The sequence below is a fragment of the Spea bombifrons genome, chromosome 1 (assembly GCF_027358695.1).
Source record: "Spea bombifrons isolate aSpeBom1 chromosome 1, aSpeBom1.2.pri, whole genome shotgun sequence".
NCBI classification, from domain to species: domain Eukaryota; kingdom Metazoa; phylum Chordata; class Amphibia; order Anura; family Pelobatidae; genus Spea; species Spea bombifrons.
The window spans coordinates 126,349,809-126,417,331 of NC_071087.1; the positions used below are offsets into that span (position 1 = coordinate 126,349,809).

The window sequence follows — 67,523 nt, forward strand, 5'->3', positions numbered from 1 at the left end:
GAAATGTTTAATGCGACTCAAACTCCAAACTGGGCCGGAGTCCTGTTCTTTGAATGAGGCACTTTCTTGAAGTTGTAGGTCCTTCTGGTTTAAAGTGAGACAGTTTTAGTATTTTTACCATAACTCAGTATGATAAGGAGTCAGTGCGGTTGTCTAGTAGATCAGGCTATAAAAGGCCTTTAGTCGCAGAAGCATAAAGTAATACAATGCTTCCATCCAGTGGATGTTTCAATTATTATTGCCGACCGAGTCAGAGCTACTTCACTTGATTAAAACCGTCATTTAACCATACCATATACGCTTGCCTTATATCTTCACGTGAGGTACGCCTCAGTACTAGTTCATTGTCTCTTAACCAAGTCTTGTGGAACAGCAAAGTCGGTTTGATTCTATCAATTCCAATGAATGCTAAAATATTTCATTCGTAAGCAAGCCCTCCCACCACTATCATCACCTCTTTCCTCCTGTGGTGTACCCAGCATACGCAGTCTCCAGTAAGTTCTAAAAATGTGTCCAGCTGATTATATAACTTATGCATTTAATAGCTACATTCTGGAGACTAAAAGCACTCCCCCCAGAGACGGCAATCCATGTCTTCAGTTGATTATGTCTCTGGTAAAACTATCCATCTGTCTCCACCCTCCCAGTAGAATGTAGGCTCACATGCGCAGGGTCCTTCCCACCTTGTGTCATTGTGTTGTTTAATTAAATAAGCCGTAATTTTGTGTTTTCCCCCCTCATAACTGAAATACAGAAATAAACACAGTCTATCCACGTCACATACCCCAATCACTTTACTTGCTAGTCTGCAGGATTGGGAGTTAGATAGTTTACTCATTTCTTTACATTCTTTGGTGAATATTTACTCATAGTCCTGTGCCCACTGGCTTATTCTACTTGAATGTAAAGCCAGTAAAATGTCCTTAAAGTTGCATATTTCAGTTTCTGCACCTCTCTCTTATGAACCAACAATACCTCTGTGTATACTGCCACTTTATAAACTCACACAACCAGTCATACGCATCTCTACTTCCTAACAAAAAAACTTGTTGCATATAAATTGAATACATAAGACAGCAATTGCTAGAATTATTTTTATGTCACAATGTTGAAAAAAGTGAAAAGCGTTCCAGTGAACTGTGAGTGAGCACACGCAGCTTTAAGAAAATTGCAAGTTAAAACATTTCAGAGCTCCTATAACACTGGGTGACTGATACAAAACTTTAGAGCAACAAACTCCAATTATATGCCGTGAAATTTTATATAGTGAAAAAAGGCAAAAAGGTATTTAAAACTGAAGAGCCGTTACCATAAAATGTTACAAGCGGATGGAAAGTGTTAAGTGGCTGCTAGTATAAAAGTATAACTTGGAAGTCTAATAGCGAGCACAAATGTAAAAGTTCTAGAAAAATCCTCTTCCAACAAGGAGCGAATGAGAACCCCGGTATTTTTCACAGTTCCAAACTTTGAAAAAAAAGATTTCTTAATTTGATGTCATTCACAATCTTTGTCATGGAGAATATGCTCTTAAGAGTTCTTCTGGGGAATTTTTACAGTGACCTGGGTAAAAAACAAAAAAAAATTAGATTCAACAAAACATTTATACATAGTTCTATAAACTGTACATTATACTGGACTTGTATGCGAATCTATAGGTTATTCACCATAACCAATCAATACAGGATTTAAATGGACCTCTCAGCATATCTACCATAAACAAACCCACCAAATGAGGAATGAGCAATAATTTATTATGAATTCAAGAAGGTAATTGTCAAGTATGAAAATGGTGGATTTTAAAACAGGCGGGCATGTGGAACAAGCTTATCCCACTGGGTATCTCCAGTGTGCAATTATGCTCCTGCATGATCCCTCTGTATTTAAAAAAACACTTCAAACCATGTTGAAGAAATTGGCAGGATTGGCATATGACAGAGTCTGAGAATGCCAACAGAAGGAAGGAGCTACATGGCATGTGCAGCCTTGAAGGGCAAGCGGGAGAAAAATGCGCCAGTGGCAGTAGAGAACGCATTACCCCTGTAACGGCACGCAGTATGGCTGGGGTGCCCCATTACCGAGCACCAATCTTAGCAAAACTTGGCACACTTATTAGAAAACATAGGAAAAGGGAGTTTGTTCTATCAATAACACTTTCTGTAGATGTAATGTGTTCAAAGTGTGAATATTAACACCTTCGGTCCCTGAGGTTTTCATGAATGAGCAAGATATTTCTCTCTTTACCATATTTTTGTTCAACCATGAATTCCCTTTTCCATATTTGAGAAACTCGCACACGTTGTACATAATTTTGTTCATGAGAAGTAGGGCCTTCTTTTAAAAATCATAGAAATACATAGACACACACACACCTATACGTCTCACAAAACACACTTTTGTAATTTTACTTAAAATGTTCTCCTATACTGTAGGTGCTGCAGCTAAACAATGACTCGATTTATGTTCAGCAACATCACCCGATTACAGTTACCACCGACATTTTTTTTTTATTTTTTTTTATTAAATGTTTCAGAGGGCCACATGTACGCTTTGTATGTAACCCCATATGACATCTTTCAAGAATATTGACTTATTTTTTTCTCTTAGTTAAAGTGGAAATAATTTATTAAATAAAACAATTTCAAATTTCTAATTTTTTTTGCATTAGGACACTGCAATAATTCCAGCCAGCAGAGGGTGCAATGGGAGCCCACCAGGGGCCAGAAAGATCCTCTCAATTCTCTCCTCTCCTCAAATGAACTTCCACTGGGTGTCAGTGACACCCACCAGAATGTAATGCCTGATCACATACACACAATCTTTTGCCTTATTCAATGTAGCATAGGGTTAAGAAAATTCTTACGGTTTTCACTTCGGTGTACGCCTCCAGACCATACTCTCCAAGCTCTCTACCAGTACCAGATGCCTTGTATCCTCCAAAGGGGGCTTGAACTCCAAAGACATCATAGCAGTTAATCCTGAAACAAATTCAAAAGGGGAGATTTGACCTTCTCAATGCAGACATTTTTTTAGCAAATACATGACACACACTAATTAAAGTGAAAGCCCCAGACAGTTCCCAATTTATCCCCTTAGCGGCAGAATTTAAAACTAAACATGATAAAAGGTTAACTCAGCCAGTGTGTGTGTGTTTTTAAAGGAATGGTCATGTCTAAATAAGTGCTTCTTAGGAATTGTATACAAAAAAAAGTCTAAACATTTCACATTCATGAGAGATATTCCAACTATACAAATAAAATCTACACAACACACACACGGTTAATGACATGTGGCCAGGAGAAGGATCTGAAAAATATTCATATATTACATAACAAGTAATCCTTCTCAGGTTCGGACGTACCAGACTGTCCCGGCCCTCAAGGATTGTGACACGTAGTTTGCTTTATCGATATCTTTGGTGAAGACAGCTGCTGCGAGCCCATACATTGAGCTATTTCCTCGCTCAATGACCTCCTCAACGGTCTTAAATTTCAAAATTTGCATCACAGGCCCAAAAATCTGTGAAAACAGTGTAATAGATTGTAGACGCAAAATAATGCCTTAGTCTGTATAAGCATCTTATCTCAAGTACAAATAGGACATAAAACATTAACCCTGTGCCCCAACCTTCAATCTACCCATTAAATAAAATCAAAGTGGTTTATGTCATGCCTGTCACCACTTATGTATGTTATATTTTACTTTCTTTCTTTCTACTCCACTAACCCCTTATCTCCTATATCTGCCCTCTTACCGCCCCTGTCCACTTTAACAGTATTTAACACTCTATTACAGCCCTCAAAGCCTGCAATACACCATTCCATCTTCCCAACAACTGACTTCTTACCAGCCCCAGTGTTGTCCTAATACCGTATTGGCTCGAATATAGGCCGCACTTTTTTCCCCCACTTTAAGTTTTTAAAGTGGGGGTGCGGCCTATATTCGGGGTCTAGCGCCCAACGCCCGGGACATGCAGTCCCGGGCGCCGGGCAGGCAGCGGGGTTAAGATACAGATCCCCCGCAGCGGTGCAGGGGACCTGCATCCTACTCCCCGATATGCTCAGACAGCCTCCCCTGCCAGCACTTCCCACGGGGGGGGGGGGTGCCGGCACGGGAGGTTATCTAAGCGTTTTACCTCTGCCCACCCCCGACTTACCGGAGCAGACTCCCGGGTGTCTTGCGGGGCCGGCGGGAGACATCTACGCAATACGCGCATGCAACTTCCGGTACCGGTACCGGTACCGGAAGTTGCATACGCGTATTGCGTAGATGTCCCTCGCCGGCCCCGCAAGACACCCGGGAGTCTGCTCCGGTAAGTCGAGGAGGGGGGGGCAGAGGAGGACAGCGGCAGCGTATCGCGGGGAGGGAGGACAGCGGCAGCATATCTCGGGGAGGGAGGACAGCGGCAGCGTATCTCGGGGAGGGAGGACAGCGGCAGCGTATCGCGGGGAGGGAGGACGGCGGCAGCGTATCTCGGGGAGGGAGGACAGCGGCAGCATATCTCGGGGAGGGAGGACAGTGGCAGCGTATCTCGGGGAGGGAGGACAGTGGCAGCATATCTCGGGGAGGGAGGACAGTGGCAGCATATCTCGGGGAGGGGGGGGACAGAGTGGCAGCATGTTTTTTTTGGTGCTTTTTTTAAAGAAAAAAAAACTTTCTTTAAAAAAAGCACCAAACTTTTAGGGTGCGGCCTATATACGGGGGCGGCCTATATCCGAGCCAATACGGTATATAGACAGTTAATTACCTGATCTATTTAAACATCCCAGTAGAGGGCACCAACTCTTTGGATCCCCTTAGTACCCACTTCTCCCCATTAAACCATTCCAAATCCCATCCCTCTCCATCTCTCTGCCATCACAGCTATCCCAGTTACTCTATACTAACCTTTATATGTGAAACCATAAACTCCCTCCAGTTTTTAACTTTGCCATAACAAAGGCTCTCCTCCTCACTTATCACCTCTTCCTTTTCCCTACAAGATCTCTCGAGCTGCCCCATATCTCTGGAATCTACTTCTACTGAACCTTCAGCTTTCACCCCCCCCCCCCCCAACATTCAACAAAAATCCCAAAACCCACTTCTTCAGAGAATCCGCACCATCTTAGCTACCAGAACTTCCTTGTCATTGATACAACCACCACACTACCTCTCACCCTTTCTCTATGCCTTATGTTTGTCACCCCATTCCCTCAAGATTGTAAGCAGGGCTTTCTCCACCTAGTGTATCGGTTTGTCTTAGTCTGTCAATTCTCATCTTGTCATACCCCTTGAATATATGCATTGTATTAAGCGCTGTGTAAACTGTTTGTGCTATATAAATAGAATATAATAATAATAATAATAATAATAGTGGAACATTTAGGAATTCTAGGATTTTCAAACCTTTCATACCTCTTCTCTAGCGATGGTCATATTATCAGACACATCTCCAAAGACCGTGGGCTGGATGAAATACCCCCGATCAGCAGCAGGGTTTCCACCATACAACAATTTAGCACCTTCCTGTTTTCCAGATTTGATGTAACCTAGAACTTTGTGAAACTGATCTTCATCCACCTGAAATGGTATTAACAGGGTTAGAAGACATGAAACACTGATGGCATCAAGGCATGTAGTCAGTCACTTACGAAACCCAATACAAATGGTGTAAATGTACAATAGCATCACTATTTGGAAACTGATCACATGCAAACAGAATGCTAAATAATAGGACAGATCAGAAAAACAAAATTGGATATTTTTGTGAATAAAACTGTGAGGGCATCAAATCTGACTGCAGTTTGCATTATACATCTTGGTTATTGCACTTCACCTGAGGACCTTGTTCAGTCTTGAAGTCAAAGGGGTTTCCAACAATCCTGTTTTTGGCCCTCTCAACACTTCTTTCCACAAACTCATTGTATATATCTTCCTGGACGTAGGTGCGGGAGCCAGCGCAGCAGCATTGACCTTGGTTGAAGAACAGGGCAAAGTGGGCTTGCTCCACTGCCCAGTCCACTGGTAAGAAAAGACAAAAGCTTTTATACAACTATAAAAGTATATCCACTTGGAGGTAAAAAATGACAGAAAACGTAAGAACGTCTAAGAATGTTTTTCTTCTAGAATCATCTACCATGCCCAACTAGCAAAGCCATTGATGCCACTATGATATGGTTATTACAAAATGTAGAGTTCATGAGGGAAAATAAAACAGCAAATGGCATGAGGTCACTTAAAGCTTCAATGCCATGCCGGTCATTTGGTGCAAGCAATAGTGCAGGAAGCCTGGGATGTCGGTGTTTCAATCTATCCTTCTTTGCATTATGACAACACCACGTGAACCAAAATATGCATGTTCAGTTTCCTAAAAGTACACTTACAGTCAGCATCTGAAAATATTATATTGGGACTCTTGCCACCAAGTTCCAGGGTCACTTTCTTCAGATTAGTTTTTCCAGCTGCTTGTTGAATTAAACGACCCACCTAGAACAAAGCGAACATATTGGCCGTATGAGTGTCGGCATCGGACTAATACATAGGATATTGCGCAGGGGTGATATGATATGCACCCCTGTTCCAAGAGAGTGCTTCCAATACCATTACAATTAAATAAAAATGGCTCTTCAGCAAAATGTGCAAGTACCTGCTCATATTGTGCACTTGTGTATCATTTAAGGGTTGTAAGAAGAAGAGGTTATTGATTCAATAGCGTTCTCATCCATATTAAATTTTACACTGACCTTTATTAATAGGAACAGCTGCTGGCTTATACACACACAACATACTTTAAGTTAAACTGCAAGACTTAAGAATGTCCAAAACGTAACAGCATTTGAAAGTAGGCAATAGCATTATCGCATTGGGTCGCCCATCAATTATCAGTCTTGGGTTATAGGCAGGCACTATGAACACATGAAGTGTCATTTACATCCATAAAAAATAGATTTTAAAAAAAAAATAAACACACACTACTACCCCCCTGAAACATCTACAACAACTCCAATTAAAATAACTGTTTGGGTGCCACTAATTAACACTGGGGTGAAGAGGGCTGGACTTATTTTGATGAAGGCGGATTGTTCTTACCTCTGTAGAGCCAGTGAAGGCTACTTTATCCACATCCATGTGAGAGGAGATGGCGGCTCCAGCAGTTGGACCCATCCCAGTAATTATATTCACAACTCCTGGTGGAAATCCAGCCTGTGGGGGAGAGAAAGTGTTTAAACAGATGTCTTCCTTAACTAGATTTTCTTTTAAGGCTTAAGACTGTAAGCAAACCACTTACTTCTTTCACAAGGCTGGCAACATGCAGTGCTGTGAGAGGGGTCTGCTCAGCAACCTTCATGACAATCACATTACCAGTGGCCAAAGCGGGACCAAACTTCCAAGCCAACATCAGAAGGGGAAAGTTCCACTAAAAATAAAAATAAACTTGTCGGTTTGACCTTCAGTATCCAATTCTCTGTTTTTTTTTTGTTTTTTTTTTTTTAATTTAAACTCTGCCCTCTCAGGCTGAGCCAACAGAGAAATTATTCAGTGTCAAGAGAATAATGAACCCAAATTAAGCATTATCAGAGTATCTAGTTTGAAGAATTCGCACCATCCTCTCTGGTGCTTTACAAGGAAGCATGAGTAAAAAAGTAAATTGGGAAGAATAATCCTACAGCTGCCAGCTACTTGATCCCATTATTTATTTACCGGAATGATCTGTCCACAGACTCCAACTGGCTCATGTCTGGTGTAGGTAAAGTAATCTCCATCAATCGGAATGGTTTTGCCATGCCATTTATCAGCCCATCCAGCATAATACCTGATAAGAAATAAAAACTTCTGATCAAACTAGGGCTGCAACTAACGATTATTTTAATAATCGATTAATCGGCCGATTATTTTTTCGATTAATCGATTAATCGGATAAAAAAAACAATATGCAAATTTTTCGTTTATTTAAAAGAATTTAATGAACTGGATGTTAAAAAACAACTTAAAATTTACATTAACATTCTTATTTTGTTATGATGTAATAAAAAACAATATTTTCAAAGTACAAGAACCCAAACACAATATTTATGAAACAAAATAACCCCAAACATTCTGAAAAGAGGTGGACTATTACTGTTCAAGAAACTTTGCCCCAGCACTTTGCACTTTGCACCCAGCACTTTGCACCCAGCACTTTGCACCCAGCACTTTGCACCCAGCACTTTGCACCCAGCCCTGGCACTTTGCACCCAGCACTTTGCCCCAGCCCTGGCACTTTGCATCCAGCACTTTGCACCCAGCATTCAGCACTTTGCACCAGCACTTTGCACTTTGCACCCAGCCCTGGCACTTTGCACCCAGCACTTTGCACCCAGCCCTGGCACTTTGCACCCAGCACTGGCACTTTGCACCCAGCACTTTGCACTGTGCCTCTGCACCCAGTCTCTAACTCTGCCCTGCACCCAGCCCTGCCCCCACATTCTGCCCTGCCCCCACACTCACACTCTGCCCTGCACCCACTCTGCCCTGCACCCACACTCACACCCTGCCCTGCATCCCCACCCCCACTCTGCCCTGCACCCAGTCTCCCACTCTGCTCTGCACCCACACTCACACCCTGCATCCCCACCCCCACTCTGCCCTGCACCCAGTCTCCTGCCCTGCACCCCCCACCCCCACTCTGCCCTGCACCCACACCCCCACTCTGCCCTGCACCCACACTCACGAACCGCTCTGTGCGAATGGAGCCACTCGCACAGAGCGAACCGCTCTGTGCGAATGGAGCCACTCGCACAGAGCGAACCGCTCTGTGCGAATGGAGCCACTCGCACAGAGCGAACCGCTCTGTGCGAATGGAGCCACTCGCACAGAGCGAACCGCTCTGTGCGAATGGAGCCACTCGCACAGAGCGAACCGCTCTGTGCGAATGGAGCCACTCGCACAGAGCGAACCGCTCTGTGCGAATGGAGCCACTCGCACAGAGCGAACCGCTCTGTGCGAGTGGAGCCACTCGCACAGAGCGAACCGCTCTGTGCGAGTGGAGCCACTCGCACAGAGCGAACTGCTCTGTGCGAGTGGAGCCACTCGCACAGAGCGAACTGCTCTGTGCGAGTGGAGCCACTCGCACAGAGCGAACCGCTCTGTGCGAGTGGCTCTGTGCGATCCGTGCACATAGACATGAAGAATACTTACCTCCGGAACGCGTCACATCCGTCACGTAGCTAGAAGGCGGAGACTGCAGAGCGTGTAGCAGAAGCGGGGAACGCTCGCGGAGGTAAGTAAAAGGAGCCGAGTGCTCCAACAACGAATTGATCACTCGATTAATCGATAACGGAAATCGTTATCGATGATTTCCGTTATCGATTATTATCGATTTTATCGATTCGTTGTTTCAGCTCTAGATCAAACCCATTAAGGGAAAATTGTTTCATGCGTACCCTAAACACCAATGTTCATTCTAACATTTTTCAGGGTTCTAATACCAGTAATATCAACAAATTAAATTGGCATCTGCCGTTTTGTCTGTTTTAAGGTAAAAGTATAAATATTACAGAGTGATGTTTTATAAATATTACCCTCTTTAAGCCAGAAAACTGATGCGATATTGTGAAGTTAATACCAAAAACTAGACAAGAAAACACAGCTTCTCTTGTTTTAAAAAGCTAAAAGCATTTGCAATTTCAAATATAAACACACATTTTCACACCACCAAGGTTTTACATCCATAATTTTAAATGTTGGAAAGAGCTTAATCTTAAAAGTAGGTATATTTCAACTAGTGTTTGTTACCTCAAACATTTAATTACCAAATCCAGGTCTACCGAGTAGGAGATTGCATAGGGCTTCCCATTATCCAGAGTCTCTAAATTCTGAACAAAACAATATTACGTTAACACTTCAAAACAGGAAAATAAATAATTAGAAAAAAAAAGGGCAAATTCTATTACATAAGGCTAACAGTCCCATGAACTTGATTTATATATTCATTATCCCTCACACCATGTACTTACAAGCATAAATTGACTTCAAGGTTTGAGATTCAGTTCATACCCCAATGTTACGCTTTCAAATGCTGCCATCTATTTCCGTGATAATACTAGCCTACATCTAGTTCCCGTCTCCCAGGATAAATTGGGAAACCTCTGGATTAATTTTGGGATTACACATTCTGAAACGGCAAACACCATTACCCAACTTTATTAACGTTAAGACCTTGCAGGTGCATATGGAATGAGGCATTTCTTATTTTATTTCATCTTTGCATAAGCCTAACATCCTATGAATGTTGGAGAACACAAATCTGCTATACAGGGAGATATTCATGTACTTTGAAACATAAAAACCCTTCTAGATGTATTCAGTCTGGCTCATGAGTATCAAGGCTTACAAATTGTTACAGTCACACAGCACAGAGGGGAACATGACAGGTTCTCTGTCCCCAATAATGCCTGGACAGTAATATATGTAGTTTTTCAGTGTTGAGTTTCCTTAACGTGTGGCTGTGCAAAACAAACATGGTTCCTCAAACTTTGGGTCTTAAAGATAAGCATGCTGAATGTTTTACAGCACATAGGTCAATGATTAAACATACATCAAATAAAGACTATGGTAGCGCAGACAATGGTAATTAAATGCTGCAACAGGCTCCGCTCATTGCGCCAACGCTTGCAATAATAATAAAACCAGAGGGCTTAACTGTGAAAAGATGGCATGTAAAGAGCTTTAACGCTCCACATAAAACTGGAACGGCCATCATATGACACATATAGCCCAGTTAAATGCTGTTAATAAAGCCAAACAAGCAGTACAAACACCATATACCGTAGAGGTTATGTATTTGAAGCTAAAATACTTTAAGGGAGTATGTAGACAAAGTTATCACAATCCCCCTAAAACAAATCAAGTTGGACCAATACACCCCATGACTGGTAAAGATAATTAAGTCTTGCTGAATGTAGGACTGAGGCACATACTATTACTTACAGCTAAGATGGCTCGGTCCCTCTCGATAAGATCGGCCAGTCTGTTTAGAAGCACACCCCTCTGATAGGCATCCATTCTCCTCCATGGTGATCCCAGTTTAAATGCATCCTTGGCTGCCTTTACAGCCTTATCCACATCAGCCTGAAAGGATAGGTATAGCGTGCAAACTAAAGAAGGGCTTAAGGTAAAGTAATGTTAAATTCTGGCTATAGATGTAAGATACTTGGTTTCTTAAATAAACATTTTTCCCCAAGTAAATTAAATATATGTTATTTGAAATGCTACATAATATGGCATAAAGATGGAGAAAAAAAAAAAAAAAAAAAAAGCACATAATTGCATAAAATACATAAACTAGCTCATCAACTGGTTTATTTATCGGAGGCTTAGTGTCCATTAACATTAACACATTTTTTATTAAGTGGACCCAGTTAATCCTGATTAAGTGTACTTTAACAGGTGACAAAGAACAATAAACACAAAGGATTCCTTTCTGATCTTTTCACCTTGACCATATGTTCTTCACAAAGCAGATCACAATTAATTAGAGCAATCTGCCTGTAAATTAGGGTACCAGCATTGTTTAAGGGCAGTGTCTAGGAACTGATTTGACTTTGCCCCCCCCACACGCAAGATAACTAAAAACAAATCCATTGAGTCCAAGAGACAAAAGAATTCTTATCACTGTCACTTGTCATTAGACAAGTATATTATTATTAAGGAACGTTTAATAAACAGCAGTTAAAATCCAAGAAGTGTTGCATAGTTAAAGAAAAAAAATAAAACTACTAATTGCTATGTAAACCGATTGATATAAATCTTGATTTTGGGAACAAAATATAATAAACAACACCATAAGAAACGGAATAGCTGTGTGGTAGTGGGCGATTCAAAAATAATAATAATATTTCTTTGTTTTACAGCAGTTTGCTAGATATGGTCATTTCATGCAGCACTTTTTTTTTTTTTTTTTTTTTTTTACAGCCCAGAATGCTTTGCCTGTTTACTAATCTGAAGTGCACACATTTATTGCATAACACAATATTTCTGCCATGTGTTCAACAGATCTCCAGTACATTACAGAACGGTCTCATGTCATTCCAGGCCACCCCCTCCTTTATATTTTGAAACATAAAGAAGAAGAAAAAAAATTGGCATCTGCAACTCTACATACAAAATTGGGAGGGTAGGGCTGTCTTGCCAAAAGCAAGATGCTATGTAACTTGATCTTTTGTATCCCAGTACATGCCTTATAATGTATCCAGCTACCAAACTAGCCTCTAGCAAACACTGTCCTGGAACTCACTTTATCTCCCTCTGCAACATGGCAGATGACTTCTCCGGTGGACGGGTTGATTGTGGGGAAGGTCTTCTTGCTGTTGGAATCGTGCCATTCGTTGTTTATGAAGAGCTGAAATAAAGAACACCATAACTGGAATGCTTTAGTTACGAACTTAAATCTTACGCTGGCAGAAAGCTAAAGCTATGTGGATTAGGCGTGAATGCTTCTAGGGTAAAGTTACAAGCTAGGAAGCATAACGTATGCAGGCACATCGATTCTGCTGCAAGTTTGGCAAACTTCTTCATCTTGCAAATCTTGTAATGGTGAAGGAGACCACATTTCCAGTGGCAAGTTTGAGGCGTCGATCAGAATACCCCCAAAAGGTCCGAACAGAGAAGTAGGTTACACTGAAGAGAATTATATACAAGTATAAGAAGTGATTTAGGTTCAGGCTGCTCTGTTCCTTATAAGTTCTCCCTCATCTGCTCCCTGGAATGTTTACACATGTGTTACCAGGAACATAGTCTACAATTGTCTCAGAAATCTGGGCATTACATTAAGTGTTTACCAGCCAATAATTGGGACCCCTACCTGGAAATTACAATTTGTTAATTCCATTTCTATGCCAAGTTGAAATGGAGCTGTTCCACATAGCATACCTCCCAACTTCGCGGTTTTATGCAGGATAGTCCTGCTTTTGTAGACCGTGGTAATCATGGGATAACTGGGGAGGCCAGACTGGATGAATGAGCTATAGCAGGGGTGTCCAACCTGCGGCCCTCCAGCTGTGGTAGAACACTTTTAAAAACATTGAAATCATCACTGACTGGGAACTGCACAAATGTCACAAATAGCATAACGTGTGTTTCTGCCACAGGCGGCATTAAACTGCTCACGTTCAGAAAGACAATCACAAACACAGTTAACGCAGCAAAGCAGAGGAGCAGTTATGGCTCATCATCTCTGCAACCTTTGAGATGTTAAGTGTAATAGAGGATAAATTACATTAAAGAACCACTTTATGGGCAGGTAAAGCCAGTTTAACTGGTTTTAGACTGTGTATAAAATTTGAGCAAATGGTCCATATATTATTATTATCAACCCATATGAAGCAATAACTAAACTCAATTATTGCTGAATGCAAACAATTACATGGTCCTTGACATCACCTCCTGCGGCATTTTGCTTGGCGAAGCCTTATGTAGTAGTTCTACCTACATAAAAACTGCAAACATAATCCAACAATAAATGCTAACAGTGGCTAAAAACCTAGTTTAACAAAAGAAACGCAAAAATTGACAGCAGATAAGAACCATTTGGCCCATAAAAACGCTGATTAAAGTCTACACGGGCTACAAGGAGGGCTGCCAGCTTCGCAATCGTTTGCAAAATCGCTTTAAATATTTACACAACTATTGTTGGCAGCCTTTGTGCAACCTTGGATACATTATAGGTTTCAGAAATTAAAAGCATTACAAGAGTTGAAGTCTCAAAGAGTTTTTTTTTTTTTTTTTTGGAAGCGACACACGGGCCGTTCAATCGTATAGGCCGGGATAGTCCTAATATTTCACGCTGGATTTCTAAGATTTCCTTACACATTGCATCATGCATTACACCAGCTCATAATAGTGAAACTTCGCAACCAACAATTTAGTGAATAAACCCCTTTACATGGTGGTTTGACCCTACCTCATTGAAGAATAGGTGTAAGAAATTGTGTATTACAGCGATGCATAGTGCGTAGTTTTTTTTAACCTTGAACAGTAAGAGTAGCAAATCTTACATAACATTTGGCATCGTATGGATGGGGTGTGCCACAGTGTATAGCTTTCCCAGTACATTATTATCATTTCATGTTTTATAGCGCCATCACATTCCACAGTGCAGTACAGCCACTGTGCACAACATTTCACCGTCGCCTTTCCTAGTCGGACACTAGCCACAGATGACATCAGGCGTGCCGAATATGACATTACATGCAAATAGTTTATTTTTGTGACAATACCCACTTTTGTAAGGACGTTTGTCACATTATGCATGTTAACATGATTGCGCTGCATCACATGTGTATCATGTTTCAGTTACCAAGTACCAACTTACAAAAGCAAGGATCGAGTGAAATAAATCGGAAGTCACTATTTGAGGGGCTTTGTGTGGGAAACATTGCATACGCCACTGAACACCAAGAAAAGTAGAGGGGGTTCCCCTTTAATGAAAATGTTTATTAGGAGTGCCCAGCTCTTATCGGGCCGCTTCTACGGGGCTGTGTAGGCACCGAGTGAAAGGCTTACAGTGTGCATTTGGGGCGGACCGAGCGCTAACATTTCTATGACAAGACACAACATGGCTGCGGTTTGCACCCTCCTGGACAGGGAGTGCTACCAGAAGCCCGTGTCCGGTGACACAGCCCCGGGGGCTGAAACCTAGCAGAGCCCGGGGTACGCGAGTGGAGAGAGGGTCACGAAGGGAAGCAGCTACAAGCGGCAATAGAGGATCCGCTGTGTAATACTAAGCCACGCCCACCCAGAGGCGCCCTCCGCAAACCCCTAGAAGCCTTTGAAGCCTGTCCCAAAAATGCCCCCAGACGCCACCGCTTCTGTTTCACTTGCCCCAGAGCGGGGGGAATTACCTGGTTAAAGTGCACGTCAGGTTTGGGGTTGGGTGCAGGAATAGCCGCTGCAGAGAACCTGCTGATCTGGACCCCCAGTGGCCCCTTGGGTGACAACTTGGACAAGACGGTTCGAAGCATAGTGCACCCGATAACTTCAAGCCCGCTCCTTGCAGCTACAACCAACTCCAGGGGACAGCTCCTGCAGCAGCCTATTAATACGGTATAAACACGCCCACCTCTCACTCCCTGCGAAATGAAGAGCCTCCGGGCCAATCACACCAAGTTCAAAGTACACACAGGCACGAAGGGGTTAAGTTTCAGGCCACCCTCGGTCCCTCGGCGCGCAGTGTTAGCTGCTGTCTCCCCTGGCAGAGGCGGTAACTGGCTTTAACGAATATACTTATAGGGAGATTGCACTGATTGGGTAATTCGGTTTAAACCCTGTAATACTGGATCCCAAGTGAAGTATTAGAGGGCAAGACATTGCTAATACTGTAATTAGGTGAACACAATGTCTGGCGTCACTTGCCTAAACAGCTCAATAATGTGTCGGTGCCCCAACTGTACTGCTAGGAAACATAAGTAGATATCGTAACCAGTAACTAATTCTATTTACATAGCCCTGACATGTTCCACGGTGCTGTACAAAGTGCAAATGTTTTGACGCCCTTGGTTCTTAGGAGCCCGGAGGGCCCCTTTTACCTCACGACTGCATGCCGACTGTTATGGCCATAATATGAATATGACTAGTAGGCCATAATATTCCTTGTTTTCCAAGCTGCTTGTAGATTACCAATAAAATTGTGAGTTTGTAGGGGAGTCGTAGTTTAAGCAGAATAAATTAATTATACATTATCATGGGCCGTCCCTGGACAGTGTCTCTTGCAAGAATGGGCAATACATGGTTCAATTTGGTGATGGTCAGCCAAGCTAGTCTCTGCAGCAGAAGCTCATGCGAGTGGATCCTTCATAATGTGTTGATCTCACATGAAAACTCTCCTGTGCACTTTATTGAATAAACCCGTAAGGCTGAAGACACACGGGGGTATGTTTGAGTTTGAGAGAGAGCACTGGTGGATTCCTGGGGAGACTCCTTACCTGCTTGCCCAGTCCGCTCTTATGTCTAAGTAACCCTGTGCTCATTAGCATACCTGGGAACTCCCCGGGTTTGACCCGATTGCCGGGTGAGCACTGCTTCTTCGGGTCAAGATCCGAATCCTCTGGGTCCCGGGAGCGGGGTTTTTGATTTAAATGCGGGAACGCCCCTGACGTCAGCCGGACCGCCTACCGACGTCAGCGGGACTGCCCTCTGACATCAGTGTGCAGTCCTGTCCGCGTCCCGCAAGGGAAGGATCCAGGTAGCCGGAGCCCAGAAGTTCCCGGGTATCAGGGGAGGGCTGGCAGCCTAAGGCCTGGGGAGCAAGTCAAGTGAAGTGGCCCATTGTGCCACGAATCAGCCCACCATACATGCCCATCTTTTCCTGAACGCATATTCATTATAAAAATACAAATATGATTCAAATGTGGTTCAACATAAGTAAATTTAATAGCAACAAAGGATGGTAAAAAAAAAAAAAGCAAAACCTAATGTGCCCCTGATGCTCAGACAGTTAAATGCCCCCCATGATACTTGCTGAGGATTATGGGAAGTATAGTACACAGCAACAGGAAAATTGTAAAGGCTAATATGAGTTCCCTACCAGGATCATACCTTAAAGTGGGCTGATTGGGGACAGAGCTGACACTGAAGAGCTGCATGGGGACAGCAATGACATGGGGGGGCTGAAGGGGGACAGAGGTGACACTGGGAGGAGCTGATTGGGAACACAGGTGGCAATGTAGAGCTGAATGGGGACAGAGGTGGCACTGGGAGGGTCTGATTGGGGACAGAGATGACACTGGGGAGCTGAATGGGGGACAGCAATGACATGGGGGGTCGAAAGGGGACAGAGGTGACACTGGGAGGGGCTGATTGGGGACAGAGGCGACACTGGGGAGCTGAATGGGAACAGCAATGACATGGGGGGCTGATTGGGGACAGAAGTGACACTGGGGACACACTTACATACACACACATACCTATTTTTTTGTTTTTAACGAATACAAAAAAATATATCATAGCTTGTACAAAAATAAATTGGTTTACTAACCTTCTACTTCCACTTTTGGGGGGTTTCGTCTAGACCTCCATCCCCTGGTAGCAACAGACTGTTTTCTATGTATACAGGATGTTAGTGACACGACATCCGGTGCTCCAGCAGTCTGAGTGCGAGGGGGCAGAGCTTTCACCCCTCACGCTGCTCCCATCACTATGCGGCCATCAGACTGCTGGAAAACTGATCTAAACGGCCGCTGGGTGCTGATGCCGCCGGCCGGAGCTAATTTAGTACTTAAAAAAAAACATTTAATATGGCAAGCCGAATCGGCTATTAAATTAAAAGAAAAAGTATTAAAGTAGCTCCGGGCGGCGGCATCAGCACGCATCGGCCGTTTAGATCAGTTTTCCAGCAGTCTGATGGCCGCATAGTGATGGGAGCAGCGTGAGGGGTGAAAGCTCCGCCCCCTGGAACTCACCTTTCACCCCTCACGCTGCTCCCATCACTATGCGGCCATCAGACTGCTGGAAAACTGATCTAAACGGCCGCTGGGTGCTGATGCCGCCGGCCCGAGCTACTTTAATCCTTTTTTTATTTATTTAATATGCCGGATCGGCTTGCCATATTAAAAATAAATAAAGTATTAAAGTAGCGCCGGCCGGCGGCATCAGCACGCAGCGGCCGTTTAGATTAGATTTCCAACAATCTGATGGCCGCATAGTGATGGGAGCAGCGTGAGGGGTGAAAGGTGAGTGCGAGGGGGCGGAGCTTTCACCCCTCACGCTGCTCCCATCCCTTGGCGGCCATCGCATACGGCCGCTGGGTGCTGATGCCACCGGCCAGCGCTGCTTTTTTTAAAAAATTTAATAGCCGATCCGGCTTGCTATATGAAATTTTAAAAGAAAGTATTAAAGTAGCGCCGGCCGGCGGCATCAGCATCCAGCGGCCGTTTAGATTAGATTTCGGGCGGCCTGGGGGGCAATTGCCCCCCCAGCCCGCCCCTGCCGGGTATGCTCATCAAGAGGGGCATGAACTAGCTGGCAATGGGGGCTCTAAAAGCCAGGAAACGCTCGATGCGCCTGACCGGGACCTAACCACAAATTCATGGAATTGGACAGGGCTTAGGAACAGCAGCGATGCGCGCCAACAATTGGTACAGCGACGCTATGGACGCCCTTTGTCCCACCACATCGCTCTTTTGAGGTTGCATTAAGCTTGTGGTGGGCAACACTAGGTTGTGGTTACAGAGGGGGAGCTCAGGGTCCCAACTTCGGATCACATCGCTTTTTGCACCATAACATCTTCAGACCCTTAGTTCTCCATTGGTACCCCGGGATTGACGCCGATCCCTCAGGATCACCGCAAAATAAGTGACTCTTTGTCCGGTGGGCATTGCTGGCCATAGAACTGTATGGAGGTGCCGGGCTGTCTGGTAGTTGATGGGATTAAACCCCTAATCCTATCATGTTTGTGTATAAATATCTGTGCTGTCCTCAATAAACTGAGTTTTACCCCTACACTAAGTCTCGAGTAGTTCTCTGGGGGGTGAATTACAGAGGATTAACCCCAGAGCAACGGAGCATTGGCGGCAAGGAAGATTTCTACGGCAGAGCTACTCTGTCCGAGTACGGGTCTCCGTCACACCCTGCCACTCACATAGTGAACCCCATCCATTTGTGCGTGAGCCGCTTACTAATCCAGCCCCTCCCCCCCACAGAGTCCCCAGGTATGGGTATGGAGTAGCTACACACAGATGATGCTACCATGGGGCCCTGTGCGGTCGCACACCCCTAAGGCCGGCCCTGGCTGCAGTTATACAGCCCTGGGTTACGCCCATCACATACGGACTTCCATAGAGTTGAATCTAGTATGAGTGACTTGTTTCCATGGTACTCTTTACAGTGTAAAGCTGCTCTTGAAGCAGACGACACTAAACATACACTGAATGCATGCCGGTTCAAAGGTGATCTCATGTAAGAGTTTGTAAGGTGCAGGTGGGGAGGTGTAAATCGGAGAAATGACACCGGTAATGGGAAAGATAGGATAGGTGGCAATAATGCCAACATGAGGGAGGAAGATGAAATAATTGCACCAGAGGACCACAAAGGTGGTCCAAGAAACAGACCCTTAAATCAGAGCCAAGCTCAGTTTGTGTGGAGTAAACAGAACAAAGTAGGAACTACGGAGATGTACAGATTATGTCAGCATTAAATCAATTGAAGTAGCCTGTCAAAAATCAAACATTTTATTAGTGACACTCTGTATTTGTTACATTGAATAAATGTTCATGACAGTAACTTGACAAGTATCTACAAAAGAGCTGGTGATATGGGAAATATGGAGACCCAGACTAATGCAAGGTCTAGCTAGAGGGAGCATATAATACAGGCACATATTCTATAACTCTCTTTAGCTTAAGACCACCAGAAAGAAAGGCTTAATTCGTAGGTGTTTTCAAATCGTAAATTCATTCTATATTTTTTTTTCTCATGGTGCGATAAAACAACCTAAATAATAAAATGACTACATAAATGATTGCTAATTTTTAATACTAGGGAAGTGTTGGCGCTTTTCCTGCATATATCCTGCATAAAATCAACATTCAATTTTCACTTTTCAATAATATACCACTTTAGTGAGGATGAGTAGGTAGGCAAGTTTCAGAATTGCTGTATGAACACAATGACTTGCTTATGCATGATGAAGGGCCAGCCCTGGTAAAGTTCTTCTGTAAGAAGGGCTGATCTGGCCCTGTTTGCTACAGCGTTTAACCAGCAGAGTCCTATCTCACTAATGTAACGTACTGTGATGGGGGTTGTTTTTCTTGGCTCCTTAGTGCTCATGTAGCTATTATTTCTCTGTGCTGTTCTGTTCTGTCTTATCGTTTTTGGCTGTTCTTTCTCTTCCTCCTTGCTTTTCAGTAGTCACACGTATGCTAACATTGGGCCATTGTTCATAGCTGCACGCAGATGGCACATGCAGGACTACAGGAAACAGCCACATATATACCAAGACTCATGACAGATAAAAAAAAAATCTCATAGAAAATCTCATAGAATTCAAAACTTGCGATGATTGTGGAATCCAGAAAGAATAAGGGCTACACCATTTACAATAAAAATAATTTATTTCCATGTAGCAAAGCTGTGTTTAAATTTGACAGCATGCAAGAATGAGACTTGAGAGAATACAAAAACTTTTCCATGATAAAAACAGGACTAACCAAGGATTATCAAACATTATCAAAGGATTACCCATAAATATTATATGTAAACCATTCATGTTATCCCAAGCACTGCTGAATTAATGTGAATTCATTTTCATATTTTCCATATTTTTTTTGCTGGTTGCAATACAATTGCATTGTAATTTTGCGATTAAGAATCACTCCCAGTTCCCTATTTTGTCGAACTAAAAATGCATCCTAACGTTTCAGTTCAATTTTGGCCACTGTTGCTCTGTGAACTTCATCAGGTCCATCTGCGAGACGTAGAGCCCTCGCCCAAGCGTGAAACTGAGCGAGAGGAAAGTCATTGCTGAGACCAGCAGCTCCAAATGACTGAAAACCAAAACATACAGGTTTATAAGAAAGATGGAAAGGCAATCCACGGTAGGTGTGAGATCATATATGTGTGTGTGTGTGTGTGTGTGTGTGTGTGTGTGTATTATATATATATATATATATATATATATATATATATATATATATGTGTATATATATATATATATATATTATATATATATATATATATATATATACATACACACGTCTTATGTGTATTTCACAGCGCATTTGCACAATGCTTCCCATCGGCTTCTCGAGCCAGTTCAGAAATATTCAATTTCACTTTTGTTTTACAAAAACATCCTTTTTGGTACATGTTCAGATGCCTTCTTTATTTAAGAAAATACCACTTCCACTATTTATCTAAATACTTTAGTTTGATTTCAGTGGGAAATACTCAACATGCACAGTATAAATTACAAAAAAAAGTACCAAAAGAGGCTAATCATGCAAATCTTAAGAATACAAAACTATTGCGGCTGCAGGGTAAATAACTACACACACATATTGCGTATTTAAATGTGTAAACACTGTACTACATGTTCAAGTATACTGAACAGTAAAAAAAAGTCACAGTTTAAAGGCATATTTTGCCGTAGGTGGCTGTTTCAGAGGACATTATAAGCACTTTTAACATTCAAATGAGAAATAACTACCGTATTTATCGGCGTATAACACGCACTGGTGTATAACACGCACCCCCATTTTAACAAGGAAATTTGAGTAAGAAAAAATAAGTTTAAACTTGGAAGCTATGAACTTAATGTTGGAATAATGTTTATAACATTATAACATTTATTATAATGTAATAAAAGAAATAAAGAATAAAGAAAAAGCACAAAAAAAACTTCATCAGAATCACTGCTATCTGGGAAACCACACACACTCAGACACACACACAGTAAGACACACTCAGACACACACACACTGAGACACACACACTAAGACACACACACACACACACACACTAAGACACACACACTCAGACACATGCAGCCAGACACACACTTAGACACACACACACAAACACACTCAGAGACACACAAACACACTCAGACACACACATTAAATTTATATATTACTCCCTACCGTTTGGGAGATCTGGTATGGGTCCTCTTTATCTTCCAGCATTTTACTTTTTGTGCTGATGCCGGGGCCGGAGTGACGTCATCACCCGGCTCCCGGCATCAGAGAGGGCGCGCGAGAGAGCTGTGCAGGGGAAGATTGTTCAGCTCTAGGATTTAATCGGCGTATAACACGCAGGTAGGGTTTCAACTTCATATTTTAGTTTAAAAAAGTGCGTGTTATACGCCGATAAATACGGTATTTCATTGCCAGATACACAACTTAAAAACCCCCTGTGCCATAGTGAGCCATGACCATCCCTTGTGCTATTCAAAATCTTGAGCCTTTTGATGTATATTGAAAACACTTTTCTGCTCCCCTTACCTGGATTGCTCTGTCAACCACTTGCTGTGCCATGGTTGGGGCAACCATTTTAATCAAAGCAATTTCTAAAGCAGCTTCCTGTATCAAAATAAAGGGCAGACGGATCACGAAAGCAGATATACCTCTGACATCAACCCCTTGCACATGCAAAAAAAAAAAAAACTTTAATTGTACATTGTGCTGGCAATAGGACCAGTCTTATACCAAATGGCACCCCAGACAAGAGAGCCCCCCTAATTTTACAACAAATTCCAGGCCATTTATTGTGGAAGATGTTCTACAGCAGGACATGTATTGTATAACTTTTTGTTGCTACAGACATCCAAATTCAATCCTCCTCGCGATATTCCCTCTCTTGATATCCCTTTTCACATGCCCTCTCATAGCTTTCCCTTTTTTGATCTCCCTTTTCACCTTTCCCTCTCACAGCAGTCCTTCTCTTGATCTCCTGCTCTCTCCACTTCTCCTCCCATTCCCTCTTACCCTGCCTGATCAGCTGCCCGGGTCGGCTGGTACTATGATCGGCACCGGTACCTCAAGTACGGGAGTAAAATCATCCTAATGGCCCAATGCCTACAATCATTTCCAACACCCCTGCTATCAATCTTAAAAAAAAATTCACGTACGCGTGAATTATCTTAGCTATAAAATACAAGCTAAGAATATGTAACTATGAGAGTAACGGACCGATTTACCTTATTACCCACGGTGTCCATAAGATGGGCAGCTTTCAGTACCAACAACCTGGCTTGTTCAATCTCTGCTCTGGATTTGGCAATGTCTGCTAAAATGGTGCCTTGTTCTGCCAATGGTTTGCCGAAGGCTACTCTGGATTTGACCTACAAAAAGATAAAAACTTAACACCTTCAAGAGATTTAATAGCATGATTTCGTACCTCCGTTGTTTCAGCCAACCCTACCCTACAGTGTGTAAGTAAATAAGGAGGAACACGATTAACAAATATGTAATGAATTCTAGAGGATACAGTTGGGCTTAGGTGTAGTTGTAGCACATGGTTGTGAATATGTAGGACACTGTACATTCCAAATACATACTGTAGTTAAGTAATCACCTTGTAGTAGTTTTACCAGAGCTAAAAAGCTGAAAGAACGCTTGAGATAAGACCTACAACTACAACAGGCAATATTACTGCTTTTTTTGCTCTCGTTCTTATATGGTAGAATAGTGTAACAAAACTAGAGACCCTCATATGGCATTGAGGGGGTGGCAAAACCCAGGGCACATCGCCCTCTTGGTGTGATCAGGCCCCCGGTGTGCTGCTGCTCAATGAGTCGGATGCAGGGGAGATTTTGCAGGGGAAGAAGGGTAATTACTTCAGCAGAGAAGATCAGTTGGTGCTGGATCTGCCACAGGCTGACCTTTATTGATCTGGGCATCCACGAGCTAAAGTAAAGATCTTCAAAACAATGAATCTCATCGCCAGACAAAAAGCACAAGCTATAGGCGATGCAATAAAATAATTTTAAAAGCTGTGACGACCGCTTCCCTTTACACATCTGTTTAATAAGGTAATTATTTAATAAGGTAATCCTGGTGTCCAAAACTGAATTACAGGCTGTATAACAAAAGCTGGAGAAAAAAGGAAGCCTTTCCAATTACCCACCAATGGTTAATAGGTATATTTCCAAATGCCATTGCTTCACGGTAAGTAAACATCTACCTTGCCATTGTTTGAAGAATGTTTGTAGAGGTTTATTACTGAGGCATGCAGAGCCCAACTGGAATTATGAGTACGATCACATTTCTTTGTAAATTGATACTTCGGTCTCAAATCATAGTTTGTTTTACACGTCTTCAACTTTTATGGTGAGCAAATAGTAGAGAAATTATCATCATTTCTCCCGGTCTCTTTTAACGTTAAAGGGACTGCCCTGTCGTGGTACTGATGTCCACTGGTCTCCCTGAACATCCCTCTAAGAAGCTCTTTGCACCTTTTTTCATTTATGGCTAAGCAGTTCAGCAGCTTAATATGCCAATGGCACAGGCAGGCTTGGATAAAACCGCTACATGGGGAGAATACATTGGGACAGACACGCTTCCCCAATGTACGCACAGTAGACCTAGTGATATTGGTAGCTTGGAGGTGAGCAACAACCATTAGGAAATGAAAGGAGTTCTGTTTGCTTTGATTGATCCCTGCAAAAAATAAACAGGCACAACCTCCTCTAATATGGTGCAATGAGGCAAAGATAATAATCGGGAAGCGGAGTTTGCACTAGATTGCCCGACATGAAACTCTGGAGGCCACCAGTGAAGTAACAAAAGGGTGCTCTGCTTGGTCTACACAACTAGTTTGGATCTCACATAATTTTTCTGTTATTTTGTTGTGGTGTTCAGAATTAAAATACATTATTATTTTGAGTGTATTTCCATTACTAGCTGGTTGCTGAAATTTGTCTTCTGCACTTCTGTTTAGATATTGCAGATCTAATTCTTCCTTTTGTTTTATCTCTTTTAGCGTAAAATAAAGACGTTATGTTGCAAATGTAAGCGACCTGAAATGGATCCCCTGATTTAAAAAAACCTACCAAAATTAAATGGAAAACAGACCTGGTGGTTTATTTACAGTGTAAAATAATGTTTTTATGCACAAGGTTCCAGTACTTACTCTTTGCTTCATGAGAGTTAAAGATCTCTCTGCATTTCCAATAAGCCTCATGCAATGGTGTATTCTCCCAGGGCCAAGTCTGCCCTGCGCAATTTCAAATCCTCTGCCACGTCCCAACAATATATTTTCTTTTGGAACTCGCACATTTTCAAATAGGATTTCTCCATGTCCAGCTGTGCGACAGAATCAATGAATGAAACTTGAACTACAGTTAATTTAAAACATTGCAAATTCATACTAATCGTGGTCCAAACAGCTTAGTATGAAGGAAAGCATATTTCTTCAAGTCAGTGGAAAAAGCCAAGCTCTACTTGATGCCTTCTTGTTGAGCTGGATGTATGCAAGAAGAAAAAGTTTGCTCTGTTTTAAAGCAGATACGTATAAGCATTTGGCAAAAAATAAGCATAAAAAGCAGGCAATCGTCTCAGTGTGATGGACTAGGATTATGAGGCTGCTGATTGAATGGACACTACGAGAGACCGTAAAAGACTGTCCGATACATACACTACTGCTTTATTTCTCACATACTTGAATGCAATTTATGATTTTCTGACAAATTACCTATACAAATTCAGGTTTTCACTACCTTTACCGATGAAATTAAACGCAAAGTCACTTGACCATGGCGGTTGCAGTCACCAGGCTTATGTACTCACCTGGAGCATCCTCCAAACCATAGACAGTGAGTGGTCTTAAGATGGTTATCCCAGGGCTGTCCATTGGAACCAGAATCATTGTTTGCTGTTTATGACGAGGGGCATCTGGGTTTGTCTTTCCCATGAAGATACAGATTTTACAATGGGGATCTAGGGCACCTGGAAAAGAGGACAGCACTAAATGCTACATTTCATTAAAAGGGATCTCCCACTGTATTGCCCGTAGATTGCAATGCGTAGGTAGGGTCTTAATAAACATGAGGCTTTTGCACTGCATTCTGCCCCAAACCATGGCTGCATAAAGACGCCTGATATTAGCAGCATCAATATTTATGTGCCTACATCTGAGTGACACATTTAGTGCTGTGTTCCAACCTCCAAGAGGTTTCAAGTTCAGGGAGTTACCTTTTCATTCAGCAGAGAATCATGAGTAGTGGAGTACTCACACACAACATGTAAATAAATTAGAAAGTTACTATTTATGATTGTTTTTTGGCAGACAAATAAAATATACATTCCTTACAACCATAGGAAGCTCCCACAATAAAATAAAAAAAACAAAAACACACATGCAAACATTTTATATGATTAACACAAGGGGCCTGTAAATGTGTTGGTTTGTGTGTATTTCATTCATTGAAACAGGGGCATAATGAGAAAAATTGAAATAAATAGAAGTTACACTTTAAGCATGAGTATACCTAAAGGGAAAGAAATCCTACCTGATGTCCACCACTTATGACCATTTATAATGTATGAATCTTTCTCTTCTTTGATTGAAGATTCAATGTTGGTGGCATCTGAAGAGGCAACCTGAAAGCACACAGTAACCATGAGCTTGGATATCAAGCTTACCAGCTCTCACCTGACTAACTAAATGGTGCTGCTATGCATCAGAAACAAGCTTTGAACCGATATCCTTTTCATTTAAAGCATTACCTTTGGTTCAGTCATTGCAAAACATGAGCGGATCTCTCCTTCTAGCAGAGGTTTCAGCCAACGTTCTTTCTGCTCCTCTGTTCCATAGCGGACCAACACTTCCATATTCCCTGTGTCAGGAGCTGAGCAATTAAAGATCTGGAAAAAAAATTAACAGGTAAATGAATGTCACGGGAAAGAACTGGATTGTATACAAATTGGATATACGTTTCAGAAAAGAAAGGTTGTTTGAATACTAGTAAATACCTACATGAAACTTATTTTCAGATAAAATACAAATTAAAGAAATTAACGTTTTTCTGCGGGTGTTTTCCCTGGACAGGACCTGGTTATTATATGATATTGTCTAAACTCACTGATGTCACCCACCCTTGGTGAATCGAGGGAACTGCACCCATACTGATATTACCTACCTCTGGTGCATACAGAGAGGTACCCATTAGCTCACACAAGTGAGCATATTCCATGTTTGTTAGCCTGGCACCATATTTGCCCTCAGGATCACTTTCCAAAGGCAGGAACAGATTCCACAGCCCTAGTGACTTCGCCTTTTGCTGTAAAAGACATACATACAAGGTGAATGCAATAAAAAACATCTTGTAACAGTGACATCTTGTAACCATACCAAGGTCATACATTTACAAATAAACTTACATTGCCTTAAATGAATGATTTAAAGATGACATTTCTTCCAGTGATATCTCACACAACCACACAAGTATAATCAACACAACAAACCAAGACCGGGGTGACATGTTAGTCTTTATTTGATAAATGTCCATGTTACACTATACCTTAAGCTCCTCTACAAGTGGGTGAGGTGTCCATCTCTTCTCTGAGAACTGGTAGTTTCGCAGTTCTTGTTCAGCAGGATAAATATTAACTTCTATAAACTCTTTTAATTGATAGTAAAGCTTCTGCGCTTCACCGGAAAGCCCGTCAGGAGAAATAATCAGAAGACCCTTTGAAGAAGAGTGTAAAGAAGCATTAGACTGTGTGGCCATGGCTCTGCTGTGTGGCTGGCTTAATGGAAAGGTTCTACACCAGGTGCCATAAGATCTCTTTGCTGTTTCTGAATTGGTTCCTGGAAGGGATTTGAACAATCGAAAACCTTCCTTCGTAGCAAAATCCCAAGCAATGCTGGCCATTGATTTTGCCAGTTTTCCTCCAGCTTCTGCACTTGCAGAACTAGCCTGCCCTGGAGAGATAGAAATATGAAACAAACAGAAGGGTGTATTGCAAATTCTTCTCTAGGAGAGCATGCAGTGATAGATCAAGGCTTGGTTCTTATACCTGTAAGTGAACGACTGTATACACCTTGCAGGATTGCTGCAATTCTGAAAAAAGAGAAGGCCATATAGAAGTTCCAGTTTGGGATCTTTGGGACTCCCATGTTATTACAATACTCCTCAAAATATTCCTCCGCACTTGGAATCCCCAGCTCTTTCAGGTCACATTGTTTAAGTCCTAAAAATAAATAAGTAAAGGTAGCTGGCAAACTTAGAATAAACTGTTAAATAATTGACAGAACAGGGTGGATGTGAGAGTAAACGATGAGTAAGCATTATTTCTAAATACACAGGTAGCTGAGGTCTTTTAGGTGAACCCAACTATACATGGAGGAAAGCACCATTCATTTTAAAGCACACATTCCTGCCTCTGTTTCACCTTTTTATTGTCATTTATTCCAATATAAGTTAAATTTCAACCTATTTTTTTCAGTTGAATATGCTTGTTCCAATAAACAAGCATTATTTTGGTTTGTTTTGTGAGACAAGGTTAAAGGAACACTCCAATCATTTTAGCAAAATTCATATTTGAGTCAATTTTGTCCAGACTCGAGCATTTTATTGCGTGCATTCTTTAATTACTAAAGTTAAAAAATGAGATATAGGTGTCATTTGTGAGGCATTCTGTACCATTTGTAATGCCACCATGTATTTATTTTCTGTAGAAAAAATGTAGAAACGTAAAATTCATTAAAAAGGGACTCACACCACTGTTTGGTTAATCTTCATTTTATTAAACATATCTGCCCTTGATTAAGGCAGCTTTCTGCCTGATTTCAGCTGGAGTCAGTACACTTGCTACTAGACTTCGGCGCCGGCCAACTCTTCGCGTTCGTCTTCGTGGGGGGGGGGGAATCTTCATATTCCGTGAATATTCGCCCATTCCTGTATTTGGTTTGGGCGAATATTCGTGTACATTTTTTGAGTTCGCTTTTTTTTCTTTGGTTTTTGTCATTTATTAGTAGACTGGGTTAATACGGGGTTAACGCGGTACACACTATGCAGCAGCTTTGGTGCCTCCTCTGCCATCAACCATAGAGTTGTCCGTGCGGTTATTGGTCGCCTGCAGGGGCCTCCTCTGGCATCAACCCCTGCAGGCAACCAATAGAGTCACTTGCACGGCCCTTTAACTCCTGACGGGGAACTTGGCCTGTCTCCTCGCTCCAAGAGTTAAGGGTCTTTAACTCCTGACAGCGAACCTACAGATTTCAGCTCCCATTATCTACGCAGCATCGCAGGGGTTAACGGGAGCGGAAATCCGCCTGTTTATTGGACTTTTCGGAATTGGTTAGCCCCTCTACTGTCTAACTACAACCTCCTGGCTTGATTTGACCTTGTTTTTGGGATACTCTGGCTTGAATTTGTTCCTGAATTATATTCCGGCTCTGATGCTGAGGTCTGCCCTGTATCCTATGCACGTCTACACATGAACCCAAATTACGGCTGCCCTGCACCTGGTTTCCGGTGTTCTGCATTCTGCCCTTGTTCACCAGTACTGGCCCATCTATCTTGGTCACTATCAGTGAGTGACCGTAGTTTCTGGCCATTCCTACATACAGTTCCTTTTCCTGTGCTATGGACCAAGTAAGGTCCATATCATCTTAAGCACATTAACTTTATTACACTTTTTTCATGGTAATGCATGCTAAACCCTGTTTGTACCTTTCTGAATAGGAAGATCAGGAGGGAGATAGTGAGCCAGACAATTATACGCCACATCTGAAATCGGGTCTCCTAGTGTAGACAATTCCCAATCCAAAATACCAATCACATCAAGTGTGTCAGGGTGAAAAATCAAATTGTCCAACCTATATTCCATAAAGAAACAAAATCAAATGCATAACATACATATAAATAACAGGTATACATGTTGTGCCCACACAAGCCTGAGAAAGCACACAGCTCCCCTCTAGTTAAGAGGACTCCCATTATAAGGTCATGTAGGCAAAAGGCAGATATCTCTTATGAACAAAGATATCCAGTACTTCAAGAGATTTAAAATGCATAGTGTATGAAGCATGGTGTATGATGAGTGATGAGTGGGTGAAACTGTTCTATTGTAAAATATCCTGTAAAGTCTTGATACTTGAAATGTATAAACCTAAAGGTCTTACATCAGGAAAAACAGACAGACTAGATGCACTGAATGGTTCTTATCTGCCATACAATTCTATGTTTCTATAAATATACGGTTAAACCAGGCATTTCCCAGAGGTCATCATAGAACTTCCAAATAAACTAAACATTAAAACAAGGTTTCATGTCAAACTGAGCCTCTAGTCCTTCCTTAATGATTTTGATTTCATTGTAGATGCCCCCAGTGCTAGAATGAACAGGGGCTGACACAGCATTCATTTACACACCTAGCGAAAATGCATTTTTAGTGCCTGTAAGACAGATCTAAAAGCTGATTCAAACATTGAAGAGTACAACTTTGACAGAAAACATATACCCCGGTCAGACATCAGAAAGCATAAAGACATATTACTGATAAACATACATTAAAATGTAGATAAAGACCATTTAAATTCATACACTAAATTGAAGCAGGTTTAGTAATACTTGAAGCTGTAAAGGTAAGAAATCATTCTTCACTGTGCATTTAAGCAGTCCTGTAATTACCTAAAGTCTCCATGTACAACTGCAGTCTTCTGGTCTTTAGGGAGATGCTGCGGTAGCCATTCAATGAGCCTCTCCATGTCCGGGATAGTATCTGTTTCACTAGATCTGTATTGCTTGGTCCATATTTGCACTTGGCGCTGAATGTAAGCACCTAATTTATAACAGGCAATATGAAAAAAAAAATCAAGTCTCAGGAAGGCTACACTTGATTCATATTTGCATTTGTGTGACCATTATTTCAATGAGAAAAAAAATGTTCGTTACATAGGATATATATAGAGATATATGAAAGTAAACAATAGAATAGTGCTAGTACAGTATTAAGTTTGCTGCCATCCAGAATTGGAACACAGTGTATTTAAAAAGGGTCGCTCTCACCAAAAATATTACTAGTATTTTTGGGTGGTTTGGGGGTTTTCTCTCTTTTTTTTTTTTTATTAGGCATTTGTATGCATTCTAGCTCTCTTATCTTGGCCCAATCTTCTAGCCAAACATCTTGGCTCCTTATCATACTGCTTGCGGTAAACAATGGAATGTCTCAGTCTTAATCACCCAACTGGACACTGATTAATGAAAGTCTGTGGGGAATGGGCTTTATTGGCATTACCACAAACAATGTGTGATGTTTGTGCAGGGAAAGTCACCCTAAGTATCACCTGAAACAGAGGAAGCCTCCAGGTCTGCATATAAAGGAAGACTATTGGAACAAAAGAAGATAAAGCCAGGGTTTTGTAAGTGGTAACCCACATTACTGTATACAGTACTCGATTTAATGCTAAAGCAGAAAAAACATTTTTGTAAAGGACTTCCCCTTTAAGTAGTTACCTGTAACAGAACTTACAAAAAAATGCTGCATTATTATATAGAGTTATATTCATTAAAATATGAAAATGATCCAGTTTATTAGAGCCTCGGCATTATACCCTTCAAATTCGGACGTTACCGTGTTTCCCATAATCTTCCAGTCCAGCTGCCTTGATGTCCACGCTGTGAATTTTACACAATACTTTGTTCATTGCTGAATAGATGGCTCTGCGTTCTGCTGCTTCCATTCCTGGTAGGGCAGGGTCTTTAAAGATGCGTCCGGAGAAATATTCCATGAGGTAAAAAGGTGTGCCGATTATGCTAACAGGGATTTAAAAAAAATACATTTTTCATCATTTAGTAGAGATAGGAGATAATAATGTTGATTTCACAAGTTTCACTCGACCGTACAATCAGGTTCCAAGAGTTTACCTGGAATCTTCACAGAGGTTATATACCTTTGGTACAGGAATACCAGCTTCACCAAGAGCCTTCATTATCCTACAAACACAGAATATGAGCTTATTTGGTATGTTGTTTCCATACTTTCCTTCCAATATTTCACTTTTTAGAGCAATTTAGAAATTATAAATGAGGCCCATATCTGATACTCAGACCAAGTGGTGTTTTCTGGCCAGCAGCCCCTTTGGCTCCCTGGTACGTGGCAATCACCATACTGAGTGTACAGGCCCAATGCAGCGGCACTGCTTAATGGGAAAGTTACAAGGGAGATCATTGATCTCACCAACCGGGACATTAAAATTCCATAGTTTACCCCCAGTGCTTGGAATAGTAGTGTGGAAGGGGCGGCTGTGGCATACTCCCTACCCTACCCTCTTCCTCATTACCTCACTCACCCCTCACCCAAAGCTTTTCATCCATCTCGCTTTTAACCATGTGACCCCACTATGTTTGGAGGGGGGGCTGTCAGCTCATCAGGCGAGGTGCCACACTGGCACATAGTGGTGGACTGTCCGGGCAGGTCCAAAACTGTTCACAAAGGGCGGAGCTTCCGTGCAAAAACTCTCCCCCAATTGTAGGAACTGGGGTGAGGCTGTCCCCATGGCTCTCCCTTTTTGTGAGGCTAGTATAATGCTGATTCGCGAAGAAATAGAGGTGGAGACACATTTCTCTTCCTCCACAAATCTATCCCGAAAGAACATGCCTTGGGATGGGAAATTATCAATGTGCCACCTGGGTGCCATGGACCCACCGGGACCCGTGTAAGTGCCGGCTATGGTGGGCCCTGGGCATGTGCCCACTTATTAACACGGCCCTGGCTGCAAAACACGCAAGGGCACATGTAACGGCATTCCAAATGTTAGCCAAGATTGGATCAGGCTTACAAACAGTCACTGATTTCTGTTGCTACTCAGAATTGGAGAACTACCTATTTTTTTATCTTTACAAAGAGAGGCCAATAAAAACACAACTCATTTTTCACTTTATCACCAATTTCTTACAGTAAGATTGTGGTCTGCTGTAATTTATTTATACATTGAACTGAGCTGATAATGTCACACATCATGAAATTATTATTTTGCTTCGTTATCAAGAGCTTTGATAATAATAATACTAGAGCAATTCTCCTGCTAAGCCTCAGTCTATGGATACTGTCCTCTGTAAACATTTTCTATAAGTAACCGATCACAATAAAAGGAAGACGTTATGTATGGTCAGTAAATCACTTACCTGTATTCTCTCTCCACAGCATGAGCCGCAGGCAGGAGTTTTCCCGGAGGTTTCTTGCGAAGCACTAGTTGCCTTTCATTAAATTTCACATAGTAAGTGGGGTTAGACTGTCCATGACTGAACTGACGGACAATTAGGGTATCTGCAAAATTTCACACAAAACAATACCCATTAGTCTTTACAAATAAGCCTTTTCATTTTTATATGATTACCTCTGAATGAGTTGGGGAGCACTACTTGGGAATACTGAAATATCCGTAAACATAAATATTTAATGCTATAATAAACCACGTTTCTTTTTTCTTACATGGGCAAGTTCTTTGTCACTTCAATTTTGTCACTTCTACAACAGCAAACACACACACAATAGAAGGCGCTGACAATTATTACTTGCTGAGAGCTAGTGGCATCCAGGGCTGATGTAAAATGAGTACACTAGATCACTTTTAGTACAAATTGAGTGCTCCATTCGTTTTGTTAACAGCCTACGTTACAGCTCTCTGTAAATAACCTCTAAATGTCATCAGATTCTTGTTATACCTGAAAATAGTTTTCCTTAGTTTATTTCTATTTATTATTAATGATATGTTCATCGTTTAACTACCTGATGATTCACCAAAAACATTTTCTAGATACACCTTTAACGAATCTCTTGGAATTTCCATTGTTTTTCTCACTGAACGTGTGTTCGGAACAAAGTTTTTTAAGGTGAATCCCAATTGGTTTTCTAAAAGCTGAAGTGCTTCTTCTGCATTGTTGACCTGCATTGTGAAAATAAAATAAAATTGAGTAACTAATAAAACACCTAACATAACTAGATTAATAAATAAATAAAACTTAAAAAGGAAATGATTTTCAACATACTCTTTTCCTCTACATTAAAGTGTTTCATGACGCCAGAATAAGCCAGTATTGTCTCGTGCACTTGATTCATCATTAGTGACATGGGTCACTGATTGACAAAAGCTGCGTAATATACCAGTGCTTTGGGGATAAATTCTCACATTCCAAAGAAAAGTATTTCAAGGAAAATTATGCAACATGGCTCTCTCCACCACATAGATACACCATGGTTCTGTTATAGGTGGAGGAGAGATGCTTTCCTTTACCTAAGGACTGCGACATCGGTTCTTGGTTCTATAATTATAAGAAACTCACGCTAGCCAAAATATAGCTTTAATGGATAAAATCTGTAATTGTAGTAATATAGACAAAATGTTATAGTCAACAATGCAGATTCAATTAAGAAAATATACCTACTTTTATTGTGTGTAGTCCAATCTGTGCTGCAGTTTTTAAGTTTTGTCCAATGTCATCAAGAAAGATTGACTCTTGTGGCTGAACACCTAGCCTTCCCAAACAAAGGTGATATATCCGTGGGTCTGGTTTACACACACCTTCTATGCAAGACTCAACAATCTACAAGAACACAAAGAAGAAATGATTCAAGCATAGGGTACAATGTAACACAAGTTTAAGCCATTAAACCTGTGGAATCATCGAAACGAAGTGCACTTTTGGATATGAGTGGTAAAAATAGAGCAATCACAATGAAAAATAGTACGTGTTCCTTCAGATTGCTTCCAATTCACTGCCCCACAATTGTTTATATATATATATATATATATATATATATATATATATATGTATATATATATATATAATTTCTATATACATACATAGACACAAATTAACATTTTATTTATAATAGAAATATATTCTGTCCCCCAGCTTGCATCAATAGTGATGTGAAGCTATCCACTTATCATCTTATCTGTTATGTCTGTTTTCTTTTAATGTACCTATAAAACTGTTTTCTCTTCATTCTACCTACTCAGAACTTCCATAAATAATCTTGTACGACTCCTATTATTCCTATACTTTCTTTGTCCACTGGGCATAATGGGTGACTACTATAAAGATTTTTTCCTACTACCGTAACCATGGCTATAATCCTAGGCCTTGGTACAATTTCCAGCAAGATAAAAGGATGATTGCTAGAATACCAATAGAACAAACACAAATAATACATAATATAAAATAATATATAAGCTAACACCATATAACACAAGAACAAAAAAACAATTGTGTATTTAATAGGCAATTAATAATAATAATATTATTATAAAAAGCAATTCTGAGTCAAATTGTTGAATAACCAGCAAGAATGTTCCATCAATTTCCATGTTTATTTCCACACATATTAGGACTTTGCCTTTATAAATAAGACCCAGTGTTTTATGGTACAATGTTTTGCATCTCTCTAAAGCCTTAAATGAGACGGGACTATGGGACTACCAATAATTTGGTCATCATCATTATTATTATCATTAAAAGGTAATTTGTAACCGTCCACCTATAACCCAATGGTATATCTGCCTTTTACACTCTTTATCCCCTACCCTTCACCTTTAATAAAGTATTATCCTGTACCAGAGACAACTGCTCTCCAAAATCCTGCATCTCTTTCTCTTTGGAGATTTAAGCCATTAAACCATTTCTCACATACCACATCAAACTGAGAGCGGTCTAAAGGCAAAAAAGCTTCCCCACTGTGTAGAAAGAAGTTGTTGCTTAAAACTGCAGTCTTGAGTCCTTCTGCTCTGATGCACTGGATGGCCTCGGTCATACATGGCAGCTGCTTGACCATAAAGTTACTAGTCAGCTCTCTAAGAAAACTGTGAATCGGAACCAGGGATCCAGTCTAAGAAAACAACAAGGAAGAAATCCACATATCACAGTGTTAAAATATAATATATATAATATAAACAACATTATATAGAGTTACTGAAGAATAAAATGTTGGATTGTCCTTTTCTATTATGAGAGTTTTACTGAGTTTTAACTATTTACCAGGAAGAGAGGTTAAACATGCTTGCTGTTTATATTATAGAACAGGGGCCGTAGAAATAAAGCCCCCTTTATCAGACTATACAAAAACAGTTGAATTTGCAACTTTAAGAACAAAGGTTTATTCGCTAAACTGTGAGTCTATTATATTTTAAAAGCATCTAACTATACATTATGAAATAAATATTTATTTAAATTGACATTTCTTAACTACCATCTCGCTAATTTGACCACATGTAGTGCCAGGTAACTATGTAGGGTCAGGTAACTTGTCCTTACAGAAGACCTAAGCAAATCAACTCACTGCTTACTGAATGAACCCTCATATTATAATACATTTGTGAACTTACAATATTTGAGCATTGTCTGCCAAATTCCTCTACAAAATTCTGGGCTGACAACTCTCCCCTCATGTATTTCATCCAGGGCCCAGAGTCACCTCCTGATCGAATGGCTTCCTTTATGGTGCCGATAGGAACTTTGTTACGGATTTCCCATTCTGAAGTCAACATAATAAAATTTTAGTGGACACACGCAACGGCAACACTAAAACAGCAAGTCATTTCAATATCATATAAGTACTTTCCTAAAGCATTATCAGACGGCCAAGTAGATAATGCATATTTCAACCAAGCAGGCTGGTTTCTTAACCCTGTGATTAGTGGCAGTCATTTTCAAATGTTTTATTTAGGGACAGATCCTTTCAAGACATGTATTACATACAATCATAAGGTAGTTCCAGAACATTTTACATCTCCAAATAGTATTCAGTATGCGGCTCAACAGAAAAGCACATAGACCTCTACTGTTGGCTAGTAGAGGTCTACGTGCCCTGCTATGCAACCTGGTGAAAAAGCTGGAAGAAGAAAAGCATGCACTAGAAAGCAGGGGACAGTTTGCAGGTATGTAAAACCTCTCAATTTTCTACGAGCAGCAGTAAAGGTAAGTGACCCCTGCCAACTGGCCAGATGTCCAGCCCATGCCTGCCTTCTACAATTAGTGAGATAGCTGACTAAGTAATATTAAAAGCATAAAACACTGAGCTACAAATCAGATTTAAATATATATAATCATTGCAGGGGGTAGCTATACTTGGAATTTCTTTTGATTATCATATACTTACCTTCTGCCAGTCTGTAGGGGGAAGGAAGGAGGACACCTCCCATATCAAAAATAACAGCCTTGTATGCATAGCTTGCAGCATGGCTCCATCTTATTGAACCCCGCTGCTGAAAAAGTACCTGTCTGCATACCAGAGCTGCTTTAGCTGAATAGGAGTATGATGATAGAAGCCTAGAGATCAACATTGTGTCACCTACATAAAAAAAGAAAGAGTAAATCACACATTAATGGCCAAAAAGTAAACACTATCTGTGAAAATGCTAAAAAACAAAAACAAAAAAACCCCCCAGAAACTACATGTATTACTTTTAAATGCACAAAGTTACAACATTTTCAGACTGGCTCAACATTACTCTTGGGGATCTCTTCTGCATTACATGCTCTTTAACATCATACCCTCACACACCATGCACACACACCAACATCATACACTAACATATACAGTACATATTTACACAGCTAGCTGCTGCTTTACTACTAAGGGGGTCACATTATACACTTTACATGGTGCATGGTGCTGTGCACTCGTGGCATCTGCCTTACCATGCCCCTGCTGAAAGATTAGATACTGAATCACTTATTGACCCATGGCATATATATATATATATATATATATATATATATATATAAAATTTATTGTCCCGCTTGCCTGGACCTTTATCCAGTATTATGTACGTCCCATACAATTTAATAAAAGAAAACCTATTCCAATTTGATGAACTGTAAATAATGAACTTTTAACCTCTATGATCCATTTCAACCTCTGTATGGGATTATCAATCTCTATCATCCCTTTCAACCTCTGCATAAGATTATCAATCTCTATGATCCATTTCAACCTTTGTATGGGATTATCAATCTCTATGATCCATTTCAACCTCTGTATGGGATTATCAATCTCTATGATCCATTTCAACCTCTGCATAAGATTATCAATCTCTATTATCCCTTTCAACCTCTGTATAAAATTATCAATCTCTATCATCCCTTTCAACCTCTGTATAAGATTATCAATCTCTATTATCCCTTTCAACCTCTGTATGGGATTATCAATCTCTATCATCCCTTTCAACCTCTGTATAAGATTATCAATCTGTATCATCCCTTTCAACCTCTGTATAAAATTATCAATCTCTATCATCCCTTTCAACCTCTGCATAAGATTATCAATCTATATCATCCCTTTCAACCTCTGTATGGAATTATCAATCTCTATTATCCCTTTCAACCTCTGTATGGAATTATCAATCTGTATCATCCCTTTCAACCTCTTTATGGAATTATCAATCTCTATGATTCCTTTCAACCTCTGCATAAGATTATCAATCTGAATCATGGCTCTTTGCCATGCAGAAGATGTGTCCCCCAAATACATCTCCTGCGAGTATATAAAATTATCAATCTCTATCATCCCTTTCAACCTCTTTATGGAATTATCAATCTATATCATCCCTTTCAACCTCTGTATGGAATTATCAATCTCTATCATCCCTTTCAACCTCTGTATAAGATTATCAATCTCTATCATCCCTTTCAACCTCTGTATAAGATTATCAATCTCTATCATCCCTTTCAACCTCTTTATGGAATTATCAATCTCTATCATCCCTTTCAACCTCTGTATAAGATTATCAATCTCTATCATCCCTTTCAACCTCTGTATAAGATTATCAATCTCTATCATCCCTTTCAACCTCTGTATAAGATTATCAATCTGTATCATCCCTTTCAACCTCTTTATGGAATTATCAATCTCTATGATTCATTTCAACCTCTGTATAAGATTATCAATCTCTATCATGGCTCTTTGCCATGCAGAAGATGTGTCCCCCAAAGGCTAGGTTTCCACTTGGGTTTTTGTCCGGCGTTTTTTTCTTGATGAAAAACGCCAGGAAAACTGCCAAGAAAACTGCCGCTGCATTTACCTGCGTTTTGGCGTTTTTTCTGCAGTTTTTTCTGGCGTTTTAGCCTTTCTGTGGAAATTGCTTTTTTTGACCTTAGGCAGTTTTTCCAGCCTTTACAAGTTAGAAGTTTCACCCAGCTAAAAGGGATTAGGATAAATGGCAAGTATCTGCCCTCTCCTGATGTCATTTACTTGGTAGACCCTTTTGTCTCTTTTCTGTGGTTTGTAAGGCATGCTTTATTTCGAATGTCTGCTCCTCTGGGAAGATTGGCCCCAAATGATGGTGCAAATTGTTTGCTGTTGCTTTTGGCACGCAGGATCCGGTCGCGTATGTTTGTTTGTAATGGCATGTTTGTTCCAAATGGTGTAAAATTCAATATGAACCAGTCCAGGACTTTGTTTTGTGTGAAACTGTTTGTTTTCAGCCTATTTCTCGTAGGACACACAGATACTGGGTCCATCCTCTGCATTGTAACTGTGGAAAAAACGCCATAAAAAACGCCAAGGCAATAAACCCACATGGCTTTTTCATGGCGTTTTTTCTCTCCCATAGACTTCTATTGGAGAAAAAAAGCCAAGATTTCTTGCAAAAAACGCCAGAGTGTCAACATGCTGCAGTTTTGAAAAACTGCCACAGAGCCCAAAAAAGCAGAAAAACGCCAAAGAGGACTAAAAAAACGCCAAACAGAAAAACGCCAGGTGGAAATGGCATTTTGCGATTTCCTATTGAATTACAGCTAACATCTGGCTGCATGCGTTTTTCACAAAAAAACGCCAGGTGGCGCTATTGGCGTTTTTATAGGCGTTTTTAGCTAAAAAAAACCCAAGTGGAAACCTAGCCAAATACATCTCCTGCGACGTGGATTAGTTACCGCCAGTCATCCCCGGGAAGGCTCCAGGCAGGGGTGTAACGAGTGTTAATGGGAGCACTTTTAATCGTTAACAAGAAACGACACTCTAGCCAATCACCAAGCGCACAGGGGCCGCAGAGGCAGGTGGTGAGGGGCAGATGGGGCACTACACTGCACCCAATCTAAACACGCCACTGTATAAGTGTCCCCCAAAAATTGGCTCTAGTGGACATAATAATTGGACTAGAGCTGGGTAATCCAGTAAGGGCTCATCGGAAATGGAGACGAGCAAGCTGGAGTTAACCCAGATAAAATACCTTCTGCCCTTATGTCTTCCATATTAAAGAGACCGCCAAATCTAGCAGAACTCATCGAAAGGGTCTTTTTTCAAGTAGTTTATAATAAGGTGCGTTATTCATATAAATGATTCACTTTATAAGTAATAAAGCTAAAAGCCAAAACATTTGAACATTTGTATGATTTAATATTTACATTGGTGAAATCATCTGTTTCACCCCCCTCTTTTCAGTAACACAGGCTGTGGGCAGATTGTAGTTGTAGATGGGCACGTTTTTCCTGAAACAGGTAAAGATTGTGATCTAGCAAAATGCTCCATCAACTTATTTTTTACATATCACGCAAATTTTTAAAAAAAATCCCAAACAAAACCATAGCCCTTCTTATTTAATCATCGCTCCAGACTTCCCTGACTAACTTTCACCTTACCTCAGCAGCCTCTACGCCCTCTGAAATGACGTCGAACACTGCTATAGGTCTAAATGTGGAAACTGTCAGGAAAACAGAGTACAAAGTCTATCGCGGACATCTTTGATAGGGGCAAAAAGGTAAATGACTCGTGAAAATCATAGTTCAAGGGCAAGAGACCTCTGAGGTCCCCAAAGCGAACGTCGTAACGTTGGCCCAAATAAAAGGCCGCAGTTGAAGCACACCTATCCACTCTGTGACTCCAACTACGTTTTGACCTATATTACGTATATTTAACCATCGTCATTGCAGAGGATGCGCCTAAACAAATACGTTGTGTATTCAATTACATTTTTTTTAAATTATTTAACGTGCTTTGCTTCATTATCGCTCTTGCTATTTATAAATAAATATCCTGGGCGTTATTATTTTCCCAGTTTAAACATGGCCACCACTAAGTGCTGCTCAATCGCCATGTGTCCAATCACATACCTCAGATTGGGTCACGTGCTCATAGTCCCGGAAGTGCATGTGTATTGACATCGACTAAGGGATTCATTCCGATCCCGTTCCCGGTGCTGCGCTTAAGTTCTCTCGCCGCCCTGTTCCCGGGAAGTGACGCCGACTCATACAATCCCCACCCGTTTGGCTGTCACCAATTTGGCCAAACATATGAGTGTTTCACTGATTGTTATCCGGCTGGAGCTTGCGGATAATTCCCGTTTTCCAGTAGGCTTCCAATACCGTGCTGGTGAGTGTCACCTCCCGTCCCATATTGAGATCTTACTGTTTATTGCGTAATAAGTTTCGTGGTTTCAGTTAAAGAGATATATATACGTTTTGAACGTTTGCCACTTTAATTATGATAGTGTTAATGCCCAGAGGTTTCATTAATAAAGTGTCTAATGTGATGTAGGAGACAAAAAGTTGGATTTGCATAAAATAGTGCTATAGCATTGTTGCTTTAGATCTTATATTCTAAATCTACTATATGCGATTTGACATAAACATAGCTATTATTATTTATTGATGTATATGGCACCATCACATTCTGCAGCACTGTACAATGATATTTTGTTACTATTACACTGACAGATATATATTATATAGCTACACACAACCTGTCTAATGCTCTATAAAAGACATAAAGAATATTTAGAACATAATGTTTACTTAAACCGTTTTATTGTAAAGGTTTTATTTTTTAAATCTATGCATTTATGATCGAAATATTAGTGAAAATGCAGTCTAAACCCGGATGTAACTAAATGTGTTTATTGAACTTCTTTCCAAAGCATGTCAAATTATTTTACTGCAGTTAAATCCTTAAGCCAGATAATATTAGCATGTTTATCTTCCTGATTTGTGTTTACAGTGCAAAAAAAAACACAAGCCACTTGCTAGAGAAAAAAGATACTTCTTTGGTTGCTTGTGAAAAGTCATCAGCTGAATGGTTAATGGATATCGTGTGACAATATTAGTGTAAATGTATAGTGCTGTTTCGTTTTTTTTATTATTGATATTGTTATAGCTGAAAGAAAAATAGCGATCTCTTCTTGAAGTAAGGTGCTTTGCTATCGTTAGATTTGTCTGAGATCCAGCACAGCCTGTCTTTAGACTTAAATATAAATTCAGCTACGTGCTTATTGTACCTGCCATTCACTATGGTTACGTTTGATAACCTGGGTCAGCCTTGCACTGCAGACCGTCTTAAAAGGTAAGATCTGGTATTTACTTATGATTCGGGGATCGAGTTACCAAATGTACTGCTCAAAAAGTAACGATTTGCGTGACTGATTTGTTTACATGTTTTAATGTGAAGGGTGGATTGTAGAGATCCTACGTCTTGCTATTGACGATAATTCTGCGTTGGTTAGATGAAGATGTAGGAGCGCGAAGCGTTAGCAGGCGTATGCATTGGCTGTTCGTTCAGGAACAGATTCTGATGCATTGCAGGCTTTAAGCCTCATACAGCTGCATTACATCAACTGCTCCTTAGTCACCTTTTAGCAAATAAAAATCCTGACAATCCCATTTCTGATAATGTTCATCAACGTTTCATTAGCAAATGTGGCTGAAATTTACTAAAGGAAAAACCCATTCTGTATGTAATTAGCAATGCTGTGATTTAAAAAAAATCTGCTCCATAAACTCAGCAATGTATTTGGGGCAAGAAAACCTTGTATGTCCTTAGTCACTTAAGTGGTTAGAGAGAAGTTTTACACCTATAGCTTATGCAGTCCTATTCCATTGAAACCTAAATATCCCTTAATATGATTGTCTATTTCATACAGGTGCCAGTTCATGTACAGCGTTCTCTGACCTCGATGGTCAAGATCTTAAGTTAATACAATTTTGTCCATTCATGATATGGCTACCTGGCACATTGATAAGCAGCCATCGATCTAGTGTCAGAATCTGGTACAGTGACGCTACAGGATAACAGTTTTCCTAATGCATTATTATTTTAATCCTTGAAGGGAACCTTCTGGTTAAAAATGGGCAAATATGTAATATGTATTAAAAGTAATGCCTTCTGTATATTGTGGTAGCCACATGTGATATTGATGATAGCAGTGCACCCCACTGTCCCCAACTAAATAGCATTACGGTATGTCATGACAACTGTGTCGGGGCAAATAACGATAGTAACTAGCTATGTAAGTTTGTGTCGAAGCTGATGTCGAAGAATCAGGACAGATTCTTCAATATCCTAGCACATCCTTCTTGACTCTACTGCTATAAAACGTGCTTTCCAGAAGAGATCATCCCCCCCCCAAACTTTTTGGGTATTTTGCTTTTATGCTGCCAAACACGCGTGTAGAACACCCAGTTATGCGTGTTTCACATGCAGATGATCACCTCCGATCTTTCAATCCATATCTTCAGTTTAGGATGAAATGCCATTCTGATTGCTTTTGTGGCTTTGATGATTTAGCGATTGTTGCACGTTGATGTTTTCTGCCCCATCCTGTAAACCACAACTCATTAATATTTATTTCCTGCTCAGCCACTGAAATGTCTGATGAGGAAATCAAAGAAAAGACGTTGTGTACTGCAGCGGCTTGCTTGGAAGGGAAAGCGCCGGGGGACAGAACAACCATCCTGCACCAACACCTTGGGAGGAGGGAAATGACAGACATGATAATAGAGACTATCGGTCCTAGCACAGGTAAAAAACAAAAAAACAATTCGCTCTGTGTGCTGGCTTCACACCCGGTACAAAAGGCAAGCAGAAAATGATTCCATTCTATGGGCTGGTGAACCGTGTTTAGCTATCTTCACCTTGAGGTTTTAGTGACTGTTTTCTCTTTCCCATGTACAGTACTGTGAAAAAATGCTGTAAAGTAAGAATGCTTTCAAAAATAGACAAGTTAATGGTAAATTTTTGTCGTTTAAAAAAAAATGCAAAGTGAGTGAACAGAAGAAAAATGTAAATCAAATCAATGTTTGCCTTTGCCTTCAAAATGGCATTAATTCATCTAGGTACGCATGCACACCTTTATTAAGGAACTTGGCACGTAGGTTGTTCTCCAAACATCTTGTTGAATATGAATCCTAAAAGAAGTGGGATTTGCCTGCTCACTCATGTTTTCTTTAAAAATAGTACATACACTTCTCCAAGGGTATGTAAACTTTTGATCACAGCTATATTTGTTGGTTGCAGTCACGCAGAATGGTTTTTTGATAGTTCATGGCTTTTCCCCAGACAAAGGCTGGCATCGTAGAGTATGCTTGATAAAAGCTTTACATCATTTTTGCCTGAGTTTTACTCACATAAACTAGGGGTCTTACCCCTTTTTTGCTTAGTTGTAACTAGCTGCTTTGGGAAACCTGCACAGTTCTTGCAAATTGTCCCACAGTAAAACAAAAAATACCAGCAACATCTTTTTTTAAGCGAATTAAATTAAACTCTTGCAGCCTTGTGTGGGTTGTTTTGATCTGTACATTGTACTGCTCAAATATTTTTGTGGAAGTTTTTTTTTCATCCAGTTGAAACGCTGGAATGGCCTCAGATGTTGGGCAGATTATTGATTCTTCAAGGAGACGTACAGGGTCTATGTCTGATGAAAATCTGTAGGTGCCAGACAATTTGATGCAACCAGGCTTACCACCTTTCACAGATCTCCAGCATCACAAACAAAACCAATGGATAGTGATCAGTTATTGCTGCTCAAACAAATTTTTATGACATGGCAGCTAACACCACCTTATATTATGCAAGGCAGGAGATCTGGCACCCCACTGATTTGTTGGAGATCAAAAACATTTTTTGTGGGTATTATAAAGAAGCCAAGTAACTATAATCTCCTGTTGGATCGAAGATCCTATATTGGCCATCCTGTCAATTTTAGCCATGATGACCAGAGATTTGAACTACTTATCCACTTCAATGACAATGCTCGGTGCCAGCCAAAAAATTCTCCCTCATATGAAAGGCTTTATAAGGTAAGGCCCCTTCTAACTCCTCCTCCCATAACTGAATAATAGAGTTACAATCTATAGGTTGTCAGATATTACACCAGCATTGACATAAAGCTTCTTAGAATACCGGAGAAAAACATTGTAGAATTTGTATATGGAAAGTGTTAAAATATCAACATTCGACATATGCTGGGTTGTCTACTTTTCAAAAATATACGGTTTGATGGAGGTAAATTGAATTGGCCGGCTTCAAAAATGTCCCAAATAGGACATGAGGGCAGGATGACTACATGTCAAATTTGAAAATGTGCATGTCCCAAATGTGGCCTTTAACCCACAAACAACACGACAAACCTATACATGGGTGGTATCACGATACTTAGGAGATGTGGCTGAACGCAAACTTCTACCCAATTCCTCCCAACCCTGAAGGAAATTAACTCCTACAATACCAAAACTAATGCAGAGGGCTGCAAGGTGTTAAAATCAAATTTTAGTACACTGATTAGAATTCTAATGCATTGATATACTGTTGCTCTGACTTCTCCCATCACAAAAGAACTGTGAGTAAGAGAAAGCTGGGGACAAGGCCAATGGTGATTGGTCACCACAGCGATCACAAGGGTGGGAGTGCAGTGTTTTGCTGTTGGAATTCAGGCACCCAGCAACAGCAAGAACTAGAGACAAAGTAGTGTGAATCTGATTGCGCTGAAGACTTTTATTTATGACTTTCCATGCTGTCGTGTGGTCCCCAACGCATAGAGTTGCGTGACCGCATGGAACGGCCTTTGGTTGTCAACAAGTTAAATTCATATATCTAAATTACCAATATCTTGTGCTTTTTGTGTCAACTAATGTAGCTGCATTAGAGATATTTAGTTGATCTGCTTCCAATCTCATGGAACCTGAGATTGGTACCAGCTTGTGGCAGGGTCAGTATAATCTAATCATTTTCATGTCCCACAGTTATTTTCCTTTTCCTCACCAGCCCTTACAAAGGCTACCTATGCCATTCAACAACAATCAACTTAAATTAGAGGGGAGAAATGATCATGTAGATACTGAGACTACACAGTATACATATAAAGTACATTTTAATAAGTAAATATTGCATATTTTTATCTTTAAACACAATTACACAGGTTTGTTGTAAACAACTGTAAAATATGATTTCTTAGGTGACAGATTTTCTCAAGTGACTGACCCCAATCTCACAAGTCCTAAAGACTGTAAATATGAGAAAACCGCCTGATTGATAATGATTTATCTGTCTATGCTTTAATAGATCCACAGACGAGTCCTTCTCCTGAGGATCAAGATGATGATGATTTGGCTGCTTCTAGCAATCCAACTCCAGACTCCCCTTCCAAACAACTGCCTGATCAGATCATTTTCCTCAGCGGGAACCCGTCAGTGGAAATTGTCCATGGCATCATGCACCTCTACAAAACAAAGTGAGCCTGCGAACAAGTAACCTTAATGTTATGACTTATTTCCACCCATTTAATAAAGTTATCCATCCCTATTATAACTGCACAATTTATACATGCCAAAGAATACTTAGTCACTTTTCCCAAATACAACATTTTACAGGGAATATGTCACAGCTTTTAGTATATTTAAATTATCTGTAGCTTTGTGCTTGTGTCAATCAGTACAGTTGTTTTCGAGATATTTTGTTTTACATCAAGGAAGCGTAGATCTGTGCTTCAAAGTGTCACTACTAGTATATTTATTTCCCGTACTTCACCTTGCCTACTGTTAGAAAAGGCTTTAACAGCAATCAACAACAGGCCAGATATAACAAATGAACACTTTAATAAGTAAACATTACACCGTTACTCTAGATATATCCTGACTATAGAACTGTAGAATGCAGGACCCAGAAGAAGTGACAGATTTAAGTTGCTGTTGTTAATTGGTCCAGGCAGCCCTGGTAAAAGCAAAGGAGAACTTCAGGGCAGGAAATCTGACGTAAGCTTACGTCAAATAGTGGTCCTTTTACCTTTTAAACGAAGTATAGCCTAAATAAAATTGTTTACTGTAAAACAAACTACAAGATATGTAGCTTTGAAAAATAACTTTAGCTCTGCTGAAAGCTGTGAAGGAAACATTAAATAAGATTAAGGCACCAAGTTGGGTAGCATCAAAGAATGGAACGCCAAGTGAGCAATGACCTTCCAAAGATATTTTTGGTTTTGTTTTCAAACTCCTCCCAGACCTGTAAACTTGGTAAAGTGGCTACCTGTATTTATAATAAAAAAAAATTAGGAGATAACTTTGTTGCATATCTTTCCTCAGTAAAATGACTTCTCTGAAAGAAGACGTAAGACGCAGCGCCATGCTTTGTATTCTTACTGTTCCTTCAACGATGACCAGTCATGATCTAATGAAGTTTGTGGCATCGTTTAATGAGGTCATCGAGCATATGAAAATCATCCGGGATTCTACTCCAAACCAGTATATGGTTCTGATAAAATTCAGCTGTCAGGTAATATGTCAGAGATAAAAAGTTTCTATGTAAAATTATACTCTGCGTGTTATGCCTAAAAAGGGATTCTCATGTATGCTGTACAGCAGAGGGCTTTTGTCACCTGTGACCCACCATAAGCATACAGAATCTTCGGCGAGATGTCATTCAAAGATTCGCTTGTATGAGACAGAGTGCTTCTAAATGCGATCGAATGATTAAAATAGCTGTATGTAGGTGGATCATTCATGCACTTCCAACCTACTACTGTATTCTGAAGTTGAGTCTGAAACGGGCATATGAAAACAATCATATGAAATCATCAGTTTAGAATCAAATAGTAACAAACCTTTTCTGTCTTTGCGTTAGACGTATCTACATTGGTGAATGGTATTTTATTTTATGTAAGGCTTAAAAGTGCGATTAGAAGAAGATTTTAGGGGCTCGTGTTTGCCAGAAATTTTAAATGTCTATGTATGTGTATATATATATATATATATGTATATCTATTCTGTATTGTTACTTGTGTCTTTGCTTTTATTAAAAATGTTAGTATCTGCCATGATGTCCCAGTCCGCGCTAGCTTATTCTGTCGTATGCTCGTTTTCTGTATGTATGGTTGTACATACCTATTACACATTTTGACCTTTTGCTTTCTGTGTGTGCGTGTGTTTTCTTTGTTTAATAAAGTATGCTTTACATGTGACTGTTTGTCCCAGTCATGGAGGGAAAATAAAAAGCATGACAAAGGATTTATCTAGTGAAACATTGTGCGTGGTACAAGGTGACTGTCCTGCAGTGAACAGGTCAGGTGATCTCTATGGTTGAACACAGACTAACGACAGCCGCTCTGCGTTATCTGTGGAAGGTCACAGATTTCTCTTAACAGCTGAGCTTTCTATTACCTCGTATCACGTTTACATTGTAAATCCTTTCATATCTTAAGTCCATTTCTCAAATTCTTATTCAGGCCGACGCGGATAGCTTCTACATGGCTTGCAATGGGCGTCAGTTTAACTCTATTGAAGATGACGTGTGCCAGCTGGTGTACGTGGAAAGGGCGGAGGTATTCAAGTCTGAAGACGTGAGTATTTTATTTGTAGATTTCCTTTGTGTATTAAGCTAACACGTTCATTGTCTATACTGTTGTGACAATTATGTCATAGCTCCTGTCCCAGCATGGGACCTTCTATTCGGAATAAACTTTTGGGACTCTGTTTTGATGATGCATCTTATGCTAAACGTATAGTTCTTTCCTCAAATACAAAAAGATAGCTTTGGCATTTGTATTTTCTAACCTTTGGGTCCTATATAGTATTTGTGCTAGTTTATATTCAGATTATACTTTCTTTAAATAGTGAAAGTGTTTGTAGGGATTCTGGTTGAAGACTTGCTGCTTGGGTCCGTCAAACAGAATGTTATTTTAAAGCATCTGCATATTGAAAAGGGACATTTACGGCACTTCCCATGTATGAAAGCATGTCTTGTGCACCAACGGAGATCCGGTGCCAGAAGAGTTAGCAGAGCTTACTCAAGGCATTGGATCTAATAAATAGGCAGCTATGATATTGACCCTCCTGGCACCAAAAAACCTTTTAGTGATACGTGCAGCCTCGACAGCGAATTCATCGGAGTGTAGTTAGTGTTGTACTGTGAGGAAACGCTAATTAAATATTGATTTGATCGCAAGCGTCTAAAAGATATGTTTCCCTAGTTTATATTGGTTTTCAGTCGGATTCTTCACAGTAGGCACTTTCAATATTTCAATATCCATATTTAGCATGTTTTAGGATGATTTTTGGAATGAAATCTGACGCTTTTGCCGGCCGCTAAAGGAAGGTTTATTCCTTTTTTTAATTGTTTTGGTGCCTGGCAGTATTTTATAACGTCCTATACAAATAGTTGTCCGCTCTATGAATGAGCCAAAATGTTTCTCATCGGCATTATCTTAGCAAAGCTTGGCGGTGGCAGCTGTGCAAATCCTCTATTCTCCAAGTTCCATAAAGATTCTGCCAAGGTCTCCTGAGCTGCGTGCTCATTGGTTGAGCTCATTTGCAGGAAATTCCAAGCAAGCTGAACAAATATAGCCAAAAAACGAATGCAACTGCTGTTAAACGTGTGGGGAAGGCGAACATAAAAAATATACATTGTATATCAAGAATCGTCTGAAAATCAAGGTATAAATTCTTAATCTTAGCGCCACAACTCCCATCACTACTGAATCTAGTCCCTATTGGTTCATCGGTATACAGGGGCAGCTAACTCCCAGCAAGCTGGACTTAATTCTGCTCCATATCGTTAAACTCGGCAAGGAATTACCGTGTTTCATTGCTGAGTGCAGGGAAGTTGAAGATATGTTGACGTCCAGTTGACGGCAGTTACCAATAAAATTATATTATATTGGCCAAATATATTCTCTTCTGTAAAATGTGTTTTGAGGAAAAGCGTGCTCGTTCACGTTCATTTGATTAACCCGCTGTATTTGTAGGGTGCCAGCCTTCCGGTGATGGATTTAACTGAGCTTCCAAAGTGCACGGTGTGCCTGGAGAGAATGGATGAATCCGTCAACGGTATTCTCACAACACTGTGTAACCACAGCTTTCACAGCCAGTGCCTGCAACGCTGGGAGGACACCACGTACGTCATTCGCGTATTGTAATATTATCTGACTGCCCACTTCACTAATGCCACCTTTGCCGGAAGGCAATGCCATGTGTACTTGGTAATGTAAATCCTGACTTCTTTATGCCATGTTATACATTTTTCTTACATTTATGAATAATATACGCTTACCATTCTATTTATTATAGTTCCTTTAGCAACGTTATTTGCAAATTAAGAAGCAGTTTAGGTAACTTCTCCTTTGTTACAGGTGCCCAGTGTGCAGATACTGCCAGACACCTGAACCAGTAGAAGAAAACAAATGCTTTGAATGTGGTGTACAGGAGGTAAGTTGACATTTTATGCACATAATGTACACAAAAACCCCCCAAAACATTTAAGTGGTTAATTTGGAGCTAGAATACATGTTTGTCACCATATTCACAGCCGGCAACCAAATGGTAAATTTAGGTCCCTCGTTACCCATTGTTTCTGTCAATCCAAATTATGTGATGTACTTTGTCCTGTTTAGACTGCGTATGCTCTGCAACATAAAACAGCGATATACAAATCAATAAATAATACACTTTATAAAGCATTTTGGTAACCATCTTAGGGTTTTGGGTAGCTTCTCATGTAAAAGAGGCAGGGGCAGAAAAAGGTAATTAGGTAAAAGAGATCTTGGGGTGTTACCACTTTTTCATCCCCTTAAATTTGATTCTGGAGGCAGTATGAAGACGGTGATTGGACAAGTGGTGAGTAACACTGAGAAGTGAAGATAAAGGTTTCACAACAGGTCCTAACCCATCATGAATAAAGAGGGTGATAGGTCTGGAGACTATCAGTACACTTCAGTATCATTTGTGATATATGCTTACAAAAAAAGACAACGTACTTGGTATGTGTTAAGAGTTCATAGTCCTGTGTGAATGGAAGTCTCTTGTTTTGCTTCTCCGTGTATCTGATTTGATGATCTACCAAGCTGTTATTTGATACAACGCATCGATTTATCGAGAAACATGATCGGTAACAAAACAAGGTGACACAGGAACATGCCTCAGTATGTGTAACTGTCCGTGTATATCAGACGTTTATATGTATGACCGTGTGCTGAAAAGTACATTAATTAAGAATGTTCACTGAAATGTGTGACAGGGCTGGACGGCCAGAAAGAGACCTACCCATAAAGATCAATATAAAACGGCACAAAAGCTTTGCCACCAGATCTAAAAAAGCCGTGGCTCAACCCCTGATATTAACCTCTTCACGTGTAATTTAGTTCTGTGCTGTCCTCCTGCTCATGAAGTACCACCATCTTTAGGCCCGATTGAAGGTTGTTTGTTAGAATGTGGTTAACGGTGGTTTAGTAACATATCTTGTATGATGTCTGGTATGTACTATAGTTTTTGTTTTTTGTTCTCTGGCAGAACCTGTGGATCTGTTTAATCTGTGGCCATATTGGATGTGGGAGGTATGTCAGCAGACATGCATATAAACATTTTGAGGAGACACAACATACATATGCAATGCAACTGACCAATCACAGAGTCTGGGACTATGCAGGAGGTAAGAAGATTGTCAGCCAATCTTGACAAGACTTTTTTTTTCCAAATTAGGAATTTTAGGAATCAGACAACAAAGTTTAAAATGTGATTTTCAGGAAATTATGTATGTGTATTGATGATCTGTAGACAAACACTGCTGCGAGTGGCGTGTCTACAGGGGTCGTAGATGTGACGGGAGGCCCCATGAGAACCCTCCTTCCTGTCTCCTCATACCAGTTCAAAATTGTTTAGAAAGGGCCCTTCTGACCTGGACCGCGCCAGTCCGGGGTTGGAAGAGCCCTTTCTTAACTATTTTGAACCAGCACGGGGAGACAGGAATGTATTGGGTTCACTTTGCGTCACGTGACCCCGCGGTGTGATGTTTGTATGGGTGCATTGATGTGTAATTGTGTATGGGTGTGTGTAAGCATGGATGTGTAATTTGTGTAAGTGTGTTTACATATGCATGCCAGAGTGTATGTTGCAAGGGGCAATGATAGCACAGTCCAGCTGTTGAAGTTGGGGGGGGGCCTGTGGTTTCTAGTTAGGCCTCTGACCGGTGCTGTAAGTACACGTATGCCTATGAATAATTGCTAAGTTTAGTGTGTTTTTCCTCATGTCTCCTATTCAGGAGGTGTATCCCTGCTGTTGGATGCCGTGCGGTGGATTATATATAATGGAATATACATTGATCTTTTTTTTTTTTTTTTTTTTTTTTAAATAAACTTTCCTCCTGTACGTTATTAAATCACTTTTTTGTAATTTACTATTGAATTCAGCCAGTGGCATTGTCCTTCTTCATGGTTTTACCTTTATGAAACAATCCCTACAGATAATTACGTTCATCGATTGGTCGCAAGCAAAACAGATGGAAAAATTGTTCAGTATGAGTGTGAGGGGGACACCTGCCAGGAGGAAAAGATCGACTCTTTGCAGTTAGAGGTGAGAAACTTTTCGGTCTTTTTGAGTTCTCATCAATTACTGTAATTTCCCTCTGTGTAGAAATCGGTGCAGGATTTGTGTAATTGATGGCTAAATGTATGTATGTATATATATATATATATATATATATATATATATATATATATATATATATATATATATATATATATATATATATATATATATATATATATATATATATATACATACACACACACACACGTCCTGAACTTTGTAATTTTAATTTCAGTGTTGGCCGTAACAACATGTAACTGGAAAACTACGTGCAATATACAGTTTTGTATTCAAATCAGTTGCAAACTATGACAACCTTGTGTTTTATTTTTTAAATTGTAATATAAAAGACTTAGCCCATCAGGATCCCTTTGTATTATGTAAAATCAGGTCATGTACAATAGTTATGCCCATAAATAGAAGTATAAATGCAAAAAATATGTAAGTATATATTCATAGCTACAATTACTTATCTCCTTAGTAAAATGATAGTATATTTTCTAAAAATATAAATTACTAATATTATGATGAATAAGAATGCTTTCAAAAAATAGACATGCTAATTTATTTTATTTTTTTTAATAATTTTACAAAATCTAAAGTGAGTGGAACAGAAGAAAAATCTAAATCACATCAATATTTGGTGTGACCTGTCTTTACCTTTAAAACCGCATCAGTTCTTCGACGTACGTTTGCACAAGGTTAGGGATTTTGTAGGCATATAGTTAGGTGTGTGATTTATTTTTAAACGCAGCAGGTGGGGTCATGTGATTTAAGTTTTCATTCTTTAGTAGTGTATTTGCTGTTAAAAACCGATTAAATAAACACTTATCTGGCTTTTGAAACAAGTGGATGATTAAAATATATCTGAAACTTCTGACTACGGTTCAGATTTTTCTTTTTCATTATAAGAAAAGTAGCATATTAAGTCTTAAGGAAAAAAACAAGGATGTAATTGATACATGTTACTATATATACCTCTTCAATGTTCCTGACATCCCATTAAAAAGAATGCAGATTAAAGTGCTCTTTCAATACTTTAACATGCATTCTTCAGAACAAAGAGGTTTCAACATTTCTTGCCACTTATTGGCTTTTTTTTGTCCTCTGCACTGGGAAAAAAACATAATGTCCCCCGCCAGCTCTTTATATGACACGACTGAGTTCAGTTCTTAACCTAATCATTAGAGAAGGCAGCGGGGCGCACTCCAAATGCCTTGTGTTGTAGGCATGGATGACCAGTGGTCGTGACTTGCATCAGCAGGTAGCCACCAGTGAAATGACACATGGACGCTGAAACAAGCACCGCTCACAAAAAATAAGCATTATTACTCCTTTTGCACGTTTGTAAGAAGGCATCATTTCTTATAGACTATACATAGTTAAGACTAAGATATCAAGGACTGTCAAATGTTGCGTTCTAAAATAATGTTGGAAATGTTAATTTTGTTTACCATCTTGTAAAGCTTCTAGTGCTTGATGAACATCATTGTGTGTATATGTTCTGGTAATCTTCTTGGCCTTTTATTCTGTCCGGCGTGGTTTCAGTATTCCTACCTGCTCACCAGTCAGCTGGAATCTCAGCGCATCTACTGGGAAAATAAGATTGTCCGTCTGGAGAAAGATACAGCAGACGAGGTAACCACACGCTGAAATCTGTTAACATTTAAAACCTGTTAAAGCACAAGAAATGCCAGGAAGGTTTGCGATAGCAGCTGTGTGTTAAAAGTACTACTTCAAAGTAATGTTGCAGCAACTGCTGTGGCTGAGCTAGTGTGCGGCAGAATGTAGCAAGCGGTTAAAGGTAATTACACCTCTAGTGATTATATTAAAATCTAAGTGTCTCATGTTCTATGCTTTAGCCCATGAATGGTGTCATAAAACTGGATAACATCTCTATATGTGGCTGTAATCTGTCCATAACATTTATAAGAGCTGCTCTGGACTAAGTGCTGTCCCCTCCTGATAGCGGTATCTGGATCTTGCACTGGTATGTTCTCTTCTCCTCCCCGTCTGGCAGGGTATTTCTCTCTGGGACGTTCATGCAGTGATGGGAGTAGCCCTCTGATGTACAATTACGCAGCATCAATGTTTGCAACACACTTTACAGCAATGGCTGCATACCATGATAAATAATCGCTACAGAGGGCAGTCTAGTTTAACGCTGTGCAACAAATCAGCAGTGAACATACGTATTTGGCTTTAAGGAAAAAACAAAAGTAACAATTTCTCTCTATTTTAGATTAATAATATGAAGGCAAAGTTTAAGGAGACCATAGATAAATGTGACAGCCTGGAACACAAATTAAATGACCTGCTTAAGGACAAACAAGCAGCAGAACGAAGGTACTGAGAACTTCCAAATCTGTTGGAACAATCCTGTGCGTATTGTCGATGTTAACACGCTACACTGCTACAACTGTTCACAACGCATTTGCCAGTAATGTGGTTTGTATCGGTGTTGTTGGCAATTACATTGGACATACCACATACAAAGGTGAAAAAAGTATGCATAGGGGAATAAATAGAAAAAATAACACAAATCTAAAATGCACAAGTGATCAGATAACAACTAGGGGTTTTAGTCAATAGATCTGGGGCTTGTAGGTTACTGATAGACTTTCACAATATATTGTTAAGGGTCATCACCAGCTAGTTTCTCCTGCTGGATCTGTATAAGGCAGAGATAAATCAGTTTTTAACCACATTTTGCAGGTGCACCCAACTAAACACCAAAGTAGCCAAGCTTTCATCAGAGTTGAAGGAAGAACAGGAAATGAACAAATGCCTGAGAGCAAACCAGACTGTCCTGCAAGCTAAACTTCGAGAAGAAGAGAACCTGCGGAAGGAACTCTGTGAGCAGAAGGACGTGCAGATCGTGGAAATGCAGGACCAGCTGCGTGATGTAATGTTCTACCTGGAGGCACAGCAAAAAATCGATCAGATGCCTGCAGATACACGACAGGATATTCAGGGCGGCCAGATCAACATACCGGTGGCATCTTCCAGTTCTCCTCCTGCGTCTGCAAAACATCCATCCCGGAAGGGGCGTGGGAAAAGAGGAAAATAGAAATCCAAAGCTTTTTCACCCTGTATATCTCCAAATATAGTCTGCAGACTTCAGTATGACCTAGGCATAAAATATATATATTTTAAATGGGGCATATTAAGCATATGTAGTTGTAAGACCTACCTGTTTCATTGCCTGAGATGTGTGGCAGATTTAGAGCACAGTTTGATCCTGCTATGCCATTTAAGTCCTCGGACGGAATTCATAGTATACAGAATCTTGAAAGATGTCGGTTTAACTCATGCCATAGGTGCCTACAAAGCATTTATAGCCTAATTAACTGAAAGACTTGGGAGTAAATGGTTTATGATTGGACCATTTCAACAAGAGCTCTTGGGTTTCCCTGCCATTACTATTAACTGGCCACAAGTATATCTCTAGACCAAGGGTATCCACCTCTCATGATGCTGAGTTAGGTTCTTGAAAAGAGCTTGTCTGCGGATGGCGGACTACCATAGAACTGACAGCTATCTGTAGGCTATCTTTTGCTGAAGACAAGTTAAGTAGTTGTTTTGGTTAAGTTACATTTTGATTCAATGTTTTATTATGCAACTTTTTTGTTGACTAATCCTAAAATAAAGCCTGCTGGTGGTGTGTGAGAAAAAGATTTAGGAATCCCCTGAAGGATGGTTTTTAACCTGCTTTGCATACACTTTGGCATTGTTACTGCAACAATTAAGAATACTTCAGAAGTACAAAAAATGTATATTTTGTTTTTATAGTAGAACATGGGGGTAAACTCTTAAATCTGCAATATGCTGTAGTTTTTCAGTTTCTATTTTGTTCTGGCCACAAGAACCTAATATGCCAAGAAGATTGTCGTGTACAGAAGATTTTCTGTACTAAGCACTCTTGGCAATTCTAGATAATCACATTAAAATCCTTAAACATCATGACCATACATGAAAATCTTTTGGATGCCTTCTAACTGAATATAAAAGGGCTGACAATATTGATGACATCATGTGCGGCCATCATTCACGTATTACTGCTAGTAACTGAATACAAGTAAGTGGTTCTTTAAAATAGTATTTAGATTGTTTTAATCATTATTTATTAATGATTTAAGTGGATTTCTCAAAGTAATGCAACCTTTTTATGCCGTTGTCGGGGTGCTGATGCATTCTCCCAGCATCGTTTGCACTGTTTGTAAAATAAATGAAAAAAGAAAATTAGTTCTGTTATCAAACCCATCTGACATTAATGTTATAGTAACGTCAATGATATGGATGTCCCTGTTGATGGTCTGTAATACACTCCTGTCTCTATCCACTTTGAACTTGAGTATGCATGTTGAGTTTCTATGCAGGTTTACTGTATAAACGTACAATTTGTTGCCATCCGTACAGAATATCTGTGTGTATTACTCTTTCCAAACGTATTTGTATTATGAGTTATAGACTACTACATACGCTGCACTAAGATTTAGAATAAATATAAGAGTATACAACTGACAATCTCACCTACTTTACTTCATTAAGTGCCTAACCATTTCCCTACCGAGCCGTTTTTCATTCTCTAAACAACAGATTCCCCTTTTCCATGATTGACTTACCCACACAAATTAGACATTTCGTAATACAAGCTTACTCTTGAGTCATAGAAACACCTTTTTGACTAGAACGGGAATGCCACTGACCATATGCAAGCAGTGTATAAATGTGTCCTGCTGTCAGTAGAGGCGGTTTTGCTGGAGTTAACCAAAGAATACTTGTCTTACGTTGCGTGCAGTAAAATGCTTTGGAATATGTGCAAAATTGATTGCAATATGTTTCAATTACATGAAAATAGGGCTGGTGTCCTCCTCTAAAGATTTTTCAACATTTGCAAAACTACCATGAGATCCTAATGGACAAAGGATTGGGACACCTGACCATTACGCCAACAGGGACTTTGATAACATCGCATTCTAAGTACATATACGTTAATATGAAGTTCCCCCTTTGAAGGTATAGGAGCTTGAGCTCTTCCGGGACGGCTTTCCACAAGATTTATGAGTTTCTGTGGGAATTTTTGCCCATTTATCCAGTAGAGCGTTTGTGAGGTCAGACACTGATAATGGCCCGAGAAGGCCTGGCTGGCAATCTCGGTTCCAGTTCATCCTCATTCCAGTGTTTGCTGGGGTTAGGGTCGAGTTCCCACACACCAAACTCATCCAACCATGTCTTTATGGACCTACCTTCTTCCCATTACAACGATATAAGCAACACAGAGTTTGACAGATTTTGGCCCAGTTAGTCCACAATAAAAACGTCCTTAAATTATTCCCTAAATTTGTTGCCCTTCTCTTAATTTTATCCCCTTCAGACTTTGTTTCATATGAATATATAGGTAAAATTAACAAATGTCAAAATACAAATTTGTGATGTAACAGTTTCTTTAATTTTTGGGATTACTCTTAATCAAGGCCAAGACCAGGGTATGTGGACCTGGGTTTGTGCCTAGACCCTATGAGCAGAGCCTTATGACACTATAATGGAAAAGATGCTACGGATTTGCATGAAGAAGTGAACCTGGCCACCAATTCAATATGCATAGTAAATTTTCATTAGTGTGATTATAAAAAATGTGTCTCACTCTACTGCAAAGCATTAAAGAAACTTTTGAAGTCTTCAGCTTTTGTGATTTTATTTATTATTATTTTTTTTTTTACAAGCTGCACTAGTTTTGCTTTGGCTTTCGTGCGCATTTAAGATAATTTCTTAAGGGTGTATGCCCCAAATAATTATTCTTATTTGTGCCCCCACACCAGGTAAAATAAAAGAACGGTATTTATACGCCTCTATGCCCCTATAGTTTAACACCAGGGGCAGTAAAAGAGCTGTAGTTGTGAACCATAGTTAAGATTTTCAGGCCATGTGCTAGGTTAAACGTATTTGTTTGAAATTCAAAAAGCATTAAAGATTTCTTAGAATAGCTGTATTTTTTTTGAGGCAATATACAGTTAATCTTGTTCTAATGGTAAGGGGATTTCTGTACCCTGCATTTTGATGTTTGTACATTGTTTCCAGCAACCATCCTTGTACTGTATGTTCAGTTCCTTCGAGTATAAGAAGGACTGTGCTAGAAGAGACCGAATTGTTATTTATAAATTGCAGTTGGATGACACATGCCTGGCACAGTCTGCCTGTTCTGAGACATTCAATGAATAGTACACAGTTGTCTAGTTTATATCTTTCCTGTATATTTTTTTTTCATTGTGTTTTAACACAAAGCCTGTGTGCAGCCAACATACATAAACAATTGTAATTCTTTGCAGCAGGAGCCGAGTCTACTGAAAGCACAGATGTTGCCCATTGTTGGGTTCTGATGCCTTTGGAGGGTCAGATGTAATGTGAGGAAGTTTTATTTTACTGGGTGGGTGGAACATAAACGGAGCAGAAAGCTAAATCCAAGAAAAGATCAAAGAACGATTAAAGTCTGAATCTTATAAACTGAAATTCTAAATTTTTTTTGTTGTTTTTTAAAGTAAATCAATGACAAGCAATCTTAATCATATTAATCATATTAAATATTTTCCCCGACACTGAAGGGACCTCTCTCTGCTGGTACATGAAGTTTGGGGGGTGCATCGTACAGCAACTTAGCAGACAGTTTCAGAAGAAAAAGGGTTTATTTACTAAAACCAGTTACTCCAACTTGTTTCAACCAAGTTCCCTAATATTACAACTTAGTGTCAGTTTAAAGTGAAATACCATTAACATTTAGAACTGGTTTTCAAGGATGCATAGTACTAGAGGTTAGGAAATTCTGCACTAAACCATAGGTTGTAGATGAGATGAAACATTTCACTTGACCAACATAGTCATGCATCATGGAAGGTCAACCCGAGAATCTTTTGTGAGATGAGCTGAATTGTGTTATTTCTCACTGCATTAATTATGCGGTATGTGGTGCCGAGTGCATGTCAGTAACCACAATGGGACGTTGGGAAAGAATAAGAGGAAAAAAGGGTCAAGATGAAGGACTAGTAGACATGCTGGATTGGTTGACCAAAGATATACATAAAAGCAAACTCATGATCTTAGAACAAATCTGACACATTTATTCTAATAGAATAAAAAAAAATGGCTTGATGGGGTTTTAGTTTCTGGGTTTTTTTTCTGGAATGTCTCTGCTGTCATTTATTGTCAAGGGTGTATCGCACCAAACTTGACAAGACCGGTCTGCTATGGTTTGTAGCAGCTACGCTTATTTCAATACAACTGTCGGGAAATCCTAAGGACTTCATGCACTAAAAATCCATCCTAAATGTTTTCCACTCCTATCACCCTCCTCTGTCTCCTCACCAACCCTTTCATCCTCACTGCCAAAGAACTTGTTAACCATTTAAGAAGTAGATAGAAAGCATTATTTATAACATTTTCCCTCATGATGTTGCCTCTTTGTCAACTAGATAACCTCAATTGCTTCAGATCCCTCGCCCCTAACAGGGTATCTGATATCTTCCCATACTCCCACTTCACTCCCTGTACACTTGACCCTATTCCTTCGCATCTCCTACCTTCTTATTCCGATGCCCTCGCTTTACCTAGATCCTGCATTTCTAACTGGCATCTCACTAAGCTTTTCTGTGCTCCAAACTACTCAACTTTCTTTCATTTAGCTCTTTTTTTCCAATATTCCTCCACGCTCCATTAAACAGCCATCACCAAAGTTACAAAAGATCGTAAACTAAAGGAAACATATCCTTACTCATCTTCCCACATCTCTCCGCACTCTATGACACAGTCCATCACCATCTTCCATGCAAACCCTTAATCCCTGTTTGTATGTTTGACTCAAAGCAGTCCTTGTTCAAGTCCTACCTCTCCGATTGTACCTCTGCTACTAGTTTGTCCCCGCTACTGTTATGGCATCTCGCTATCTGAAGCTCAAATACTGAGCAACTGGCCATTCTCCTGTCTCCTCAATTCCTGGTATCTTTATCACAACTAAGGTTTTCAATACCCAACAGCCCAAGATTACTGTGAGAACCACTTTGAATGGCTAATCAAGGACTACATTCAAGAATGTTTTTCAAGTTAACATCTGATCCATGAGTGGCCTTTTCAAATTATTATTTTTAAATAATGTTCATTGTAACGTAAGAAAATGATTTGGACTCTTTAATTGACATTTAGTTGGTAGTTTCCAGCTCAATTTACTAATATATTGTCTCATACAGGGCTACAGTTGCAAATTGTTTAAGCTTGTTTTTCCTGCAAGCAGACATTAATATCTTCTAGCTCGTGCCAATACTGCTACACAGGTGGACACAGAGCAAGTCTGAATCTGTTCTTTATTGACAGAGTATTGATTTGTTCTCTAAGCGTTTAGCAGCATGTCCCCTGTATAGCAGACTACCTCACTTAATCCTAGAGAATTATGTTTGCAAAGGACATTACTTGCGTTTGTGGGCACTTGTAAGCATTAAAGTGTTGGAGCTTTGTGGACTGTTAAACGAGCGGCTTCATGCGTCATTGTGCTTTTTGCAACCGCTCCAGGAACACTACTGATAAATAAACAGCATTTACGGTGATAAAATTCTCCACGCCCTATATATTTTCACCTCCCGGGAGCAGCTACCCTGGACAGTGCCCATTAAAAAGTAGGACTGTTGGGAGGTACGGTATACCTGAACACCTAAATCCTGTACAGTCTGAATTGGCTGGAAAGAGTTGAAAGAGACCTAGCTATAAAATTGAAACAGGAAAAATGTTTTCCCCATTTTCTAGATTGTAAACTTGTTTGAGCTTTAAGTCTAATTGTTATGCGCTCTTTTTTATGCCCTGTTAACCCATTGTACAGCGCTGCGGAATATGATAGGGCTATATAAATCAATAAATAATTTTGAACAATAACTTCTTATTATACTTTATTTATAAAGCACCGACAGATTCTGAAGTGCTGTACAAGATGAAAATTTTACAGATAACGACAGGTACAATACAGCAATTGACATACAGATACTAGAGGAATGAAGGGCCCTGTTCCCGCAGGAGCTTACATTCTTTAAACCATTACATACATGCATACATGTTTCGATGAGATAAAACCATTCCAAATGCATTATAAAGAGCTAGCTTTGTTCACTTTCATCTATGAGATGCGCTCAGGTGAACCTATATAAAAGCAATTTAGCGTGTTATAAACACAACAAGCTGATTTCTGCAAGCTGATACATTCTACTTGATGACACAGCATCCTGAAATACAAACACCAGAGTCCAATCCATTTCTATATTGGCATGTTTGTAGTCGGTGAGTCAGTTTACAATAGCAGCTGAGTAGACAAGTAACAAAGACTTCTGTGCTTTCCTCCAATTCTCACAAATAGCATTTACAGGATTTTTTCCTCTTTTCTGGGAAAGCGGCCATACTCAATATCCAATAAAATGCATAGAAAAATAGTAACCTTAAATATCATGTTTTATTATGAATACAGAGAAAGCGTTTTTAAGGTACAATGGCCTTGGATTTTATGGAAACCATTACAATATGTTTTACAGCCGGTATATAACGCTTATGATGGTTGATCGTTCTCTTTCCATGTGGTTTCCCTCGAAAATGGATGGGGGGGATTCTACAGAATCCTCCCGTAAACATTTGCTGCCTTTTCTATCTTCTCAGCTACTTGGCTTACAAGGGATGTGTTTGGCCGAGATGTACTCACCTACTGACAAGCTCCACCACTGGCTTGATGAGACTCTGGGGGTCTGACGAGATACCCTATGTACGTACGCAGAAAGTACTCCCATTGATTCCAAAAGCAGGGGTCACTGCGCTGAAGCTCTGGATATCCTGACATGCAGCAATGTGGTCTATAGCAAAAAGGAGAGTGGCGGTAGCACTGCTCTAAGGCCTAACTCGTCTGAACCAATCAACAGCAATAAGCAACTTAACAGGACAGTGATGAGGAGACATAATTAGGCAGATCTTGAGGATATTAAGATAACTTTCCCCATTTTACACAGGTGAGGCGGGCGTTTAATAGATATAGTTTACTTATTTTAGCATGCAAATCCCATTACATAGTTTATTGTATAGAACTGTAAATATGGGATTTGGGAGATGATACTTTAGTACTTGACCATACTTTTTGTTTAACTTAAGGGGAGGTGGCCAGCACATGTGCTTAATGACATCATTAGTGGTCACCTGATGACACGATTGGAGGAACGGGTAGAGGGTGTGCCCGGAGGCTCTGGAGAGAGAGAGTGAGTGAATGAGGGTGTGAGAGAGCATGAGTGAATGTGGAAGAGCATAAGAAAGTGAATGAGGGTGAGTGGCAACGTATTTAATTTCTGAATGTAAAAATCCCTCCAATTTCCGCCAGAACCAAAGGGGGGGAAACAAAATTTGTTGTCGAATGGACCAAAAACAAAATTGGTCCGTTTGCACAAGTCTACTGTTTAGTAATGTACCAAGCATAACATATAAATTCATCATGGACAGGTAATTATATGAATGAGAATAATAATTTGTAAAACCGAAATGCTAATACCTGTGTGTGCGTGAGGATGACGGAACTGCTCGTATGCAATGTTCCATCTAATTTTTCTTAGGTGGCGTGCGCAGAAAATTTCTCTTGTGCAAAAATTTTCCCAGAGCCAAAATTTTGTGCGCACAATATCCACGCCGCATAAAGTATATAAAAAAATAACTGTTTTTGGAAGTTTTTGGGCGTGTGCGCTCTCTAAAAATGCTATGTGCGCGCGCACAAGCGCACAGCTTAGAGGGAACACTGCTCGTATGTGCTGTACCGAGGAAGTCGGATCCACATAAATGTGAGGTGCCATCGCCCTCACCATACATGGCACATAATTTATGTAAGAGAATTCATACATTGCAAAACAGGAAACTGGCTTCACATGTCAACAGCTTTGAAATTCTTGGCATTCTAGCCGAACTGAGCATATGACTTTGCTTTGTAAACATTTCTTGTTTGCTGTCTGCCTCCAAGCATTGGTTCTTACTGCACATTGCTTAGATAAGTGTTTTCTGACCAATTCTACACACACCCCTGTCTAAAATACTTACATTCAGTCATACATTATGGCAAGATGGCCAGGGTTTGTTTAAACCCTAAAAATCAACAATAGCTGTAAGGATGAGATTTTCTCCCTGCCACGATATATATTTAATATAAGGATTACCCAGGAGGTGGCTCACTCCTATACATTGCACTGCCTCTGCCACCAGTATTACATGACAACTGCTTGGTTCTCTCTATTGCAAAGGCCCGGCTTAATATTCAAACTGTGCCTGCTATCTAAGAATATCATGATGTGAATTAAGAGTACTGATAGATCTCTTTATCTCTCCTGTAGAAAAACTTCAGTAAAAAATGATTGTTCTATTCTGTTCTGTAGTCACATATTAATGGTAGAACACTACTGTATTATTGGGGTTAAGGATGATGTTTAGGAGATGTGCTTCACAAACACAAGTTGTTAAGTTTGGCAATAGTCTACAAAGTTGACTCACTTGCAGAGTTGTTTTTTAAAGTACAATATAATAAATGTATTTTCAAAAGCAGGAGTCAGCACTAGTATCAACCCCATGGTGATGCCAAATATAAGTTAATCTTCCAAAAAAAGCATAAGATTGTTTCTTTCACTCAAATGCTGGTCTTCTCTGGTTTTTCCCCACCCAATTATAATTATGGCTTTCATCCTACAGACTTGTACGTAATCCTTTGAAGCTCCTTTTATATATGTTGTTTTTAGAATTTTCTGACACTCTGAAGTATGTTTTTCAAGGTTGGGACATCCAAGGCCAGGAATTGTGTTTAGCTCTTAACGTAATACATAAAATTAGAATCTTTGTTGACAAACTTGGGCCTAGTTTCACCAGCTTCCATGACCATTTCCAGGAACAAGACCAGTGACCTTCCATATGGCGCATTCACTTAACTTTATGACTTCTATGTTGCTGAATGTTTTTATTCTCTAGTAAAATCTTGGGTCCGGAATTATTTATGTATGCAGATATATCTTGGTTGGAAACCATGAGAACATTGAGCTTCGTTGTATAGCAAACAGATTCCAGCAATTCTTGGGAGAGGCTCCAATATTTGGTACATTTGGTATGTAAGGTATGTAACAATGTACAAGCCAGTGCGGGCTAAAGCCAACTGTCTGTTTCTGTTCAAATTAGCTTGACCCAGTGTTTCATACAAACTAGAGCCAGAACCAACCCAGACAAACTTTAGCATGCAATAATAATATTCATTATACCTGACCGAGAGGTGGGTGCAGAATAGATTGTGTTTTTCTTTAAACTTACATTTCGTTCACTTTCTTGGCTTGTGTGCAAGCTTTTAGTGCCAAGCCACTGAAAATGGTCATTTATCCTCTTCTAATGGTAAAGGTCATTTTGAAGATACATTATGAATCTGTAGAAATTATGCTCCCGTTCCATACTTGGACATTGCATTGCATAAACACTTTTTGGCATGCCTGGAGCTTGCCATTGAACAATGGGAGATACCGCAATGGCACACAGTAGAGAACGTTTGCAGAAGTGTTTCGTGGCATGTCATTGTGAATTCTTAAGATACTTCTGTATATGCTACTGCATGTGTGAAGCTGCCTGGTTGAAGCCACACCAGGAGATAAAAGGCTTCTAACTGACCTCTGTCAGGCTCCTGATTTCAAAATGAGGTCTGTGCTTCAGTGGCTCCTCTTTTCTCAAGTAAAGGCTACTCCATTTTACATTTACAAACCGTACGTTGTAGACTTACAGTCTCCTTTAATCAAACTAAATGCTTGAATCTTCCTCTTATATCACTGGCAAATCATATGATAAAATAATAATACAATGCAAAGTTTTTGTACTGTTGACATTCCTGCTATAGTGCTATTGCAAAGTTATTTTTCCACATAGGGCCGTTAAATATCAACAGAGATCAAAACCAAAATTTTTTTTTTTATCAATTCTCAGTTTATTGAAACACGAATATAAAACAGTTCAATCACCACAAATAAAAAGTACAATTCTAGATGCACAAAGGAGTGATAAAACAAGCATGACAAGTGTTAACACGTCCATCAGGCACAGCATAAAACAGCACGACAAACGAGCGTAATGCAAGGGAGAGTACGCATGTAAAACCAGAAACCTTGCAAAAGGCAGCTGACCTGCCAGGCAGGGCATGTCACACTCGAAGAAACTGAGAGGATAACATATCATAGCCGAAGTGAAACGGACCGAATAACAAAGAACAACCAAATAAAACAAAAAATAAGGACGTATGACAAGAAAAAAAAAAAAAAAAAAATGCACCAAGTTGCAGTTATTGGAGGTGCCGGGTAGGAAACACACCCTAAATTGGTAAAGGCAGACACAGCATAGAGCCTAGGGAGAGCTAGACAGGAGCTAGAGCCGGCGGGGAGTCAGAGATGCCCGGCAGAACCGTAGAGAAGGTGGGTGAGCTGAGGAAGTCCTGCCATGGCAACCACTTCAGACCGTTCCTAAACCCATCGCCCCTAGATGACATAACCAAATCCTCCATTTGACATAGAAAATTAACAGAAGCCAACCAGGCAGAGATCGGAGGAGTGAAGGATTGTTTCCAAAACCTAGGGATAGTGGCCCTAGCAGCGTTAAGAAGCTGAATAGTAAGAGATCGTTTATAGGAGCCCAGGCTCGACCGCGTATGATGTAGGAGAACCATCCCAGGGGTGAGGAGAAGATCGGGATCAACTATTGCCCGGAGCACCGCTTCAACGGCTGTCCAAAGGGGCCGTATCAGGGGGCAGTCCCACCAAATATGAAGGTAAGAGCCAACACCCGAACCACAGCGCCAACACTGCGGAGAGACCTGGGGCAGGAAGTGGTGGAGCTCCGACGGAACCTTATACCACCTAGTAAGTAATTTGTAAGATGTTTCCTGAAGTTTAGAAGAAATGGCTCCCTTATGTGCAAGAAGCATAATTTTGGCCCATGCCTCAACATCGATGGAGAAGCCCAGATCCCTCTCCCAGAGGCCAAGAAAATATGGCTTGGCCTGGGAGCATTGCGACACATACAGACGATACAAAGTGGACAGTAGGTGGGCGTGGCGAGCCCTATCATCACACACAATCTCAAAGGGGGTAGACGGAGCCGCAGGGTCATATGCAGGGGACAACGTCCGCATGAAATGTTTAATTTGATGGTACAGGAATATAAGGCTAAAAGGAACCGGGGTAATGCGGGATACGGCGGAAATCGGCCGGAGCTCACCATCCTGGAATAAGTGGTGGAGCCGGAGGACCCTCACACCATCAGGCAACAAGAGGCCAATAGCACCGCAACCCACACCCGGAGGAAAGGCCGGATTAGAGGAGATCGGATACAGATGACCTGGGGACCCCAACCAGCCCAACCGCCTCAGGTGAAATTGAAGCACCCTAAGTGTGGGGCGCAGGGTCGGGTGGTCACCAATCAGTGGACGACGGTGAACATCAGCCAACCATGGAACGGCCGAAATATCCGCCCCAAAGGAGGAATCAAAACCAAAATTTAAGCCCAATCAGCAATTCTATTGATTATGGTCAATCAGTAAGATATGATTACAATATATTTCATTGAAAAGCTGAACTCAATCAGCAGTTACCGTATTTGCTCGATTATAAGACGAGGTTTTTTCCAGAGCAAATGCTCTGAAAAATACCCCTCGTCTTATAATCGGGGTCGTCTTCTAATCAGACCCCAAAAAAATGCTGGCGCCATGCTGCTTACCGGTCGCGAGCAGCGTCTCTTCTGTTAGAAGCAGGGCAGGAAGCTTGCAGCGTCCTCACAGAACTCTATCTCCCCCCTCCCTCCTCTGAGGGCGGGGCCAGAGAAGTTGCTACAGCCGGTCCCCTGCAGAAGTCTGCGAGTGGGAGATCTGCAGTTCAGGTGAGGGGGTGGGGGAGGGTTTTTGAGTATGTGTGAAGTGTGTGTGATTAAGGGAATGAATGAGTATTTAAATGTTTGTGAATGAGTGTGAGTGTGTGTGTGATAGCATGGATGTGTAAGGGGGGTGGGGGTTGTAGCATGGCATATGGAGGCTGTAATCCCACTGCTATCATCCCCAGGTTCCAGCATGTACTGGCTGCCTTGGCTTGATAGGAGTGTGATTGCTGTTAGCAGTTTGATATATATATATATATCAAACTGCTAACAGCAATCACACTCCTATCAAGCCAAGGCAGCCAGTACATGCTGGGTTAAAAGGCATATCATGGGGCTGAGTGGCATATAGGGGGTTAAAATGCATTTCTGGACCTCCAGAAATGCATTTTAACCCCCTATATGCCACTCAGCCCCATGATATGCCTATATACCTCCAGAAATGCTTTATACCCCCCTATATGCCACTCAGCCCCATGATATGCCTTTTAACCCCCTATATGCCAGAGTGGCATACAGGGGTATAAGGCATATCATGGGGCAGAGTGGCAAATAGGGGGGTATAAAGCATTTCTGGGGGCAGAGT

The 67,523-nt window shown here is 40.3% G+C and overlaps 3 protein-coding genes across 5 annotated transcripts; 1 reads left to right on the top strand and 2 right to left on the bottom strand.

Annotated features, from left to right (window-relative positions):
- Positions 1 to 1,080: 1,080 nt before the first annotated feature.
- ALDH2 (aldehyde dehydrogenase 2 family member) lies at positions 1,081 to 15,069 on the bottom strand. Its single transcript, XM_053472940.1, has 13 exons — positions 14,856 to 15,069; positions 12,251 to 12,355; positions 10,945 to 11,085; positions 9,751 to 9,830; positions 7,678 to 7,789; positions 7,265 to 7,393; positions 7,066 to 7,179; positions 6,360 to 6,462; positions 5,813 to 5,997; positions 5,392 to 5,556; positions 3,359 to 3,516; positions 2,861 to 2,975; positions 1,081 to 1,560 (listed from the first exon to the last, which is right to left on the bottom strand). The coding sequence occupies exons 1-13, from the start codon at positions 14,973 to 14,975 to the stop codon at positions 1,528 to 1,530; spliced, it is 1,560 nt and encodes a 519-aa protein (XP_053328915.1). The 5' UTR covers positions 14,976 to 15,069; the 3' UTR covers positions 1,081 to 1,527.
- Positions 15,070 to 20,041: 4,972 nt separating this feature from the next.
- ACAD10 (acyl-CoA dehydrogenase family member 10) lies at positions 20,042 to 40,522 on the bottom strand. Of its 3 annotated transcripts, none has more exons than XM_053472869.1 (21): positions 40,502 to 40,522; positions 36,552 to 36,743; positions 35,779 to 35,927; positions 35,088 to 35,282; positions 33,839 to 33,997; positions 33,183 to 33,339; positions 32,579 to 32,720; positions 31,319 to 31,387; positions 31,026 to 31,207; positions 30,083 to 30,233; positions 29,123 to 29,268; positions 27,465 to 27,638; positions 26,966 to 27,369; positions 26,585 to 26,725; positions 26,172 to 26,309; positions 25,955 to 26,045; positions 25,233 to 25,391; positions 24,577 to 24,749; positions 22,643 to 22,786; positions 21,948 to 22,025; positions 20,042 to 20,492 (listed from the first exon to the last, which is right to left on the bottom strand). In XM_053472869.1, exons 2-21 carry the CDS (start codon positions 36,733 to 36,735, stop codon positions 20,358 to 20,360), a joined length of 3,171 nt encoding a protein of 1,056 aa, XP_053328844.1. In that variant the 5' UTR covers positions 36,736 to 36,743; positions 40,502 to 40,522; the 3' UTR covers positions 20,042 to 20,357. The 3 variants fall into 3 exon arrangements, with proteins under 3 accessions (XP_053328844.1, XP_053328854.1, XP_053328863.1); XM_053472879.1 differs by lacking the exon at positions 40,502 to 40,522 and adding an exon at positions 40,031 to 40,050; XM_053472888.1 differs by lacking the exon at positions 40,502 to 40,522 and having other exon boundaries at positions 36,670 to 36,738.
- A 13-nt stretch (positions 40,523 to 40,535) lies between these two features.
- BRAP (BRCA1 associated protein) lies at positions 40,536 to 55,146 on the top strand. The gene is made up of 12 exons (XM_053472916.1): positions 40,536 to 40,760; positions 43,020 to 43,181; positions 45,720 to 45,888; positions 46,736 to 46,925; positions 47,875 to 47,988; positions 49,393 to 49,541; positions 49,777 to 49,852; positions 50,933 to 51,071; positions 51,882 to 51,991; positions 53,555 to 53,644; positions 54,249 to 54,352; positions 54,722 to 55,146. The coding sequence occupies exons 1-12, from the start codon at positions 40,682 to 40,684 to the stop codon at positions 55,074 to 55,076; spliced, it is 1,737 nt and encodes a 578-aa protein (XP_053328891.1). The 5' UTR covers positions 40,536 to 40,681; the 3' UTR covers positions 55,077 to 55,146.
- The last annotated feature ends 12,377 nt before the right edge of the window (positions 55,147 to 67,523 follow it).

What these genes read in the sequence shown, in the direction of transcription:
- ALDH2 (XM_053472940.1), bottom strand. Translation starts at nt 14,975, where the DNA reads ATGCTTCGAACCGTCTTGTCCAAGTTGTCACCCAAGGGGCCACTGGGG. An exon ending in GGGACCGAGCCATCTTAGCT is followed by an intron (nt 9,831 to 10,944) that starts GTAAGTAATAGT and finishes TGTTTTGTTCAG; the next exon opens with AATTTAGAGACTCTGGATAA. An exon ending in TTGGTAATTAAATGTTTGAG is followed by an intron (nt 7,790 to 9,750) that starts GTAACAAACACT and finishes ATTTCTTATCAG; the next exon opens with GTATTATGCTGGATGGGCTG.
- ACAD10 (XM_053472869.1), bottom strand. Translation starts at nt 36,735, where the DNA reads ATGTTGATCTCTAGGCTTCTATCATCATACTCCTATTCAGCTAAAGCA. An exon ending in ACCGCTCTCAGTTTGATGTG is followed by an intron (nt 33,998 to 35,087) that starts GTATGTGAGAAA and finishes GTGTTCTTGTAG; the next exon opens with ATTGTTGAGTCTTGCATAGA. An exon ending in CACTTGTAGAGGAGCTTAAG is followed by an intron (nt 26,726 to 26,965) that starts GTATAGTGTAAC and finishes TGTCTTTTACAG; the next exon opens with CAAAAGGCGAAGTCACTAGG.
- BRAP (XM_053472916.1), top strand. Translation starts at nt 40,682, where the DNA reads ATGAGTGTTTCACTGATTGTTATCCGGCTGGAGCTTGCGGATAATTCC. An exon ending in GACTATCGGTCCTAGCACAG is followed by an intron (nt 43,182 to 45,719) that starts GTAAAAAACAAA and finishes ATGCTTTAATAG; the next exon opens with ATCCACAGACGAGTCCTTCT. An exon ending in TGATAAAATTCAGCTGTCAG is followed by an intron (nt 46,926 to 47,874) that starts GTAATATGTCAG and finishes ATTCTTATTCAG; the next exon opens with GCCGACGCGGATAGCTTCTA.